This window comes from Microcebus murinus, chromosome 20, assembly GCF_040939455.1.
Source record: "Microcebus murinus isolate Inina chromosome 20, M.murinus_Inina_mat1.0, whole genome shotgun sequence".
NCBI lineage: Eukaryota > Metazoa > Chordata > Mammalia > Primates > Cheirogaleidae > Microcebus > Microcebus murinus.
In genome coordinates this window covers 18,428,749-18,490,115 of record NC_134123.1, presented here as the reverse complement: position 1 = coordinate 18,490,115, position 61,367 = coordinate 18,428,749, and the positions used below count along the sequence as shown (strand labels likewise).

At 52.4% G+C, this 61,367-nt stretch overlaps 1 protein-coding gene across 1 annotated transcript; it reads right to left on the bottom strand.

The window, feature by feature from the left end:
* Positions 1–1,691: 1,691 nt before the first annotated feature.
* CDH5 (cadherin 5) lies at positions 1,692–34,576 on the bottom strand. Its single transcript, XM_012742663.3, has 12 exons — positions 34,492–34,576; positions 24,084–24,302; positions 18,466–18,754; positions 17,574–17,690; positions 16,470–16,634; positions 15,415–15,602; positions 13,829–14,079; positions 10,661–10,803; positions 8,661–8,785; positions 8,190–8,298; positions 5,900–6,145; positions 1,692–3,777 (listed from the first exon to the last, which is right to left on the bottom strand). Exons 2-12 carry the CDS (start codon positions 24,279–24,281, stop codon positions 3,260–3,262), a joined length of 2,349 nt encoding a protein of 782 aa, XP_012598117.2. The 5' UTR covers positions 24,282–24,302; positions 34,492–34,576; the 3' UTR covers positions 1,692–3,259.
* Positions 34,577–61,367: the final 26,791 nt, after the last annotated feature.

The window sequence follows — 61,367 nt, the reverse complement described above, 5'->3', positions numbered from 1 at the left end:
ATGGTGCTTCCTGGTCCAGCCCTCCAGCCCCCAGGTCTCAGGAAGTCTCCTGCAGATCGGAATTCTCCTGGGACCCAGGAGGCAGGTCTAGCCCCAACTCTGTCTCTGTCCCTGGCTTACTGTATGGCTCTGGCCACATCTCACCCCTCTCTGGGTCTCATCTGTGTCACTTTATTTATTTATTTATTTTTGAGACAGAGTCTCACTCTGTTGCCCAGGCTAGAGTGCCGTGGCTTCAGCCTAGCTCACAGTAACCTCCAACTCCTGGGCTCAAGCAATCCTCCTGCCTCAGCCTCCCGAGTAGCTGGGACTACAGGCCTGCGCCACCATGCCCGGCTAATTTTTTCTATATGTTTTTAGTTGGCCAATTAATTTCTTTCTATTTTTTAGTAGAGACGGGGTCTTGCTCTTGCTCAGGCTGGTTTTGAACTCCTGACCTTGAGCAATCCTCCTGCCTTGGCCTCCCAGAGTGCTAGGATTACAGGCGTGAGCCACCATGCCCGGCCTCATCTGTGTCACTTCAAAATGAGGAAAGTCATGCCAGCCTCATAGGTTTGGCCTGGGGGAGGGGAGGAAGGGCTGTGAGAGTCTCTGCTTCTCTTGCTCGCTGTGGCTGGGCTTGGGACCCAGGCTGGGCTGGAGCAGGTGTGTGCCCTGTGGTCAGCAGATTCCAGGGGGCACAGGGTTTGTGCTTTACCTTGGTGTCTGCTAATATCTCCAAACTCAGAGGCAGGCCACTCCTTCCACCTTAAAGTAAAATGGGAGCCAAACAGAGGAGGTGGCCAGGGTGGCCTGGAGCTCAGAACCAGGCCCCACCTGAGGGCTGAAGGGACAGGGAACGTCTTATCTGGAGGTGACTCGGGACCTGGGTGGCCTCCGGGAGAAGGAAGGAGTGGACAGATCTCCTGGGCTCCAGGGACTGGACAAGTGTGAGTTCTGGGAGCAGGCAGTTTAGACAGGTTGGAAAACTGAGCTCAAAAACCAGCCTGTAGGGTTGATATCTGCAGAGAATGGCAGAGTAAGGAGCTCCTCTTTCCCATAAAAGCAATGAGAATACTGGCGAAAATTGTCAAAATCAACTTTTTCAGAACTCAGGAAATTAACTAAAAACTTGCAACAATCCAGGGAATGTCTGTTCAAGAAAAACAGCTAAATTTTGGTAAGAACAGCAAGCTTTGTGGTGTTTGAACTTATCCCCTTCTCCCCAGCCCTGCGGTACCTTGAAACCTAATGGCTCTATGATCACTGTGAGAACCAGCAACCTTCCAGTGCTAGCAACCACTGGAAGGGACAGCAGAGTTGGGGCTCCTCCAAAGCCCAGTTCCCAGGTAACTGTCACTATTTGACTGGTTTACTGGTCCCCTGGAAGACTCTACTTACAAGGCTGTATTTGTTGAACCTGACTTGGAGCTCACACACAGACTTTTCCCTGGGGGCATTTGCTGAAAACAATCAGTGGCAATTGTTTAACACTGCAGCTGCCTGGAACAGTGGTAACAGCTAGGGCCAGTGAGAAGCTGACCAAACATTTGAAAAGGAATGAGCTATCCACAGAGGGCCTTGAAAAGCTTTGGCTAGGAGAGCTTTTTCCCTAGGTATCTGCAAATGTCCTCTTGTCCTCCAGGGTCCTCTGATGATGGTGGTGGCGTGTGTGTGTGTGTGTGTCACATGAGTGCTCTCAGTTCTAGAAATGGAAGAATTTCAAGATTTTTCTTTATTTAAGTATAAAAAAATACAGTATGTCTCATGCACCAGTGTGACCAATATATAGTCATTATCTGCAGATCAATTACTATAATGATAGGAAGTAGAAGGTTATAGGAATTATTTATCCAACTAAAAAACCTGAATTAAAATTGTTAACCTAAATAACAACCTGCTTATTATACAAAACACTAATTCTATATGTTTGTGATATCTAGAAACTTAAGTATTATTAGTAAAAAAAAATCATTATGAAAAACTAGTTATTGGTTAAAAAAAAAAAGGCAGTGTTATTTACACTCTCCTGCAGTGGGAGGGGCCTTTCCCAGAGTGGGGACCTTGGTCTGCAGTGAGGGGTGAGCAGGAGACTTTGCCTCCTTCCCTGCCACTCTGCTGGTTGATGCCACTTCTCCAAGGCGTGATGCAGTGGAATGTTTTCATTTGTGGGTGAAAGTGGGAAATACAAGGATGACCACAGAGCTTGGGCAGGGGAGGGGCTTTGCTTTTTCCAAAAGGTGTGCCTGAGGGTCAGTTCCCTGAGATGTGGCAACGAGGTGTGAAGGCCAGTGGTAAGGCTCTGTCATGCAGTCATGTGTGGGTTTGGACAGTGGCCAGACCTGCTGAGGGCCACACCATGGGCGCCTCTAAGTCAAGAGATAAGGGGCAGGCAGAGAAAAGAAAGAGCTTGAAGGAGTGAGCAGGTGAGGCAGAGGTGGGGAGAGGTCTCCTGCTCTAGGGACATCTGAGCCCCTCACAGGCAAAACTGGAGGGGCGTTGTTGAAGAGTCTCAAATCAGGGTCTCAGCTCCTCCAGGCCTTCCCCCAGTGCTCTGTCACATTTGATCTCCACTGTCCCTCCAGGATGAGTTCACAGTTGCTTCAAAGTTCAACCAGCCATTTCCCTGAATTTGGTTGAGTGGTTCAATGCTCAGTACAGCACAGTCACTGGTGGGGCAGGCCAGTGCGGTCACCTCAGGACCCAAGGTCGGGAGCTCCCATGTGGCCCCTTCCTCCCTCTTGACAGTCCTGGGGAGGGCCCGGGGGCCCTTGGGAGGCTGTGATGGAGTTGGACGCAGCAGGGCCGGGATTCTTAAGAGCAGGACTGATGGGCCATTGCCGTCTCCCTGGGGACTGGGTGGCAGAGTCTTGTCCCACATGTCATGCCTCCAGGCAGATAGGCCCCAGGACCTCACCAGCCCCAGCAGGTGGTTCAGGGACCTCGGAGGAAGACCCCCTAGCAGTTGAACACGGGCTGCTCTACAACCTGAGCCAGAGAAAGTCTTTGAGTTAGACCGTGGTCTGGGGGTGACGGGGTTATGTTGACGTCTGGTCCCAGACAGGACACTAGCCTGGGTTTTCCAGCATTTGGGGGTCGCCAGCACTGAAATCTGTTCCTGGTATTTCAGGGCCCTGGAGTGTGCTATCCCGGGGATGGTGAGGCCTGTGGCACCCGCGAGGAAGGCGTGCTGGGCTGGGGAGTCAGTGCCACTTTTGGAGGGCTTTGTGCCTGGTGTCTGACTGGCCTGGGCTGCAGGGCGTTTGGGCCCCCAGGCCCCCTAATACAGCAGCTCCTCCCGCGGGTCTGATCCATACAGCTCGGCCAGCATCTTGAACCTGGGCCCCCAGTCGTTCAGGAAGTCGTAATCGATGTCGGAGTCGGACGAATCGGTGCCGAGCGAGCTGAGGGACTCGGCGATGGACTCGGAGCCCTCGTAGCCGTAGATGTGCAGCGTGTCGTAGGGGGGCCCGTCGCCGTCGTGGTCCGCCTCGTCCTTCTTCACCTCGATCATGGCCGCCATCTCCCCGGGCCCGCCGTGCGCCCCGGGCGCGTGCCGCGGTGGCTTCTGCACCTGGGCGTAGAGGGGCGGCCGGCCGTCCAGCGCGGGCCGCGGGGGCTTGGCCCCGCCTCGGCGCACCGAGTTGAGCACCGACACGTCGTAGCTGGTGGTGTCCATCTCCCCGCCGCCCTCCTCGTCGTAGGTGACCAGCTGCTCGTGGATCTCGGGCACGCTCCTGCCGTGGGCGCGGGCCTGCTTCCGCAGCCGCCGGCTCAGGAAGATGAGCAGAGCGATCACTGCTCGCAGGAGGGCAAGAGGGACAGTGTCAGACCAGGCTGTCCCCCCACCTCCACCCCCTACTCACTGGCTCCCTCCCCTCCGCCCTGGGCATTCCTGGGCCAGCCCAGTCTCCCTGGACAGCTCTATGACAAGGATGACGCAGAAGGTTTGGTTTGGTCCAGACACTTGGTGGGTCCACCTCCATCCCATGGGACAGAGTCACCTGTCCCAGGGACACCTTTGGTCCTGACTGGCTGTCATCAACACTGGTGGGGAGCCTGACGCAGTGGCTCACGCCTGTAATCCTAGCACTCTGGGAGGCAGAGGCGGGCGCATTGCTCGAGGTCAGGAGTTCGAAACCAGCCTGAGCAAGAGCGAGACCCCCGTCTCTACTATAAATAGAAAGAAATTAATTGGCCAACTAATATATATAGAAAAAATGAGCCGGGCATGGTGGCGCATGCCTGTAGTCCCAGCTACTTGGGAGGCTGAGGCAGGAGGATTGCTTGAGCCCAGGAGATTGAGGTTGCTGTGAGCTAGGCTGACGCCACAGCACTCACTCTAGCCTGGGTAACAAAGTGAGACTCTGTCTCAAACAAACAAACAAACAAACAAAAACACTGGTGGGGATGGGAGAGGGACAGAGTGGGGCTCCCTCAAGTTCATTCTCTTCTGCCTGTCTCAACCCATTTCCTGCATCCTCATTTCCTCCCTCCCCTCGCCACTGGGGCACACCCTTCCTCGCCATCTCCCAGAGGCCAGGCGGCTGGAGGTTGGGGTGGAAATGGGGAAAGGGATGGAGTTGGAGTTTGGAGTGCAAAGATTCTGCGCTGTTACCCTGTGGCTGAGGACAATGACAATGATGATGGATATGGTGCTGGAGATGCGATGCCCATTGCAGCGGCCGCGGCCACTCTCTTGGGCACCTACTGCAGTCATGCCTGCACAACCTCATGTTCTCTCCCTCGATGTAGATACTACTATCCCTGGTACACAGGTAAGCAAACTGCGCTCAGACAGGCCAAGTGACTTGCCTGGGGTCCCCTGGGCAGGCAGCGGTGCAGGTGTTGGCCCTGCTCCAGTCTCTGAGGGGTGTGGCTGTGCTGGGGTCTCTGATTTCTGGGGGGGTGGGGGAGTTGACTGTGTGGTGCAGAGAGCTCCCAGGCTCTGTCCTTCCAGCTTCAAGGTACTTAACAAACTGTTGCACACATAAGAAAACTGGATGTCCGGGAAGACTATGCCCCGTAGCCTCAGTTTCCTTGTCATTAAAATAGACTTCTCTGGGCCTCATCACTGTAGGCACAGGGCGATCTCTAATCACCTGAGGACTTCCTCTGGCGGGATGGCCCCTGCCCCACTGCATGGGGTGAAGAGCAAGATAACTGACACCCCTGGGAGGAGACCCCGAGAGTGTCAGCTGATGGGAGTTGGTGCCTAAGCCCCGGTTGCTCTGCCCAGCAGGAAGACACTAGGGTGTAGTTCCACGAAGCTGCAGGTACTCCTGGCGGGAAATTTCCTGATAAGTCCCTGGCTTCACTCCCCTCTTCCTTGGGAGGGTCCCAAGGAAATAAACCACCTCCCACAGAAGCCACTTGTGCCCAAATCCTTATCCCAGGGTTGCTTCCTGGGGAACCCAAACTAAGACAAGCCCTAAAGTGCTAAAATTTCTAAGGCTGAACCAAGAAAAAAAAAAATCTATCAAGGCTGGAGGAATGCTATAAAAGGAAAGAAAGCGTGTGGAGACAATCTAAACGAGAAGTTTCTAAACTTTCCATTTTAGAACTGGATCCTTTTTTTTTTTCTTTTTCAAAAATAGGTTTTATGTAAATACATGCCCAGAACAATGCCTGGCACACAGTAAGTGCTCAAAATATCTAAGTAGAATGAGTGAGTGTTATGTATATGTTATTTTTAAGTGGAGCCGGCCTGATGCGCGGGGGCGGGGTCTTGAGCCCCGCCCAGGCCCCGCCCCTTCCTCCTCCCCTCCCCCCTGGAGGCAGCCAGGTGGGCGGAGCTCAGAGGCCCAGCGGGGTCCTGGCCCAGGGGTGCGCTGCAGGCTGGAGGCAGGGTTGGTCCTGGATCCCTGGCCTCTGCTCCTCGCCTGCACGGTGTCACCCTGCTGCTCTGCCCCGCACTGACCTGTGACGGTGAGGATGCACAGGAAGATGGCCACCAGTGCCTGGATGCTGACGCCCACCTGGGGGGCCATCTCCTCACAGAAGGTGAAGTCGCCGCGCTCGTTGCACTTGCACACGGCCACGGTCAGCGTGCTGGTGCCGGTGAGGCTCGGCCTCCCGTTGTCCGAGATGACCACGGGCAGGAAGTGGACCTTGGCACGCTCCCGATCAAATTGCCCGTACTTGACCGTGATGTTGGCCGTGTTATCTGGAAACACCAAGGCCGGGGAAATCAGGCTTTGCCACAAGTGCCCACCACCTCGGCCACACAGATGGAGGAACCTGCCTCCTCCAGGGAGCCCTCCTTGATTGACTGCACCAGGGCTGCTTCTCCACCCTGTGCACCTCTCGCCTCTTGTTTCAGCCGTTTGAGTGCAGGCCTGCTCCTGCACGGGAAGGGATATTTGGGGCAGCTGTTTTGACCCAGCCTCCCAGAATGCCTCGGCAGAAGGTAAAATCCCTGCTTTCTGTGTCAGTGTGCAACTGATGTGCCTAACCCCTTCCTCTTCCCTAACCCCACTCCAACGACAGGGTTTTCTCTTTCGCCTGAATGAATTAATGTGTTGTTTCAAGCCTCGACAAGCAATTGGGAAAAATAAGAAAGTGTTTTAGCATTAGGTTAACTCCTAAAGCTGTTTCTGCCATTCCTGAAAATCCATTGTTTATAAAGGAGGTTTACAACAGTAAAAACGACACACCCTGGGGCACAGAGAGAATAATGACATATGTAACTGAGCGTTTCTTGGCTGGTGAGGAACTGGGAATGTGCTCAGGTTCAAATATTGGCTTCTCCTCCCTGCTCTGGTCAGTGGTTTCTCTGCATAAGAATTCCCCAGGGAGCTTTGTAAACATTCTGATTTTCAGACCCCTCCCCTTCCTTTACACACACACACACACACACACACATTAATTGTTCTGATTCACTGGTTCTGGGCAGAGGCCACACAATCTGCCTTTCGTGGGCTCCTGGGAGGATGCCAATGGTCAGAGGAGGGTCGGGGACTCCCTGCTCCGGCCCTTGCTGGACTCCAGGGGGTCAGCACACTCAGGAAGCCAGAGGCAAAGCTAAAAACACCCTCTTTTAGATTCCCCTTGAAAGCCAATTGCATTTCATTATTCAGAATTACGTTTCAGTATTAAGTCTAGTAGAGCTGAAAATAGACGATTTGCCTTTGACACTTTATGGGAGACCTGAGAGATTTGGACATGCAGGACACTCGTGCCGTGAGTGAGTCTGAGACCAACGGGCTGGCCTCCTGCTTGCATGTGGGTGTCTTTCGGGTGGCATTGGAGCTTCCCAGCCCATTGCAGACCCCCGCTCTGAGGTGGGACAGAGGGGGACATTGGGCACGGGGTGACGTATTTTTACCACGTTATTTGCTCCTAGAGACAGCTGGGTGTTGAACGGTCTGTCGTTGGCTGTCGACACATCAGGGCCACCTTCCCCAACCCACGGGACACTCCTGAAGGACAGGTCTGTGGCTGATCCCCTGGGTCTGTCCCCACTCTCGGGGTCCCCACTCCCAGCCTTCCTCAAAGGTGGCGAGGGACTGCTTCATCACAGGGCTGTCCCTCCACCGCAGTCTTGCCAATCAGAGACAGGCAGGGATGCCGCCTGGTGCTGGGGGAAGGGTCACTCTCTTTAGACCCAGGGGGAATTTTCTCTATTTTTCTGCGGAAGTTGCAGAGGCCATGGAAGCTTGTCTGCTCTGGGCTGGAGTGAAATCAACTCGGCATCATCACCCTAGCCAGCACATGCTCGGCAGAGGCGCCACCGATGACATCTCGGTGCCTGCCTAGGGGTCAGTAGTCATTGCAGCTGAATTAAAGCAAGGCTCGCTGATTCCTTGGGATTTAGGATGTCACATTTCCAGTTTTGACGCTTTGGGAGTGACCTCAAAATTCCACCTCGTAAAGCCATTTGCATTTTTGCTGAGGCATGGAGATCCCAGGACGGGAGGGGACCCCTTTGCTAGGTCGTGAACCGAGCTGACCGCCTGCACCCCACATCTGTACTGCCCGCTGACCTGAGCGTTTATGGAGGAACGGCAGGCCATGTGGGCTCAACACTTTGGCCAAGATGACAATGCGGGTGGCGAGAGTTGTACGAAACATCCTGCAACTCGAAAATCCCAGTGGGGGCCTGCCCCTCATTTGTTGGCTTGGTGCTTGGCCCTGGTGCTTTAAGGCTCAGAAAACCTCCTCCCTGCCCCCGACCCTGCTAAGAGCCAACTGACTGCTTCAATGCGCACCGTGATTGTCTGTGAGGGTGAAGTTGCTGTCCTCAGTGCTCAGGGCAAATCTGAACTTCACGTTGTGTGGCGTTATGTCCTTGTCGATTGCGGAGATCTGCAGGACCAGCTGGAATGTGGAAGATGGGGGAAGGTCAGCGGGTGTCGGGGTGGCCCGAGGTTCAGTGACGGAGACTTTAGGTTTAGACCTGACCATGGCTGCTACTCACCTGCAGCACTAACTTCTTGAGGTCTTCACAAAACCCCTCTTTCTATTCCCCTCCCTTCCCAACCCCCACTGCTAATCTATGCTCCAGACATTTTCTCCAAGCCTCAGTTTCTCCGTCTGCAAAATGGGGATAATGTTACTTATCCTCTAGCTGAGACAGGTTACGTTAAGCTCAGCCGAACTCCAACTAGCTGTTGGGTGGGTTGTTCTGCCCCTCATGTGCCACAGGGTGGCGCTGCCTCTCCCACCTGAGCCAGACTCACCTTGCCCTGGGCGGCGTTCTCACACACTTTGGGCTCATAGGGCTGGGCAAACTCAGGGGCATTGTCGTTCTCATCCAGAACTTCAACGTGGACTTGCACGATGGATTCTTTGCCTGTGGGGATCCCTGCAAGGAAGAGGACTTGTCACCACAGTGGGCTCAGCTGATGCTGGCCCCAGGGGTGGGAGGTGTGTGGACAGGTAGTCCAGGAGGGCTGCCTGGAGGCCACATTTGCTGGAAGAGGCTGCGGAAGAGAGGTCATGGATGGTGTTCTGGGTGAAAGGATTGTGTAGGGAGGAGGGGCAAATCTTCATACATAAGCAGGTTTACAACTATTACTTGTAAGAATCAAAAAGGCAAACAACCTAAGAACACTAAAAAATTTAATCCAATCAATCCCCCTAACCAATAATTTAATCAAGTAGCTGAATTAATTTAAATAAATAAATGTGATTTATGTAATTAAATACATAAAATCAATTAATTACAAAAGGATTAAAAAGGTAAATGACCTAGTGAGATTGGGTTAATAAGTTAGGCCACTAGAAAAGAATGGAATGTGGCCATTGACAATGCCCATGTAAATTACATTTAAAAAATGTAATTAAAAAAATATCAGTACCCTGAATAAATGGTTCTGGACTAAGGTTAAGTAAAAAAAATAGGATATGATATTTTATATAAATATTATGCTCTCATTTATATAAAAATATGTACAGAAAAAAGACCAGAGAATACACTAATGTGCTAATTGTCTCTCCATGGTGCCATGGGAGGGGGCATTATTTTCTTCTCCTTTTCTGTATTTTCTTTTTTTTTTTCTGAGACAGAGTCTCACTCTGTCATCCAGGCTAGAGTGCCATGGTGTCAGCCTAGCTCACAGCAACCTCGAACTCCTGGACTCAAGTGATCTTTCGGCCTCAGCCTCCTGAATAGCTGGGACTACAGGCATGCACCACCATGCCCGGCTAAATTTTCTATGTATATTTTTAGTTGGCCAATTAATTTCTTTCTATTTTTATAGTAGAGACGGAGTCTTGCTCTTGCTCAGGCTGGTTTGGAACTCCTGACCTTGAGCAATCCATTTGCCTCGGCCTCCCAAAGTGCCAGGATTACAGGTGTGAGCCACCACGCCTGGCTTGTATTTTCTATATTAAAAATATTTTAATTTAAAAATTATATGAATGGGATTAGGTGGAGAGGAAAAGGGCAAAGGCTGATCTGGCAAAACAAGCAGGAGTGCATTGCAGTTGCAGGAGTGAGAGTCTGGGTGGGCCCGGCAGGGGGCTGGGGTCCTTCAGGGTAGCACCAGGGGGACCTTGGCTAAGTCACCCCCTCTCTGGGCCCTGGTGGGCTCCTGAGTAAAGTGGGACTATTAATCCTTCTCCTGGAGGGTGGTTGTGATTTTTCTCATGTAGATAAAGGATGCAAAATCCCAACACTTGCCCTTCCGTCTGGCAAGAGGTGCACAGTTTCTAGAGAACCTGACAATTTCAGAGTTGGAAGCTGCTTCAGATTTTGAATTCAACTCATTAACTGGTACAAAGAACCACGCCCACCTAGTGTCTCCCAAACATCCATGATAATAAAAATCACATGGCACTTGTTAAATGCTCATTCCTTGACCCCATCCCTGGCTCTCTGAACCAGAATCTCCAGGGAGGAGTTTGAGAGCTTTATGCATAATAGGTGCCTTCTCATTGTAGAGACATCTGCACAGCCCAGTTTTATGACAGTGGTTCTCAAACCATCACATGCTGATGTTCTGAGTCAGTGTAGGGGTGAGGCTTGCAATTCTGCACTCCCAACAAGGTCTCCAGTGATGTACATGCTGCTGGTTCAAGAACCGCACTTGGACTTGAAGCTCTGTATCGTCCCAGCCAAGGGGTGTTACAACAGATACTTGTAATACCTCTAGAGACCCCAAATGACAGGTTGTGTGTGGAAAGGATAAGGGAAGAGGAAAAGAGCCCAGGTCCCCTGGCAGATGGGGCCACTCACCACTAGAATCCAGTTCTTTGGCCTCCACAGTCAGGTTATACCAGGGGTAGACTTCTCTGTCCAGTTGTTTCTCATTGCAAATGTCCCCCTGTTTGGTTACTTGGAAGAATTGGCCTTTGTCACTGGTCCTACGGAGGGAGTATCTGCCCAGAGGAGAGAGTTTCATGACTTTCCATTGTTCTTTGCTGAATCCAAACTCCCCAGGATGGCAGACAAGGCCCTTGGGGATTTGTTCCCTGCGTCCTTCTCCATCCTCCCCCTCACTGCCTTAGTGACATTGCCACCCCTGGACTGCAGGTGGTACCTGAGACCTTCATTAGCACCGTCATTGCTGAGCAGGTGACATTATACCACAGCTAGGACTGGTTTTTATGATTAATGAAAAGATAGTTGGGTAAGAACCAGGAAGAAATACAAAAGGAGCTGGAAGAGAAATAAGTAATTGGAAGGAAATTATATTTGCAAAGTCAAAATCTAAAAAGTTCTTTTGGAAATCAGGAAAAAAAGGTATGAAAAGATAAATATATATATATTTAATATGTAAATAGATATATATGAATAATAGTTGCTGTTACTGAAGAAAATTCCAGAACAAATAGAACAGAAGAAATAACAGAAAATATAATAAGAGAAAACTTTCCTGATCCGAAGGAAGGCCGGAGTCTACAGATTAAAAGATGTCATTGATATTAGGCATCATTTTAAAAAGGGAACATATGTGGGCATATCCTGATGACACTTGTGAATTTCAAGGGTATGTGAAGAAACAGAAAAGAGTCCAGATAGAAAAAATAAATTCCTTATGAAGAAAGAGCAATAAGACGTGCCCCAGATGTCCCAAAAAAATCAAATGCTAGAACTCACTGATAGTATTTTTCAAGGGATGATTGTATAATCTGAGGGTTATATGAACACATATAGGTGTTATTAAAATAAGAAGGCAAAGAACTTAGATATTTGTAAACATGCAAGAGCTCACAAAGTATATCACCCACAAAGATGAGTCTTGAAAAAAATTTTTTGAAAACTTACTCTGTGTGACTAAATTTTAGTCTCAATATAAATTATGTAAAAACCTGATTCGGGAGAAATTAAAATGAAATTATTGCTTTCTTTGTCATACACAGGAAAGCAATGGCATATGTGTGCATGTGCTTGTGTATATGTATGTGTGTGTGTAATATTTTTTAACTAGAAAATTTAGGTCCAGGAAAGCATTTAAAATTTTACAGATAGAGGTAAGTTTCACTGGTAGAATTAAAAATGTTCATCTTTGCATGGGTAAAAAAAAAAAAAAAAAAAAAGAAAAAAAAATGGATGTACTCCATCCAAATATCTAGGAGGACAAAAAAAAGAAAGAAAAAAAAATAGACTGTATAGCAAACATGGGGGGCAAAGAAAAAAGTCATTAAGCTTGAGAAATGGGAAATGTGAAACAAGATAAAAGAAATAAGATCAGACATATCATTTCTGATGAAAATGTAAATAGGTTAAAAACAAAACTTTTCAGTTTAGATTGAAAAGCAAAGCCAACTACATTCTATTTTCAAGAGACAACTTAATGCCAAATGATCTGGAAAAGTTAAAAGTAAAAATTGGAAAATTTATATCAGGCAAATGTGAATAACATGAAAACAATGCCGATAAATTCAACACCAGGAATGTGGAATTGAAGGCAAAGTTTAAGTTTAAGCAGAAAAAATTGGGTAATTTCATAGGGTATGAGTTACAAGTCATAAGGAAGTTAAAATAGTTATAAACCTTTGTTAATGAAATAGAAAAATTAAAATATGTAAAGGTAAAGCTTAGATATTCTAGGAAAAAATGGACACAAATACAATTGTATTACGTCACAAAACAAACTAATGCAATAGAAAGTGAAAAAAGGAAGAAAAAATGTACTTTCTAATTAAAAAAAAAACAAGCTAATGCAAAACCAAAAAAATCCTACTACTTATAAATGAAAAGAAAAAATCAAGTCAATATCTTAAACACTTGGATCAAAGAAGAACAAAAATTATACTACACAGACTATTTTCAATAGAGGTCCCAGGTGAGGCCAAAATAGAGGGACATATTTTGTCCTTAATACCATAGAAACATTAACTTGCCCTAAATTAATATATAAACACATTATCATTAGAATTCTAATTTTTAAAAACTGGATAAAATAAATGAAAATATGTTAAGGTTTATAAAAGGGAAAAAATGTTTGAGAATGGATAAAAATATTACATAAACAGCAAGGGAGGGACTTTTACATATGTATAAGATTTAGTGTAAGGCTAGTACAACAAAACAGAATATTTGCTACAGAACGATAGAACAGAGAATTCAGAAATAGATTCAGGAACTTAGTGTGTAACAAAAGTGAGAAATGATGACTTATTTAGTAAATGGTCCTGGCAGAATTGGCTACCCATCTGGAATAAAATAAGATGGGATTGAATACATACCTACTACCACATATTTCTGTGGCTCTACGAAGTATGCGTTAGAACTATACCTTTTGTTGCAGAGGGTAGAGGAGAAGAGCAAATGTTGATGAAATGAACATGGCATGATCCAAAAAAAAAAAAAAAATTAAAAACAATCAAACGCCAAAGACAAATGCACCATACATGTGTCATACTGTATGGGCATGAAGACGGTGTGACAGGACCACATGAAGCCACTAACACGAGTTGTCTGAGAGTGGGGATTATCAATGTTTTCCTGATAGATCTTTGTGTCGTTTCACTGTGTTGAAATGAACGATTCTTGCTTGCGTGGTTTGGGGAAGACAAATTTAATATTAATGAAACACTTTCAGTGAAAGGGCTTCAGGGGTGTCACCCGGTGTCACCTGCTTGCTCTCTTGACTGTCAGATCTCACTAGATGGGAGACGTGGCCCAAAGAACAAGCCTTTAAGGTGGAGCAGAGGACAGGCAGCTCTGGTGGCAGGACAGCGGTAGGCGGGGGAGCCCCGGCAGGACGAGACCCCAGCCCCTGCCAAGCGGGTTAGTGGGGCAGCTGGGCCTTCTTGTCTTGCCTCTGCCACTTGCCACGTAAGCCCTGGGAGAAGCCAGTTTCCCTCCCTGAGTCCTGGTGTCAGACCAGCAGGCGTAAGAACACCAGTGACAGGACCGGCCTTGTCACTGTCATCAACATGCACGCCCCGCCCTTACCCAATGTTGTGCCGCGTCTCATCGGGGTCCCTGGCCAGCACCGAGCCGATGCAACGTTTCTTCTGGTTCTCCTGCAGCTGGAAGTGGTAGAAGGGCCGCTGGAAGACGGGGGGCTCGTCCACGTCCGTGACGTTGATGATGACGCGCGCTTTGTTCCTGCTGGAGGTGCCGCCCAGGTACCGGAGGTTGATGGTGGGGTCCGTGGCCTCGATGGTGAAGCTGTACTGCCGGATGCGTTCGTAGTCCAGGGGCTGCGTAAGGGAAAAGCAGGGTGGGCGCCTGCCCCGGGCCAGGCACGTGGCATGTGATCGTCACAGCAAGCCTGCAGGATCTAGCACCAGGGTGACACCCATGTTCCAGACGAGGGACCCACGGCCTGAACAAGTGATATCTCCAAGGTCATCACCGAGAGAGTGGCTGGACCCCGGGGTCTGACTTTAGCTGCTCCCTGTTTCATCTCAGCAGCCTCTGGCCACGGCCCCAACTCTGGCTCTGTGTCTGGCCCTGTTCCAAGTACTGGGGACATTGAGTGGATCAGCCACCGTCCTGCTCTCGAGGGGATCACAGCCTAGTGGTTCTACCCACAGGTCTTTAAGGATATGCCTTTTCTTTATGCTTTCCTCAGGATGCTTCTCCCGCCCCTGCCTGACCAGCAAACTCCTACTCATCCCTCAAGAAGCCAGTCAGAAGGTAACCGGATGCTCTCTCGGGGGCCCTCCCGACACGGGTAATCGTTCCCCGTATGGTGTTGCTGTGTAGCCCATGTGCTCGGCTGCGTATGCCTCTGTCTTCCCCGCTCACGGACAGCGTTGTGTGTCTGCCTCCCTCGGTGTCCCCAGTCATCGGCACGGGGCTGGGCCAGACAAGGACTCAGGCCGAGAAGCCCCGGTCCTCTGCAAGGCCATTCCGGTGGCGCCTTTATGCCCCTGACGGGACCTCTCCCTCCTCCTCCAGGCCCAGTCTGGCTGACGTCTCTGACTGTAGGCAGCAGCCACTGCCGGTGGCCGTCTGTGTCCCCGCAGCGCTCACTGTTTCCCTCATGCCAATGGCTTTCTACTGGCCGGGACACAGCGCAGGCCAGAGAGTGCCACAGCACTCAAGTCCCCAGGAGCGGCCATCGGTCCGCACCCCGCAGAGAGTTGGGGTATAAATACCCCAGCTCCCTCACCCTCAGCAACTGCAATTCTGAATGTGTTCCACACTGTCCCCAAGATGTCCCTGTGGGATTGGGCACCCCCCGCCCCCGCCCTCAGGGACATCCTGCTCGCTAATGCTAATGAGTGATACCTGCCCATTAATGAGCCTGGTATTAACTTCCTTCTTTTCACAGGTCATTGCTCCTTGGGCTTCCCGGGGTCACCTCCCAAATGCACGATTTATAGTCAGATCCTCAAGGTCTGCTTCCGGGATAACTTAGCCCGAGACACCAGGTCAGTCACAGACGCCATGAGCATATGACCAGCTCTGAGCTGTCCCATGACATCCTCCTTTGATGGCCTCTGGCCCGGGAGCAGCCACCACGCAGGATCTGCAGGTGCCGAGAGCCCCAAACCCTGTGCCTGCTGTCGCTGCCGCAGCCTACAAACCTTCATGGGCTTAATGATGCCCTCGTTGCGGGCGGGGTTCGTTTCGATGGTGAACGTGTCCCTGTACTCGCCCTGCACGATGCTGTACTTGGTCATGCGGTTCTGGGGCTCGTCTGGGTCCTCCACAAACAGAGAGCCCACGGGGCTGCCCACACGGCTGTCTTCGGGCACGACAAACGTGTACTTGGCTGATGCAAACAGGACACCCCAAAGAGCACTGGGTTAATGAGACAGACAAGACAATTGTCCCCTATGCTGTCCTAACATACAGGAAATGGGCACGATAAGACAAGGATAGCAGTATTAGTGTCCCTGGACTGTGGGTCCCAGGGCAAAGAGGTTCTGCCCTACCTGTCCATTCATGCACCCATCCCTCTATCCATCCAACAAGTGGTTATTGAGCACCTACTGTATGCCAGGCACTTTGCGAGGGGCCCTACCAGTTGATGAGACAGACAAGTCCTGCCTTCAGGGGACTTATGCCATGCACAGCCAGGCCACTTCAGGAGAACTGGCCTGTCCCAGGGGTGGCTGAGCTACTGATTATGGCATCAGCACCGGAGCGTGGGCACAGCCATCTGACTTCCCCTGCAGCCCCACCTGGGGCATGGGAAGGCTCTCATCGGACATCTTTCGGGAGAAGAATCAGTTTGTAGGTGGAGTCAGGGCCCAGCCCTGGCTCTGTGGATATGAGACTTGGCCATGTCCTTGTTCACTGGCTTGTGGGGATTTTCTAGCTGGGGCCTGAGTCTCAGGGCCCGGACCTCCCTGAGCCCATGGGGTCTGGGTGAAACTGCTCCTATGCCACAGTGGGGCTCTGGGCAAGGGGGTGGCACCCAGCAGGGAGTGTGATTTCCCTCTGGCCTGTGGTAGGAGGCAGGAAGGTGGCCTTGGGAATGTGGTACGGGGACGGAAGCAGGGCCTCCTCTCCTGGCACGCAGAGGACTAAGGTCAGGGGAGAGGTGAAGGGATTGGGGGTTCCTCCCCCAGAGCCCTAAGTCACTGAGTCTGAGTACCCCCCCCCCTCATCCCAGGGCCCTAGAGGAGGGGCTCACTCTGGGTGAAGATGGGGAAGTTGTCGTTGACGTCCTTCAGAGTGACCAGCACAGTGGCCGTGCCCGAGTGCCCCCGGAGGCCCTGGGCATCTCGTGCTTCCACCACGATCTCGTACTTGGCCTGCACCTCTCGGTCCAGGTTTTTGGTGGTTGTGAAAATGAGTCCTGTGAAAAGAGTCCCAGCAGGTGTGATATTACTGGGGGAGCTTTTAGAAAATGCTGATGTCTAGGCACTACCCGGAGGGACCCTGACTTCAGAGCTGCTGCCCAGGTGATCCCACTGTGCAGCCAGGGCTGAGAACCATGAGTCTAAAACCCACCACATCCATGGCCTGCACTGCCAGGCCAAAGCAGGCCTAAGTGTTCAGTTCAGTATTAGTCCTAGCCACCTGGAGCATTGTGTTGAGAAAGTGCATGAGTCCATATCCAGGCTCAGAGTGGAAGAGTGCTGTGATGGATTAGTGATGTCTGTCTTGTGCACTGTAGTGTAGTAGTGGTCTCCGTGATACATATTTGCCATCCCTCTGAAAGACAGCATGCCTGGCCTGACCAACTGGACTTCTGTCTTGCTCCCAAGACTCAATCTTTACAGTTTTTGGTTAAGTCATTGAGTGAACAATTATGATGGGTCATACACTCCATACATTATCTAACTTATTATTCAAACTTCACAGCTACCATACAAGATGAATATAAGCATTCCCTCTTTCTAAATAAGGAAACTAAGGGTCACAGAGATTAGTTGACTTGCCCAAGGTCTCCAGAGGGGCTGAGTAGCAGAGCTGGGTTTGGAAACCAGATCTCTCTGAGCCTGTGCCCAAAGCTGCTAACCAGTGTTCTCTGCTGCCTCTTGGTCACTCTTGGATAACGAGATCCTGATTTTGTTCCCAAGACTTGCGTCTGTGTCTTGGGCACCTGTCTGTTCCTTCCTCCCTTGGCCAGCCATCTTATACACGATATGGACTACCTGTATGGGACAGCGTGGTTCAGTGGCGGGTGCCACCTGTCAGACTGGGCTTCCCTTAGTAGTAACATGTGCCTGGAATATCCACTTCCCCCGTCCCTCCAAGTCAGTGCCTGCCCGAGAGGGTTAGTCACACAGACCAGAATTATCGATGGCAAAATGCTCTTCCCCCTTCAGGATCTGGTACATGACTGAGGCATGGTCTGCCACAGTGGGGTCGTCTGCGTCCATCGCTGTCACACGGATGACCGAGGTCCCTGCGGAGAGAGAAGCTCAGGTTGCTGCCTTGTGACTAAAAGGCCCCTCATGCCGTTCCTCAGGCTCTGCTCTGTCCCCACCTCCCCCAGGTCCTGAGGAAGAAAAGGCAGCTGTGTTTTCTGGGGACAAAGTGCTGGCAGCAGTGGGGACCTAGCTGGGTCGAACTTGAAGGGGACAAAGAGAACAGGTGGTTTGTGTTGGGTTGGGGGGAGAAACCGAGGAGAGTAATGGGCTGCCTCTCCCTCTTCTAGAAGGGTGAGAACAAAGGAATGGGAAGGTACCCCAAAGGGGTGGTGTCATGTCTGTTGTCTCCTTGACCTCCCGGGTCCAACACTTAGCGGGAAGGTCTGGTCCCAGGGCCTTGGCTAGACACCCTGCATGGAGGGGCGGAGAGGGAGGCTCCTTTCTGGCGCTCCCTAGAGGCTGGGGGAGGATTGAGGAAGTAGAGTAGTAACTTTCTGAGCCTGGTTGGGGACACACCTTGGGGCCAGGGCTCTGCACCCCACCCCCACTCCTGCATGGCCCCTCTTCTTTCTTCCTGTGCAGAGACTGCACTCTTGGTCCTGAGAGTCAGAGGCAGTGGGGTGGGGTTTGTTCCAAAGAGTAATGAGATACGTGTGTCTCTGATGGCCAGGGCTCGGTCCACGGCTAGGATCAGAGCTCAGTCTATGACGAGTGTCAGAGCTAAAGTAGCTGAAGTGAGAGGTGCCCCCAGGCTGAGCATGAGGGAAGGATGGGGGACAGAGGAGGGGAGGGGACAGACCGGACGCTTACCCACAGCTGACATCTCGGGCACGGATGCGTTGAACAGCCGGTGCGTGAATACAGGCCAGTTGTCGTTCACGTCGTGAACTTTGATGGTGAAGCTGGAAGGAGACTCCAGGTTTCTGTCGGTGTCCTTGTCGACGATGAGGGCGGTGAGTTGGTACTCGGAGATCTTCTCGCGGTCCAGCCTCTCGAAGGCGTACACGTCCCCTGTCTCTGCGTTGACCTGGAACACCTTGCCGACAGAGTCTCCTCTGAGCACGTACTTGGCGTTCCTGCGATTCGCGCTCGACTTGATCTGGGAAAGAAGAGGCGATGCGAGCTGGCCGTGAACAGCGGTGGCCACATGCATGTGTGTGCACGAGAGTGTGCACGTGCATGTGTGTGCACGTGTGTAGGAATGTCTGTGTGCATGTGTGCATGTGTGTAGGTGCATCTGTGTGCATGTTTGCACACATGCATGTGTGTGTGTGGCGCTGGCCAGGGGTCCTAAATGCGACACTGAGGTTTTTTTTTTTTTTTTTTTTTTTGAGACAGAGTCTCGCTTTGTTGCCCAGGCTAGAGTGAGTGCCGTGGCGTCAGCCTAGCTCACAGCAACCTCAAACTCCTGGGCTCAAGCAATCCTGCTGCCTCAGCAGGATTAGTAGCTGTAGTCCCGGGTAGCCAGGACTACAGGCATGCACCACCATGCCTGGCTAATTTTTTCTATATGTATTAGTTGGCCAATTAATTTCTTTCTATTTATAGTAGAGATGGGGTCTCACTCTTGCTCAGGCTGGTTTCGAACTCCTGACCTCGAGCAATCCGCCCGCCTCGGCCTCCCAGAGTATGACACTGAGGTTTTTGACAAGAACCTCTGACTAATCACCAGTGAGTTGTCCTCAGCCAGGTCACTGCAAACACTACACACACACACATACACACACACACACACACACATTGGTGTGACTTGTCTAGCAGTGCCCAAGTATGCCCAGAATGGTGCCAGAACACAGTAAGTCCTTAGAAAACATTTATTGAGGACAAGAATATATTGGTGTCATTGGAAGGCATGGGGTAGGTTTGCCCAGTAGAGGTCACTTAACTTCTCTGAGTTGTAGTTACCTCGTTTGTAAAATGAAAATCATATTGCTTCTGATGTTGCATTGCTCTGATGAGTAGAACAGCACTTTTGGAAATGATTTCCAGGAAACCTTGGCCTCTTTTGCTTTTCCATACAAATATAGGGTCCCTGTCAGTGGTGTGCTGGGGCTGGCGGGTATCAGCTTGGCTTTGGAGAGCCAGCTTGAATTTTTAGGAACATTCGTGAGCTGATTGTTAAACACAGTCATTATTAAAAATTAAATGATATAAACTTACAGTGAAATAAATCATATTAAAAAGGAAGGTAACAAATAATCAGAATTGATCGCTTCCTAATTATTTTGTTATGTTCTTGAGGTTATTTATGTCTATCGTATTAATTTCTATGTGTTGGAAATGCTAAACAATGGTGTGTTCGTGCACATTTCCTCCCAATTAGGCCTTCACCATCATCAGTTGACAGCTCAAAATCAGACACAGTGAGAGTATTTACACCATGGAAATTGGCAAATGCTACAAATCAAGACCTTTTCCTTGGCAGAGCCGGTTGTCAAACAAACATTTATCAGTAAACCACTGGTCTTGGTCAATTTAGTTTTCAATAGGCACATAAAATGTTCTTGGAGATATTCAACACGCAATCCTGACATAAAAGAACTCCAATGAGTTTTATTTAACTCAGGATTTTCCACACTTATTAGACCACTGAATCATTTTTCTTTGTAACAGGTACTGTTAGTGTCCCAAGGAATTAGATTTGGAACATAATATATGTAAAGCATCTTGCACAGAACAGGGCTTTCAATAAATGCTAGTTAGTATTAATAATAGATCCACTATTAAAGTGAAAGGATATTAAGTTAGAATTGCTAAACCAAAGATTTACAGAATCTTTGAAATAGAATATTAGGAACATAAGATAATAGTGTTTCATGCAGGGAAAATGGTACAATAGAATCCAAAGACTAGAATCCAATTCAATTAACAATCAAAATTGGTGCCTACAAGGTGCCAGGCCCCCTGCTAGGAGCAAAGAGACAGCACAGACGCCCTGTGGCTCTCAGGACCTGGGTTCGAATCCCCGAGGACTCTGAGGAGGAAGGGCAACATTGAAAGATCACATGGGGCAAGGGCCTTGCATAAAGACATCTGAGGGGGACTCTTTAGAAAGCTTAGATTCCTCCAAAGAACCGAGAAAGCCTGGGGTCCCAAAAGAGAAGAGGGAGGATCAAGAGGGGTGTGGTCACATCCCTGAGGTCCAGAAAGTGTGCCCGGGGTTTAGTGGCAGTGCAGTCATCGGAGCCCTCAGTGAGCACAGTGACGGGGGTGGTGGCTGAGAAGCCGGATGGCAGAGCGTAGAGAAGAGCCTGGAAGGTGAGGAAGGGGGATGGGGAGGGGTGGGTGGGCAGCAGTGAACAGTGATTAAAGCACCCCAGAGCAGGGCTGGGGTGCGCAGGGGGCAGGGGGTTCAGGAGGAGGTCCCAGGGCCCAGCGTCCAGGATGTATGACAAACACCTGCCCAGTGGGCAAGAATCCATGCCCAGCTCTGTTACCTGTGGCTAGTGGGGACAGTGGGGACCCAAAGAGAAAGGACAGTCTGGGGCGCTGTACAGGTTGCCCAGGGTTAGGACAAGATGGCAGTCTTCAAACTCGGTTCTGGGTGGGTCAGGACCCACGAGAGCAGGGCGGGGGCTTGGAGCAAGGAGCAGGTTAGCTTGGACTTACTTTATCGGAGTTGTGTACACGATTTCATGTGCATAGACGTTTCTGTTTATCTTCTTTCCAATTTTTCTTAGGTAGACTTTATTTTTTAGAACAGTTTCAGATTTCTAGGAAAATTGAGAAGCTAGTACAGGGGTCCGCATGGGCGCTCCCCTTCTCCCCTCATGTCAACATCAGTGTGGTACGTTTGTTATAGTCAGTGGACCAATAGTGACACGTTATTATTAACTAAAGCCCGTGGCTTATGCAACTTTCCTTAGTTTTCACCTACTGTCCTTTTCTAGGGACAGCACATGACATTTAGTCATCACATTTCTTTAAGCTTTTCTCATGGCTGTGGCATTTTCTGGGGATTTCCTTGTTTTCCTTGTTTCCGATGACCTTGATGGTCCTTGAGGAACACCTGCCAGGTGTTTGGTAGGATGCCCCTCTGGGAAGCGTGTGTCACACGTTTCTCTTACGATTAGACTGGGGTTGTGGCTTTCGGGGAGCCTTTTCCGCCCCCTTTTCTGAGACCCCTAGTGACCCATATTTGTATATTCAGAGGCCGCGCAGGGCTGCTGCCATTGTCCATCCAGGTCTGTAAACAAAGGCCCCAGCTTTTGACCTTGATAAACAGAGACTTCCTTTCCTCGGATTACGTCCTCCTCCGGAGCCTGGAGGTGACCTTGGAGCCCCGTTCTTGCCGCTGCCAGGGTGTTCCTTGTTTCTTTCCAGAGTGGGGACCTCGTGGGGCTCCTCTGTCCCTGGCCCCATGCCAGGTGCGGAGCGGACGCTGTTGGCAGGCGATGGCTCTTCCTGCTGCCCGAGACCGTCGAGCGAGCCTTTCGAAAGTCACGCCATCAGGGCTGCGCACCGGGCAGGTGGCCCCTGCTTTCCACGGGCTCCCTCTGACTCACCCAGGACACTTTCCCTGGGTCTACCTGTTCCTTTCAGAGGCTGATTCATGGCATGGGTTATCCCACTGGGTAGGACGTAAGCAGGTTGACGGCATTTCCCTCTATGACACATGTCGTGAATCAGGACCTCCTAGAACTCTGTCCTCATCTCCCCGTGTGACCCTGGGGAAGGGCGTTCCCCTCCGAGTGGCCATTCTTGGGGCATAGTCAGCTGGCTGTGGCCAGCGCTCTGAGCGGAGACCTCTCAGCTGTTCCCACTCCTTCCTTTGGTCCCTGAAGCATTTCTGGTGCCATGGCCAGACGGGGCCTCCCATCAAAGGGTCCTCCCTAGCCTGTTCCTCTTTGATCAGAGAGCACCCCTGTCGCCACCATTTATGAAGTTCTGTGACGTGTGCTGCCCCTCGAGACCAGGGAGGGCAGACTGTTTCTGTAAGGGGCCAGATTGCAAATACTTTTGGCTTGGTGGCCATATGGTCTTTGTCACCACTATTCAACTCTGCCATTGTAGCAAGAAAGCAGCCATGCACCATTTGTAAATGAATGAGGCTGGCTGCGTTCCAATAAAACTTTATTTATAAGAAGACCAGGCCGGGCGCGGTGGCTCACGCCTGTAATCCTAGCTCTTGGGAGGCCGAGGCAGCGGATTGCTCGAGGTCAGGAGTTCGAAACCAGCCTGACCAAGAGCGAGACCCCGTCTCTACTATAAATAGAAAGAAATTAATTGGCCAACTAATATATATAAAAAATTAGCCGGGCATGGTGGTGCATGCCTGTAGTCCCAGCTACTCGGGAGGCTGAGGCAGGAGGATCGCTTGAGCCCAGGAGTTTGAGGTTGCTGTGAGCTAGGCTGACGCCACGGCACTCACTCTAGCCTGGGCAACAAAGTGAGACTCTGTCTCAAAAAAAAAAAAAAAAAAAAAGAAGACCAGGCCATCGGCCAGATTGGGCAAGCAGGGTGGGGAGGGTAGTTTGCCAATCCCTGTGCTAGACCCCCATCGCCATGAGGGTGGGGACTGTGCCTGCTGCTGTTGTCCTTCCAGTGCCCAAGCCAGTGCTTGGGGCTGTCCTCTCTTTCTCCAGTACATTGACCTGTTCTTTGCACCCAATGTTTAGATTCCAATCAGCTGAGTTGGTGGAATTTTAATGCACTCTAAGGAAACTTTCTTCCTCATTGAAAACTCTCAGAAATACGTAGTCCATCTACCTTTCATTGCGAGTGACAGTCCACCACCAGGACCATTCCTTTGGATTAGAGTGGATGGTTTTGACATCGTGACAATTTGACATGTGAGACAATTTAGTAGTCACTCAGACGAGCTCCAAGCTCCAGGAGGATGGGCTCGGGACAGTCACATTTTAAAGGAGGAGGAAGGGAGGGTCAGAGACTCAGGCAGGCTTGGGACAGGCACCTCATTATGGGTGCTCTGGAATTTGGGGAGCCGTGTGGGGTCACAGGGAGCCAGGGAGGGATAGTCTGAGAGAAAGGGGTATTTGAGGAGGTTCCGAGGCCCAGACCGGGGTTGACAACAGTGGCCGGGATGATTCACTTTGTCACTAGCACAATTTTGTCAAAGGCTGCGTGGGCCTTTCCTGATCTCTCAAATGGGAAAATTCATGGCAGCCTTGGCTGGCTCTGCCCTAAGCCCTGAACCCCCAGGCCGGGCTGGGGTGAGCATGGGGTGACCCTTCCGTCAGCCATATCTAGTCCACAGACTAAAGTCTGGGAGAAAATGAGCCATAGTGTTCACCATCGACTCACCACCACCGTCACCTCCACGACCTCTGCCACTGTTGCCATGTCCCCCCTGCCCCCCGCGGCTATCTCTACCCCTACAGCCGCCATAGTACCCATCGCCATCTTTCCCGCCATTGGCACCACCTGCTGTCACCATGGCTTCCCCGGCCCTGGGCTCTGAGCCTTACCTTGCCCACGTAATGGGGCAGGGAGGTGTTTTTCTCTTCATCGATGTGCATCTGGTTCCAGATCCAGTCTCTCTTTTGGCGCCGGTGGGTGGGGTCCCCTTGGGCGGGGGTAGCACCTGCTGCCGCCGCCGCCGCAGCTGCCGCCAGCAGGCCCAGGCAGGCGCCCGAGGTGGCAACCAGCATCATGAGCCCCTGCATCTTCCCGGGGAGGGGACAAGTCTGGGGAGAGAGGCGAGGGGCCCTCAGAGCATGGCGGTCACCGCCCAGGGCGTGGGGGGCGGCTCCCACGGAGCAGGGAGCTCCCTTCTTCTGTTCACTCCTTCATCCTTCACTCTCTCTCTCTGCTGACACCAGCAGAACCAGCCCCTGCTCCTGCCCCTGAATAACTCTGAGTCTGGAAGGGGGAAGACGGTTCCAGAAGAAGTCCTTACACGAGTGTGCTGGGGCGGAAGCAAGTGCAGGGGATATGGGAGCCGGAGGAGGGGCTGCAGGGAAGGCCTGGAGGAGAAGGTGGGGCTGATGCTGATGGCGGCCCCCAAAGACCCGAGCAGTGGGCGCTCAGGTGATCCTCATTGTGCAAATGGGGAAACTGAGGCACAGAGGTGTCAAGTTCCCATTGCAGTGAGTGGTGGGGCTGAGAGTGGAACCCGGGGGTCTGACCTCAGTGGCCAACCTTTATCGAGCCTTTATCATTTGCCTGACACTGTTCCTGGCGCTTTTGCGGTGTTAGTTCATTTAATCCTCCCAATAACCCTCGAGGCTGGTATAACTGTAACCCTCATTTTACAGATGAGCCGAGGAACAGAGAGGTTTGGTGACATTCCTGAGATCACTCAGATTGTAAGTTGCGGATTCGGGATTTGAACCAAGCCTGTGTGGCCCCCAAAGTCCAAGCTCTTTCTTCCAGCCTTCCCCTGTCCCAGCAGCTGCTGTGGGTTAGGGATTTAAAGGCTCCTCTGAACAAATGTGCTCCCCTGGCCAGCCTGAAAGACCCTTTGGCAGCTTTGCATGGATGCTGTCTAAGGAAGGCTCTTAGACAAGCCCAAACGTCTTAACCCGGGGGTCACCCCCTCACCCCAGCTTAGGAGCTGTCACAAGAGCAGGGCTTGAGAGGCTGGGTTCATAGCAATGGCTTCATGAAGCCTCAGTGCACAATGGAAACATGGGTCCTTTTTTAAAAGTTAAGACTTTTTAGGAGACAGAAGAGCATCAAACCAAGCATGGACCCTTTCCTGTGCAGGCCCTGTACGGTTGCACAGGTTGTGCATTCTCAAAAGCATCCCTGCGGGTTAGGGACGTGGGTCACCCAGAGATCAAGGCCTGGCTTCCAGGAACAGTTTTCTCCACTGCCCCACCTGGTGGGTGCAGGCTGTGACCTTGGCCACGGTCATGCCCTCTCAGCCCTGACTCCATCTGTCCACCCCTGCTGGGTCCCTGTGTCACTGACCTGCAGCTCCAGGTGGGGATGGTGGAGGAGAAGAGTGAGTGGGTGGGAGTGGCAGCCACTCAAGCCTGGAAGGAGACAAGGACCCACGGGCTGCTGGATGGGGTGGCCTCCTCCCTCGGCTGTCCCCTGCCCTGGCCTCGGGGATAGGCCAGGCTCTGCACATCACAGGGGGTTTGTAAACTCTAGTAACGTTTCCTCTGAGCCACTGGCGCCAGGCTGGCTTCACTGAGGGCCACGGGTGTGTGCCTGGGGCCAGCTGGGCCTGGCCTGCTGACCTTAGCATCCGGGGCCCCTGCCCTCCAGGCCTCTGCCTCTGACCCGAGAGGAAGTAGACCCCCACGTTGGGTGTGTGTGTACTTCGGGGACGGCCCTGCCACCTCTGGGCCTCAGTTTTCCTCAGCCATAAATGAGGGGGTCAAGCTGGAAGAGATCTGGTGCCCTTCCCTTCTTGGAGGATGTGACAGGCAGGAGGAAGGTGGCGAACAAAGGCTTGGAGGAGGGCAGGGGGGAGGCTGGGAGTCTTGGCCAGGAAGCTGGTCCTGACTTGGGGGAGGTGGCAGGCGGGACCCCTGCCCCACGGCCTGGGCCCTGTGGGCCACTTCCTTCTCTGCCCAGAAAGGAACTGCACGTCTTGGTTCTTTCTTCCTTCCTCAAGTGAGAAGTGACTCAAGGATGATAAAATAAATCGAAGTGAAACCAGAAGCTGAGAGAGGGAGAGTTCTCGGGCCTCTGGGCAGAGTGGGGTGAGAGCCCAAGCACTAGCTGGTAGGTTTTGAGTATCTGCTGTATACAGGCCTCTAAGCTGCACAAGCACGGAGCTGATAGGTTTTGAGTGCCTCCTGTATGCAGGCCTCCATGCTGCACAAGCGTGGAGCTTGTAGGTTTTGAGTGCCTGCTGTATACAGGCCTCCAAGCTGCACAAGCACAAAGTTGGTAGGTTTTGAGTGCCTGCTGTATACAGGCCTCCAAGCTGCGCAAGTGCGGAGCTGGTAGGTTTTGAGTGCCTGCTGTATGCAGGGCTCTATGCTAGGCATTGGGGTACAGCAGGGGGTGAGAGAGACAGGACCTGCCCTTGGGACACGCACACTGCAGTGGGAACAACAGGAAACTGAGTAAAGGAGGAAAAACATCAGCTAATGATCCCAGAGGGGCTCAGGGAATTGTAAGGGGGCATGTGACAGAGGGTGAGGGAGCAGCTGAGACTGTGATGAAACCAAACATGCACCAATCCCGGAGGACATGCTGGGTCTACCCACTGACGGTCTAGTTTCCACTCTTGTCCCTTAACACTCCATCATTGAGGGGTTTGCAAGTTATTCTCTTTGCCCTCCCCACCCTGCCAGACCTGCTCCCCCTGCCCCGCCCTCTGCTCTGCATCAGGGGGACTGTCCCCGGCCTCCTGGCCCTGGCTCTGGCTGTGTTTGGCCAGTAGGGGCCCCAGCAGGGGTGCGGAGGGAGGGAGGAGAGAAGTGAGGGTCTTTCTTTCCTGCTGCTGTCTGCTCGGGCTGGGCTCATGTTTTTTGCTGCAGTTACATCTTTCCAAGGTGACAGTGTCTCACCGGCTGTAGTTCTGCCCCTCTGTAGTTCTGTCCCTCCCTAGGTCTGGGAACGCCCGCCTTTTTGTCCCTTTGGTGGCCGTGGGGCAGTAACCGCTTCCTACCACCCATTTAACCAAGCTTATCTCTCTGTAAGCTGCCCCTTCATAAAGTCTCCTGCTGGGACTCATTCTGATGCCGGGGACAGGAACGGGGCTGTTTGGATGGGGACCTAGATCTGACAGCAGCCATCAACCGAACGAGGAAATATAGTCACGTGCCACATAACAACGTTCTGGTCTGTGATGGACCATGTATACGACAGATGGAGCTGAAAATTCCTATCACCTAATGACGCTGCCGTTGTCGTGACATCGTAGCAAATGCATGACTCTCCTGTTTGTGGTGACACTTGTGTAAACAAACCTACTTTATGAACTTTATAAAGTAGAAAAGTCACAGTAAGCTAAGGCTAATTTATTTATTTATTTTTGAGGCAGAGTCTCACTCCGTTGCCCAGGCTGGAGTGCTGTGGCATCAGCCTAGCGCACAGCAGCCTCAAACTCCTAGGTTCAAGCGATCCTCCTGCCCCAGCCTCCCGAGTAGCTGGGACTACAGGCATGAGCCACCACACCTGGCTAATTTTTTTCTATATATTTTTAGTTGGCCAATTAATTTCTTTCTATTTTTTTAGTAGAGACAGGGTGCTAGGATTACAGGCGTGAGCCACCGCACCTGGCCCCTACTTTGAAAGAAAGCAAAATATTTTAAAATAAATTTAGTGTGGCTTAAGCCGGGGAGCAGTGGGCTGTGCCGTGTAGATGAGGTGTGTGGTAGGCTGTGCCATCTAGGTTGGTTTGTGTGTGTACATACTATGATGCTTGCAAAACAACAACAACATGGCATTTCTCAGACTGTATCCCTGAGATGCGTGACTGTAACTACACCAGCCTTCAATAAAGCAGAGCCCACCGGTCACAGGCTGACCACGTGGTGACAGGGACATTAACCCCTTGGCGGGCTTTGGCTGGCCCCACGTACAGAGTGTTCTCGGATCATGCAGAAAAGCCCCTGGATTCTGTTCTGTGTCTAGTGGAGGCCCTGCCACGACCCCTTGGCACACACGTGTCACCTTCAAGCTCCCGTCCTCTGACGGGACAGCTGCTGGCTCTTGTAGTCACCCCTCATCGCCAGTGTGTCATTTGCTAGGGCGGGGGCGGGGGAGGTCTGCGTGCTCAGCTCTCATCAGTCAGCTGTGAGTGAGGAGGGGGGGGGACCTGGGAGATGGGGGTCGCATAACCCGCTCTCCACGCCCATGCCGGAGCCCTGAGCACTCTCCCAAGACGGCTCTTTCTTGCCTGGGGTGGTGGAGGGGGGCCGACATCCCTGAGCACCCTCTCTGAGGCCCGAGTTATTTCACTTAAACCTTGCAATGAACCCTGCAAGGTAATCCGCCTTTGCAGGTGAGGAAACAGATGCTCAGAGAGGTGGAGTGAGTCGTTCCAAGTCACACAGCAACAAGAGCCAGGGCTGGACTTTAGGCTGCCTTTCACCCAAAATAGTGCTTTTTGCACCATGCCACCTCCTCTTTCTCTCTTAGAGGTGACATTCACATGTAATAGTAATAACAATAAACTATTCTCAGTGCTTGGCTTTCATAGCTACCACCTCATTTAATTTTTTATACTAGCCCCAGGATTATCATACCCATTTCACAGATGAGGAAACTGAGGCTCTGAGACAAACAACTCATAAATGGTAAATCTGGAACTCTCGCCTAGATCTATTTTTTTTCTAAATTTTGGGCTCCTTCACTCGATCTCAGAGGGACCGGTGGGACTTTTCTATTTGAAAAGCCATGTTCATTGGTGCCTTTTGCCTTTTGTGTTAGAAATCTGGCCACCAAAATGGGGGTTGAGGGGAGGGGTTTTGTCAGACAATGGTTCCTCCTCCTCCTGCAGATGGAGAGGAAGTCGGGGCGGGCAAGGCCGCCAGGGCCACAGCTGGAAACAGAATTTCCCTTGCCCGCAGCCTCTGGAGCTACTGTCAAAGCCCCGAATTATCGGAGGGACTCAGGCTGTCGCTGGGTAGATTTGGGGCACCACAGACATTCAGATTCTGGAAGTGATTTCCGTTGTTTGGAAATTCCCATCTGAGCAGCCCAGGAACTCGCCTGACCACAGTGACGATCGATGATCGGGGAGGGGACATTCTGGCCGCTCAGGTGTGGGTGCTGGGTATGCAGAGCCAGGTGCCCGCCTGTGTCCCTGTCACCCAGCATGCTTGACCATGCTCCTGTCCCTGGAGCCTCGTTAGAGGCTTTGGGGGCAGTTCCAAATGGACGAGGGTGGGCCCTTGGTGGCCTCGGTCAGTCTGAAAGGGTCTGGAGGACCCCAAATTAGAGGACAGCATGGCCCAAAACCAGCAGGCGTGGGGCCCAGGATAAGGAGCAGGGCAGCCTCAGAGAACCAGGAACAGCTGGGCTCACCCATGCCCAGAGGGAGGTCGGAGCCCAGAGCCTCCCGGGTCTGGGTCTGTATCTATAGTGACTGAGGCCACTGGGGTCAAGCCCAGACATCAGGCCCAGGCATGTGGACTGAGCCATCTGGGCAGCCTGAGACCAGGACAGGGGGCCTGTGGCTTTTTCTGATCCTCTCCAGTCACCTGTTTGCATCCCCGAGTGCCTGGTGAGCCTGCAAGTGACATGGACGCTCTGGGAAGCTCCCCACCCCCACCAGGCTTGGTCACACCCTCCCTGCCTGTGCACTTGCTGTCCTCCCTCCTCGCCTGGTCTCGGTCACTCGAGCAGGCACTGCTTGCTCGGCAGCTCTCATCAGCGGTGAGTCCTGCCTCTCTCACTGACTCAGTGCTCCCTTTGGTCCCTTTCCCTTTGTGGGCAGCCAGGTGTCTCTGGTCTCTGGGGTTTGACCTGGAAGGGGCCGTGAGGTCGGCCGAGCTCCGTGTTCTCTAAATTACAGTGTCCGAAGGAGGGGCTGGGGCACACCGGCAGTGAGGGGGGAGGGGCTGGACCTCCTCCTCTTGGACTCCCTGGGACCCCAGCTTTGCAGCTAAATGGACTGTAGCAAGTCTGGACCCTGCTGGGGGCCCCTCAGTGGGGCAGCCCTGCAAATGCCCCTGGGTGGCCCTGCCCCTGACCACCAGACCCTGCCCGGGGCCCTCCCGAAGCCTGGGGTTCCAAGGCCAAGTGTGGCTTTGGGGGGGTGAGTTACTGAACAGGCTGGAGGGCCTGGGGGGTGGGGTAGAGGAAGGCTCCAGGTCAGGGATACACATACGGCATCTTCAGGCCACACGGACCCCAGTGCAGTCACAAAGTACGCACCCCGTCCCCGTGCCCTGCCCACGCCAATCCCGAAGGGCTCCTCCGGGCAGGGCTGGCCACTCCGCTCCCCCCGGCTCACCCGCCTTCAGCTAGGACGAGATCTGGCAGCTGAGCTCAGCTCCAGGGAAAGCCTCAGAGTGTGGTCGGCACGCTCAGTCCCAGCCCAGCCTCCCGCAGGCCCTGGACTCCAGCCCAGAGGCCCCGGGTCAGGGATGAGGGCAGGGCGGTGGGAGGAGGTGGCCCAGGGGGTGTGTCTGCCGAGGGGAGCGCAGGGGCTCAGCTCCATGTGTGGCCCCGGGCAGCGCTCCCTGCCCCCACGCCTTGCGTCTCAGGCTAGAACAAGGTGGGGGGACCCCACGATCCCCAAACTCCTCCAGGGACTCCCAAATCGGGCCTTGGAAGCCACAGACATGGTGGGTGATGAAGGGTGAGGCCCCGGGGGTCTCACAGATGGGGTTTGGCCAGGCAGCTATGAGTTGGTTCCTTGGTGCTTTCTCCCGGCTTGTGGCTCAGTTCAGCCCCGGGACCTGGTCCAGGGCCCAGCACGGTGCACCCCTGCCCATCCCGCCACCTCTCCTCCCCTCCACCTTCCTGCCCTTCTAGCTGTGAGGAGAACTAGAAGTTTCTGAAATGCACAAAGCTCTTCCTCTCACCAGCAGGCTTTTTGCACAGGCTGTTCCCTCTGCTGGGAATGCCTTTCCTTGCTGTGCTCCCTGGGTGAACACTTCGATTCTTTTCAAGCCCCAGGCCACCTCTGCCACAGGTCTTCTGATGCCACCAGCCCCCATCACAGCCTCTGCCTCCCTCCCTGAGTGTTTCTGTCCACGCAGGTTCTGAGCCTGAGTCTCCGCTCCTGCCAGCATGCAGGTGCATGAACTCACGGCCCCAGACCTGGTGGGGGGTCAAAGCCCCCACTGCTGCCTGTCAGCCTGGCCCTGTCTCCAGTCCTGGTCTTGCCACTTGTTCCCTCCCCACTCACAGATTAGATTACAATCTAATCTGTACATTTGCAGACAACACCTAGGGTGGCCAATCGTTGGTATAACCCAAAGAAGCTGCTCCCCATCCCCAAATAGCTCCTCGGTGATCTTTCATACTCTCAGACCTGCCACCTTTAGGATTTTGATCCCTTGGGGACAACAAGTTTATCTTCCTCAAGAGTCCCCAGAATGTACCCCTAAGCAGAAGAGCTCTTAAAGCAGGGCTGGCAAATCAGAACTGATGGGCTGCCACTCGCCCCTTCCCACACCCATGGCAGACATCACTAATCAACCACAGTGTTCATTCTCACTGAACCTGAACTCAGCCCTTGAATACTCAATGCAGTCTTTGAGATAGAGGCTACCAGTTGAGCAGACCAAGTTTTTGATGCAAAACAAATCTGTGCTGGGTCCTCTGGGTCACAGCTTCTGATGGGACAGTGCCAGACTTCAAGGGAGCCTCTTCCAGCCCCCTCTGGGCTTCCTGACTTTGGGACTGTGGGGCAGTGGGAGCAGCAGGAGGAGTCCCATGCGCCTGCCTATCTGAACCTGCCCAGCTGCCCAGGAGCGCTGCGGCCTTGGGTCCGTCCCTTGCTCTCTGAACCTCAGCTTTGGAGGTGACAGCAGCTCATTCTCTGCTTCTCTGCGCTGGGGGATTAAATGAGATCGTGGAGGCACCGCTGGCACACAGTAGGTGCTCAGTAAGCATGTGGGTGTCTTGACTCCCATCCACCCACCCGCTCCAGCCTGGCAGCTGTGGCTTCCACTGGCCGACTCACACCTGACCTCACTTCCCGGCGGGCCCTGGGCCCACCTCCCAGCACCACGCTCTCTCCAAAAGGAAATCTCATTCGCCGCCTGCCCGGCCCTGCCCCGCTCGTCCCACTCCCTCCTCCTCCCAGTGTCTGTATCCGCCAGGATGTGACCCTTGAGCTGGGGCCCAAGGCAGACAACCTAGAGGTCCCTGAATGAGCTTAGGGACCATCCCCTGCCCGGGAGAGACGGGTAGACTGAGGCGTCCCTCCAGGAAGCCATCTGTGAGTATCCACCCGAGCCAGCTTGAACCTGGACCAGGACGGGCTTTTCAGTAGCTCCTCAGCCAGAAGTCAAGCTCCTGAGTGCAGGACCCGTTTTCTAGAACATTCCTTCCCCAGGATCACTGGGCTCCTGGCTTGTCCTTGTGCCTGCCTCTGTGGCCTGGGCTGCCCGACTTCTCCCCTCTCTGAGCTTCCCTTCGGAATGTGGCTCACGGGCTGCGGGGTCAGAAGGGGACAGCCTCACTCACGTCCTGCTTCCACCTTGGACTCGCCCAGTGACCTCAGACTGGCCGCTCAGCCTCTCTCAGCCTTGGTGGCTGCATCTGTCAAATGGGAATTCTTGTAATAGTGTCAGGATGCCCGGGGAGGGGGGTGCAGAGAGGTGATGGAGGTTACAGGAATGGGTCCGTGTGGGCATAGGGCCCCAAGCTTTTCCCTGGGACGGTGGCCACCATGTCCACTGAGTGTCCCTGAGGCAGCAGTGGGGCTGTGAGTCATCCAACTTTGGGAGAAAATAAGTGGCCCCTCTGGCTTCCTGCCCCCACGTCCGGCCCTTGTTCGGCAGCACAATAGTCCGGGCTGAGACTGCAGGGCGGGCAGCTTAACCCCTTCAAGGCCTGTCGATACCTCCCCTGCCCCCCCCCACAATAAGCCGGAAGTGACAGGGCTGCCCCGGGGGGGCTCAGCAGCTCCTTATGAGGTCACCTGCTACCCTCCACCTGAGTCGCATGGCTCCCAACCACCTGAGGATCGTCCTGGTCCTGGCTCGGGTGGCCTGCAGCGTCACCCTCTGCTCTGAAGAGCCCTCTAGCCACACCGGCCTTCCCTGGTCTGGGCATACAGTCGGCGCTCACAGGTGATCGCCAAAGGAAGAGCAGGGTCCTCTCCCTTGCACCCCTCCCACGCCGCTGCTGGGCTCCTGACCCCGTGACTCGGGGCCAAAACCTTCATGACGTTCATAGCCACCGTCAGGTCTGGGGTAGCAGGTAGATTCAGCCACCATTCCTTAAAGATCCCCTGCTACGAGCCCTTCCCAGGGCCAGGGACGCAGGTCACCGCACGTAATTGACTGAGGAAGAGACTGTTTCCACATTTCACAGACGAGAGACCTGAGACCTCTAAAATGTGTGGAAAGAGCCTGGGCTTTGCAGGTGAGATCCCGGTTCGAATCCCCACGCAGCCTCTTTGTTTTCCAGCTCTCAGCGGCCTCCGCTGAGGTAGGAGGAAAGAGTATATCTACCTCATGGGGCTGTTGATAGTAAAATAATGAGCCCCTGTTGTCTGTAGTTCCCGTAGTGAACTGCACAAAGAATCACTGTCCCCATTGTTCAGACAAACAAACTGAGGTTGGGGAGTTTGGGTAACTTTCCCACGGTCACACCACAGCGAATGGGAGAGCTGGGATCTGCACCCAGGGTCTCCAAGCCAGGCTCTCCCCCAGACCTCCCGCCTCCAGGGCCTCCTGGGGGGCTTCCCTGGGCTATGAGGGCTTCGGGGCCTTTGGGTGTCGCGGGGAGAAAGCATGGGCTGCTTTCCCAGCTAGAGCGCCCTGGGCACACGCTGGCGCTATGGCGTCTGGGGCAGGGGAGGGGCGAGATTTCCCAGGCAGGGCCTCAGTGCCCAGAGCCAAGCCTCCGCTTGCCTGTCCTGAAAATGGGGGCGCTGGCAGGCAGAGAGGGGCCGAGGCTCAGGGCTCCCAACACGGGGGGTTGTGGGCAGGGGTGAGGCGGTGATGTCGGGGCTTGGTAAGTCCTCTCCCACAGGGGAAACCAAGGCCCAGGGGCCAGGCCTCTGCCCTGGCGTGCTGCCGACTGGGGCAGACTCCTGCGCTCTGGCCAGCGGGCCCTGGGTCACCCTGAGCTGGAGAGCCCACCCGGGGGAGAGCAGAGCCCTCACCCCTTCCCCCAGCCCTGGGATGCCCACGTGTGTCACCGCGGGTGCACCTTCCCCGGCCCTGCATGAGCCGGAGGAGACCCAGTCTGCCCTGGAGGACCTGCTCTCCCAGGACCCGACGGTGACAGTTCTACAGATGGGGAAGCCAAGGACCCTCCCGGGTAAGCCCCACTCACTGCGCCCGCGGGCTGGGGCGTCTCCTTTCCGTCCGTCCGTCCGGGCCGAGTGCAGTGTGGACTCTGAGGAGTGGCGACCCGCCTCTCGAGGGGAGCCACACCCCGACGGCGAGGGAGGCCTGGCCGCAGCCCCTCCAGGTTTTCCAGCTGGCCCCGGCCCACTTCCCCCGGGATGGTTTCCTGTTATTGTTCCTTTGTGAGGGCCGGGCTGGCCGCAGATAGGCAGGCCCCACGGTGGGCGGCAGCCGCGGCCCAGGCAGGCCGTCCTCATGGAGGCCGGGCCCTGACCCCGGCCCGGGACGCCCGGCTCACACCCCAGCTCCAGGCCGAGGCTCGGGGGCCCTGAGCCCGGCACCTGCCGAGGGCCTGCTGTGGGACCCCAGGCCCTCGATGTCACATCTAACCCTCCTTGGGGGCCCAAAGGCAGGTGTCCTCACCCCCGTCTAACAGCCCGGGAAGCGGAGGTCACGGGGGTAGGGTGCTGGTCCACCCAGCCATGGTGCCACTGAGCCAGAAATCCCGCTGGGTCAGCCTCGCCCAGAGTGGATCTTCCACGGTGACCCTGTGACATCCTTGGGGGCACAGGCTTTGAAGGTGATGGGGAGGCTTCGTGAGCCTTGGGGGTGTGTTGGGTGGCAGATGGGGGACAGACAGCACCTCCTGGCTCTCCCAGGTGGGGGTGGGCCTGGGCTCCAGCTCTAAGGCACCAACTTGGGTCTGTGGCAGCCACTGGGGTTTCGGGATTTTGGGTGGAGTCAAGTGACCTGGCTCTGCTTCTGATGTGACCGTGGGCCAGTCCTGTCCCCATGGAGCCTCAGTTTCCTAGTCTGTAAAATGGGGATAATCTTAGCCTCAGCCACAGAAGGCTCTTGACATAAGCAAGAATGAAAGAGGGGCTTGGAAGACCGTGAAGCTCAAGGCCGGACCTGAGCCGGTCAGGACTAAGAGGCGGGGAGGGGAGGGCTGAGAGCCACAGGCGGGGCTTTCCGCAACCTGCAGGTCCCTGGGCCCCGTCCCAGACCAGCCAATTTGGAACCTCCCAGGGCAGGCGCCAGGGACCTGTGCTCTGAAGAGCTGCCCCTGCGTTCCCATAGCAGAGTGGCTCAGAGTCCTGAGCTTGTTCCACTCTACGGCTGGGCACACCGAGACCCTGTTAGGGACAGGGCCCAGCCCAGGGACACTCAGTCGGTGCGTGAGATGGGGAATGGGGGTGAAGGGGTATTTTGTTGCCGGGGGGAGTCGATGAAGATTTCTCTGTTTCAGGGAGGTTGGGTTCGAGCTGCCCGTTAGACACCCACATGGTGACGGCAGGTCAGGGGTGGGATACGGGGCTGAGTCCGCTCTGGGCATGGGGCTCGGAAGCCCTGAGATTACAGCGGGCACCTGAGGCCGTGGGAGTGGACGAGCTTGCAGGGAGAGAGGCCCCAGGCCCGCTGACATCCGTGGGTCCTTTAGAAGAGGGACCAGCGAGGAAGGAGGGAGGCCAGGAGAGGACAGGGGAGGGGTCAGCCTGGGTCAGGAGAGGGCAGAGACTTGACTGCCGGATTTGGAAGATGAGGTCGTCCCCGACTGTGACCAGAGCAAGTTAAACCAAAAGGAGGAGACAGGACAGATGGGAGGGGCCCGAGGAGGGTGCACGGGGAAGGAGAGTCACGTGCGGTTGTGGCTCCTTCCCCAAGACTTGCAGCAAGCGGAGAGGCGGGAGGGTTTTTAGAGCTGTGGCTGCGTGCTGTGTCCCCAGGGAGCGTCCCGCAGACAGGGAAGGCAGATGGTGCCGGGCTGAGAAGAGTGACCTGCTGGAAGGAGAACAGTCCTCGGGGCGGGATTCTGGACGGGGTCCAGCACATGCAATCACCGTTCGTGGAATGAACAAACAACAGCTCAGCGTTTCCTTCTCCAGTGGGATGAACTCTGTCTTCTCCCGGAGGGTGGGCTGGCCGCAGAGGGGCCGGGACGGGCCAGCGCCCCGTCCCCTGCGTCCCAGCCTGCTGTATCCTTGCCACGCCTGTGCCGACTGCCTGCCCCCATGGTCTCCGTGCCCGTGGGGACATGCCACCCTGAGCATCGCTTCCTGCCAGGTCTCAGACTCGGGGCTGGTGGCAGGTGGGGACAGGGCCTGTCCTGGCACCATCTGCTGGTCTCTTTTGTACTCCCAGTGCATGAGAAAGTGCACGAAGAAGTCCTGCCCTGAAAACTGCTGTGCCATCTTTATGTGTCGCCCATAAACAAGGGAAGGGTCCGCCAGGCACCCGCCTGGTCCCCGGGATAGCAGAGCAGTTCCCACTGCAGGAGGGGGCGCTAGTGCCCCCTGGGGCTCCCTGGGGACCTCCCTGGGCAGTGCCCAATTTCTGGCACTGCCCAGCCCTGCTCCAGCCCCGCTGGAGGCAAAGGTGGTAACAGGAGGGCACAAGGTCAGGAAGTGCCATCGGGAGCCAGTAGTGGACCAGCAGGAAGTGGGACGATCTGCGAGGCCAGATAGCAGCGAGGAGGAAGCAACAGTGGAAGCCGTGGTGGGCGGGGGTACCACAGCGAGCCCCGGGACGCCCACCCAGCCTCTGCCAGGATGGCAGGGAGCCCTGCTGGGAGAGGTACTGGCATGGGGGTTGCAGACCCCGGATCAGATCCTGGCTGGCCAGTTGCTACCTGCATGACCCGGGGACAGCCACATGCCTCTCCGAGCCTCCCTCTTTCCTCACTTGTGAAATGGGTTACCCGGTGGGACTTTGCAGGGCTGCTGGGAAGATCCAGTGAGGCAATGGGATTAGATGACAGTACCCACAAGCCTTATTGAGTACGTGTTTCTCAAAGTGTGGACTTTGAGCCATCTGCCCCAGGATCTCTTGGGGTGGGTGTTGCAAATGCAGATTCCTGGGCCCCACCCCCAGCCAGTGGGGTCCGAATGGCTGGCGATGGAACCCCCAAGACTGACATGTGTGCAGCCCCCCAGGCGATGTGTTTGCACACTCATGTCTGAGGACCACAGCCTCCGTGTGTGCTGGCAGCACGCTGAGCTCTCACGGGACTCTTCAGTCGACCCTCGGGACAACCACGGGAGATGGCGCTATTGCTAGTCCCATTGCACAGACGGGAAAACAGAGGCTGGGGGTTAAGTGCTCCCTGAGATCACATAGCCTGTCGATGGCAGAATAGAAATTCTCACCCAGGCCCTCAGAGCGCCGAGGAGAGGAGGGGGCAGGGAGATGATGCGTTGGCTTCAGCAGAGGTGGAGAGGTGGTTGGTGCCCAGCCTGTTCTGCTTACTGCATTTCCTTCTCTGTCCCCAGTCGCCTGCTTGCAGAGACCCATTAGCCTTTTCCACCCAGATCTCACCTCCTCTGTGCTCCCGGAGCACTTTAAACAGAGTCCACCTCCCCTTCCCCACCCAGATCGTGTCTCATTTGGGTACTGGTCCCTGGCGCCCGGCACACGGTGAGCTCTCCCTAAATGTGGACTTGAAACCGTGTGCTTCTTGGAACCAGCAGTCAGCCCACTGCGGGCCAGATCTGTGGCTTCCTCAGGGCTCCCCTGGGGGTGCAGGGCTCTTCCCCTCTGTGCTGGATGCCCCCTGCCTCTCTGCAGAGATCTGGGGTCCCCGTGACCCCTCCCCATCCCCCCTGCTTCTTCCCTTCCTCTGCTTCCCTCCCCAGCAAGTGTCGTATTTGCATTCTTTCTTTCTTATCTGGGGTTCTGTGTCTGCTGTGGGCTGAGCCCCAGCTACTCCCGCTTGTCCGAGTTGAGTCTCGCTGCACAGTTGAGGAATGCAGTTAGATTTGCCTGTGAGGAAGCATCTGGAATTCACTCCACGGCTCTGTCGGTAGCTTGACTGGGCTGCTGAAGAATCTTCCTCTCCTTTCTCTTTTCTCCAGACGATTGCTCCAGAGACACGAGGCTGCTGCATTTGTGGCCCCCTGAGGAGCCAGGGTATGGAGGTTCAGAATGTCCTGGGGCCGGAGGGTGTCAAGGGGCCCAGCTGAGCGTTTTGCCTTCACGGACAGGGGACAGGCTGATGGGCTTGGTGAGCTGGCTGGGCTGGAGACGGGGGCAGGCCGAGCTTCAAGGAAAAAAATATTAATAGAATAGGGTAGATTTGGGGGAGTCTGGGGGGGTTCAGAGGGGAGGGAGAGCAGGAAGGAGGAGGAGCAGGGAGGGGTCTGGCCTGCAGATGTGGTCCCACAGAGAACAGGGGTGTTTGATGGGGGCTACAGGTGGGCCAGGCTCACCTTGGTGCCCAGACCTGAGCTCGGGGCGGGCACAGCGCAGGGGAGAAGGGCCCACGTTTTGAATGAACGAATGCGCGCATGCGTGCACGGATCAATCAACGGGCGGATGACCACTGGCATTGGGAGGCGGACGCGGGGTGGGGGCTGGGTGCACACCTGGGTTCCTGTGGTATGTTCTCGTGTTCGGTGCAGGGCGGATCCTTTCTCTATGGCTTCAGGGAGGCACCAGATCAATCAACTGGACAGTCTCTCAGCCCAGGTGGGTACCAAGCTCTGTGCCAGGCTGGGGGTGGGAGTTCAGGGAAATAAAAGAGACAGTCCCTTGATAAGCTCCGAGACTGGGGTGGAGTTAATTAGAGTCACCAACAGGACCATGAACTGAGCACCCACTATGTGTCTTCCCTGTGTCAGGCTCAATATCTTATTTCTTTTTTTCTTTTTTTGAGACAGAGTCTCACTCTGTTGCCCAGGCTAGAGTGCTGTGGCATCAGCCTAGCTCACAGCAACCTCACACTCCTGGGCTCAAGTGATCCTTCTGCCTCAGCCTCCTGAGTAGCTGGAACTACAGGCATGCACCACCATGCCTGGCTAATTTTTTCTATTTTTGGTAGAGACAGGTTCTCACTCTTGCTTAGGCTGATCTCGAACTCCTGAGCTCAAAGGATCTGCCTGCCTGGGCCTCCCAGAGTGCTAGGATTGCAGGCGTGAGCCACCGCGCCCGGCCCAGTATCTTATTTCTAATATCCACAGTGGCCTTGGGAGGGGGGTGTGGATCTGCTCATTTCATAGCATTAGGTGACTAGCCCAGCGTGGCACTGCCGGGTTCAAACCAGGCTTGGCGTGTCTGCCGAGCCTTGCCGAACACTCTGGATCCAATGTGAGATTGAGCTGCTCCCATGTTCTGCCTCCAAGCCTTTGCTCATGCTCTCCTTGCCACCTAGGAGGCTCATTCCTTCTTCCCTCTCCCAGCCTAAATTCTCCCAGCACGTCAGTGCCCAACTCAAACACGCACCCCTCCCTCCAGCCTTCCTGGCTTCCATTCTGGAAAGCATCTTGTCTCCATGCCACGCGCCGTCTGTCCACCCCGCCTGCACCCCACTCGTCAGTTTCAAAGCCTGTTGGGCCCTTCCCCCATTTTCTCATGTAATGATGCCTCGCAACGGCCTCGACGGACACAAATACTATTTGTATTCCTATTTCCCTGATGACGGAGCAGAGGCTCAGAGAGGCCGAGTAACTTGCCCAGGGCCACACAGCTTCTGAGTAGCAAAGCCAGGATTTCAACCCTCACGTTCCTGTTACGAGTTTAATGCCCCCCTGAACAACATCATCCTTCTTCTGACAACCCGTCGTTGTTTACCAATGTTGGATGCCCATTTATTATTAAAAATACGCACTCGATGCCCAGGCTTTGCCTGGCCCTGTGCTAGACACAGGGGACACCCCGGCCTCTCTTTGGCCAGGAAAGGACCGGCCGAACGGGGACTGACTTCCCGACAGCCAGAACAATACCCCATCCGCAGCCCCTGGGAGGGAGGCGGAGGCCGCTCAGAACACTTTCCCAGATGTTTCTCACTTTTCTTTCACAGCATCCTGGAAGGCTGTAGGAACATGGTGCTCCAAGGGGCTGAGGGAAAGTGGTGTCCTGCGGTCACACGCTGGGGCACGTCTGCCACGTACAGTGTGGCTGATCCCGGACCAGCCACGTAGCCTTTGTGCCTTAGTTTTCCCTTCTGTAAAATGGGAGCGATCATATGCCTTCCTCATGGGGTCACGGGAAGGACTGATGGAGAAGATTGATGTAAAGCATCTGGAATGGTCTCTGGTATACAGTAGGTGCTCAATAAATGTTCGTCATGCCAGCGATGGGCAGAGAGGTTAATGGTGGGGGCGCCCGCGAGTGTGTGAGGACGCGCGTGCACGCATGTGAGGGTGTTAGCACGGGCCCGGCGTGTGCACGGCGCTTGCTGGGTCAACCGTGTGGCTATCAACGAATGCGCAGGGACAGGCATGGAGCGCGCAAGGCATCCGCGTGGGTGGTGGCCGCGTGTGCTGTCACCCCCATTTGTGGATCATGAGTGGGCTGAGGGGTGCATGCAGCCAGGCCAGCGGAGGGCCATGCTTTGGGCAGTGTCTTCCTCCTCCTCCACTGTCTGGCCTGTCACCGGCCTGTGTCACCCCACTGTCCAAGCCTTCTGGGCCCCCTGTTTCCTGCAGAGGCCCCGGGCGGGCAGGGCCTCACTCAGCGTGGCCCAGCGAGCCGGTGCGGGAGGTAAGATGGGACCCAGGGCCCTGCCCCGCCGTCTGGAGGGCAGGCCTGAGTCTGGCAGAAACCTTGTCCAGAGGAAGCCAGGACTTCCTGTCTCCCTGCCCCACATTCCTCGCGCCCTCCGTCAAAGCGTCCTGGAGAACAATGGGTCAGAGGCTTCGCCATCTGCAGGGCAGGAAGGTGGGTCAGGGCCCCGTCTGTCCCGCCTGTTGGTGGGAGCAAACAGACATGGCTCCGGCACCAGCCCTGGGCTCGGCAGAGTGGCCGCAAGCCCGGATCCAGGCAGGGCTAGCTCGCCAGCCTCCTGCCTGTCCGGGTCTCTTCCCCGGGGCACTGTACGCCCCCCCAGTGCTCCTGTCCCTGTGGCCCCAGGCGGGTCTTCTGGGCCAAATCCAGCGAGACCTAGTCCTGGGGAAGGAAGCTGCTAGGAAGAAGCTAAGGTAGATTGGAGGGGACTGATCGCACAGTCCCTCCGGTAGAGGTCTTGCAGCCGTACCCACCCTTCGTGCCACTAAGAACCAAGAGGGAAATGAGGGAGGGTCTGACCCAGCAGAAGAAATCCTTCCAACTCCTGTGCTAAAGCTCCACACTTCTGCGGTGTCTCCTAGCCTGTTAATTCTTAGTTTACACACAGGTCTAACAAGCCTGGTTCTCCAGGGCAGAGGGGCACCGTGGTAAGAGCAGCGGGCTGGGCCGGATGTCCTGGTTCTGATTTCAGCCTCTGCCGCTCCACTGTGCCTGAGTAGTATCCTTTGTAATAAACCAGTAATCGTAAGTAAAGCCCTTTCCTGAATTCTGAGTCATTTTAGCAAATATCGAACCTGAGGGAGGCTGCCCCTGAATTTGTAGTTGGGCGGGCAGAAGTGTGGGTCACCTGGAGACCCCATCTGTGGCTGGTGTCTGACGTGGGGGCAGCATTGTAGGACTGAGCCCTTAACTTGTGGGGTCTGCACGAACCCTGGGTAGTGTCAGAATTGACTTGAATTGTTGGAAACCCAAGTGATGTCGGAGAGTTGGACAATTGGTTGTTAGAAAAGAAAGTCCCGGCTGGGTGCGGTGGCTCTCGCCTGTAATCCTAGCACTCTGGGAGGCCGAGGCGGGCAGATTGCTCGAGGTCAGGAGTTCAAAGCCAGCCTGAGCAAGAGCGAGACCCCGTCTCTACTATAAATAGAAATAAATTAATTGGCCAACTAATATATTTATAGAAAAAATTAGCCGGGGGCGGGCATGGTGGCGCATGCCTGTAGTCCCAGCTACTCGGGAGGCTGAGGCAGAAGAATTGCTTGAGCCCAGGAGTTTGAGGTTGCTGTGAGCTAGGCTGACGCCATGGCACTCACTCTAGCCTGGGCAACAAAGCGAGACTCTGTCTCAAACAACAACAACAAAAAGTCCCGACCAGCAGCATCAGCAAATTCTGAGGTCCCACCCCAGACCTTGGGGGTGTCACCCAGCAGTGTGTGTTATTAAGAGCTTCCAGAGATTCTGCTACAGGCTCGGGCCTGAGAGCTACTTACTGCCCCAGAGCAGAGATGCTCACTTCAGGCTGTCCCTGGAATTGCCAGGGGAGTGCCACTCTCTAGCTACCTCAAGTTCTCGCTGGGACAAGGCACACCTGGACATTCGGATTTAATTGGTCTGGTGGGGGTTGGGCTTCACTATTTTTTAGAGCTTTCCAGGAGGTTAATGTGTATAACGCCCACCCCGGGCTTTAATCACTGTCTTGGGGGGGGGTCGTACTCTTAGCTCCATTTTGCAGGTGCAGAAGCTCCGGGAGATTAAATCAGGGGTCCCCCAAACTATGGTGAGCTGTATAATTATTTCATTAGATAATACAATGTAATAATAAAAGAAATAAAGTGCACAATAAATGTAATGCGCTTGAATCATCCAGAAACCAGTCCCCACCTGCCCCACTGTCGGTGGAAAAATTGTCTTCCATGAAAATGGTCCCTGGACCGCTGGATTAAAGGATGTCCCGGGGCTATACAGCCATGGAGAGGGATGGGGAGCTGGAATTCTAAGCCCCTGCCATTCCACTTCCTCTTCTTCCTCCCATTCATTACTCTTTGCTCAATTTAGAACCGCTCTTGGTTTCCCAAGCCGCTTTTTTCCGGAAAAGTGAATGGCTCCCGGTGGCGCCACCTAGCGGCGGTCTGTGCGAACTGACAAGCATCTTCAGGACTCGGCGTGACCGAGCTCCCAGGCGACACCTGCGGAAAGAGGAATCGTTCGCAGTAGCTCAGACAGATGTTTTTGGGAGACGTGGGTTCGTTTTCTCAAAAAGCGTCCTTGGAGAAGGAGAGCGGAATGATGGCGGGTTTCAAGTTTAAGACCGGTTGGTGAGAGTTCAGCCTCGGACCCCAGGCTGGGTATCAGACAGGGCGGGGGAGGGGATGCACTCAGCCAGGAGGGCTTGGCCCGCCCTCCCCCCGCCCTCCCTGGCTGTCAGACCTTAGTTTGATCACTGATTCATTCGACAAACAGCCGCTGAGGGTCACGTCTGGGGCTGCACTGGCTTGCAGACAGCAGGATGAGAAGCATAGAATATTCCAGGTGCTCAATGCCCCCTAGTCCAAGCAGTCTGCTCTTGTCCCCGGGCAGAAGCTCCTGTTGAGAATGGTGGGCCAGGAGGGGAGGATGCTCCCCGTTGGGAGACCCGAGGTGGCCGTGGGAGGGGGCAGCCTCTGGGAGCTGGTGCCCAGGGTCTGAACAGGAGCCCCCAGAGATGAGTCAGAACTCACGGCTGCTGCCTGCCCTGCTGGCTCCTGTGGGTCCAGGCAAGAGCCACCAGGAGGTTATCTCGGGACAGGTGTCCCTGGGGTTCTCACCAGGGACAGGGTGTGGGAAGGAATAAGGCTATCTGAGGGAGAAGGGAGTTATTGACTACTCTCAGGGCACCCACAGGATGCAGTTCTTTTTTTTTCGGAATTTTTTTTTTTTTTTTTAGAGACAGAGTCTCACTCTGTTGCCCAGGCTAGAGTGAGTGCCGTGGCATCAGCCTAGCTCACAGCAACCTCAAACTCCTGGGCTCAAGCAATCCTCTTGCCTCAGCCTCCCGGGTAGCTGGGACTACAGGCATGTGCCACCATGCCCGGCTAATTTTTTCTATATATATTAGTTGGCCAATTAATTTCTTTCTATTTATAGTAGAGACGGGGTCTTGTTCTTGCTCAGGCTGGTTTCGATCTCCTGACCTCGAGCAATCCGCCCGCCTCTGCCTCCCAGAGTGCTAGGATTACAGGCGTGAGCCACCGGCGCCCGGCTATGGATGCAGTTCTTTTGTAAAAATAAATCTCAGTGAACAAAAGAGATTTAAGGGCTTTTTACGATTGGAAGGTAAACCCCCTGGCGTGGAAGTTTACCATGAGACATTGTGTCTTTGCTTTTTCATGTAAACGCTGTTTTAGCGTTTGTTGTGTGCCAACCTCATCTGATCACAGGCTCCCTTATTCCCAAACACATGTTTGCATCTCATGGGAGACAAAAATTCCAAATAACACGATTTGGGAAACACTGGTCCAGAGGGAGGTCCCCAGTGATATGCCGCAGGGCTCTGTCCCAGGCATTCAAGACCAGCGTTTTTTACCAGTGACTTAGAAGGAAACATCAATGGGCTGTTCGAACCCTGATGGGATGGACAATAGGTTGGGTGACAGGGTCAGGATCCCAGGGTCTTGACAGGGTGAAGAAATGGTTCAAAATATCAACATGTAACATCATAAGAGTTGAAGGCTCTGCACTTGAGTTAAGAAAAAAGTCAAGAGTACCTTCCCAGAGACAGGAGAGATGTGTATGAGAGAACATTTGAGGACCATTTGGTCAATAGTCAGGGTAATAATAATAAAAATAATGGTAGCTAACATGGATTGCCTTATCTGGCCTTCACAACAATGCATGAGATAGGTAGCATTATTATTGATCCCCAATCCACAGATAGGGAAACTGAGGCTCACAGAGGTTAAATAACTTGCCTAAGGTCACAGAGCTAATAGGTGACGGGGCATTAACCAAGAATAAGCACCTCCCTCTGGGCCTGCTGGCTCTGTCTGGCCAGACCTTGAGTGGGACCCAAGTTCATTCCTTGCAGCATGAGCATGGGATGGCACGGGGAATAGCCACAGGGAAATTTAAACTAAACTACAATAGGAGGCCAGCAGGTAGTGAGCTCTCCGTCCTGGGGGATGTTCAAGCAGAGACTGGAAGTGCTGTTGTGATGAGAATCCCAGCACCTGGTAGAGTCTAGAAAAAATAATTTTTAAGGTCCCTCCTCCCTCTGCTATTCTATAATTCTGCTATAGAAACTTACAACTGTAAAGTCAAGTTTATGATATGGGAGAACTATATTTTTTATGCATGGAATGTATGCATTATTTATAATGCTTTGGGGTTTCTCCGATGACAAATACGCACTCTGTATTTATTCTTGAGTTCTAGGACTTGTGACAAATTTCACATGGCCATTTAGGGTTTACGTTTCAGCTGATTATTATGACATTTATAGTTATTGTACGTTTATATTTATGACACAGGGTTTAGTCACATTTATGATGTACCGGGTGCCCAGTCATTGGTCAGGAACCCCGGCTGAATATCTTACATTGTTTCTGCGGGAAAACGTGTCCTGCTTTGCAGCAATTCATTTTACGATGTAGATTCAGAAACTCAGCACATTTACTTTGGGAGAAAAAACTCCACAGACACAAGATTCAGGGAAGACTCATATATTTAGGGGTAGACAGACTCGAGTGAGCTATGTGGCTTGGGTGAGTTTCTTGATATTTCTGTGTCTGAGTTTTGTCATTTAGGTATGGGGGTAGGGGTCAGGGGGTCAGGGGGTACCCGTTCCCCAACATGGCTGAGGAGGTGGCTTCGGCTTTGCCCTGTGCCCTTGGCACATGGGAGCCACTCGGAGCAGAGTCTTCCTTCTTTCTTGTCCTCCTCGGCATTGGTGGCACCACCCTGGGAACTATGAGCCTTGAAGGCTGTCCGCCCAGAGGGGCTGCGGCTTCTGGAAGCTTCTCGAGGAGTCCTCCTGCCAAGCAGTGTCTTTTCAGCAAACATTAGGATTTTGCTCTGCGCCTCCAAACTAAACTCGCTTCACCTTAGATAAAAGAAATCAATCCTTGCAGCTGAGCTGCTGCCACAACATTGATTTAGCATAAATTTCAAGATAGCCTGGGTAATAAATAAGGGGAAAGGCAATAAACGTTAGGGAGAATTATCTGCAAGGGGATTGGGGCGGCCAGCTGGGGAGGAAGGGGTGTTAATTCCCACCCCGCTGACCTGCCTCCGTGTCTGCTCCCACACTGAGACTCTCGTCCACTTGGGGGCGACCAGCAGCGACAGAGACTCCGCCAGGGCTGCCTGGCAGCTGGTGGGGTAGTGGCAGAGGGGCTGGGGGCCTCCCTGAGACTCTTGGTGGCTGGCAGAGCAAGGGGACACCTGCCTCTCTCTGGCCCTTAGTGCCCACCCATTTATGTGTGAGCCCCAGCCCCTGAGCTGTGTGATCACGGGCATGTGCATTAACCTCTCTGTGCCTTGGTTTGCTCACCTGGGAAAACTGGGAACACTTGTGGCAGGAATCGTGTGAGACGCAGGGACAGTGCCATACATAGCCAGCACGCCAATAGGAAATCTCTACGAGATTTTGGGGCTCCACCCTCAAGTCTTGGACCCTTCATCTTCCTCACCACACCGGGCTGTCCTGCTGTCAGCCCTGCTGTGACCCCCGGAAAGAATCCATAATCACCTTCCCTGGTGTCCCTTGAGCTCCTAAACTTTTCCTTAAATCCCAAGCTCAGAATTCAGGGTCCTTGACTTCCTCGGGACACAGTCCCTGTCCCCTGCCCCCTTTCCTCCCCACTGCGATTGGCCCCTCTGGGCTCCCTGGGTCACAGTCTCCACATGGCACAGGCATATGGGGGGTCTCCAGCTAACTCTGCATCCCAGCTCCCCCCATCCCTGCATAACTGCATTTTTCGTAGCAACCTAATTACCAGTTAATAGGAACCGCAAATAAATAACTCCTGGCCCCATCTGCTTACTGGAAGGTGATGAAGGAGAAACAAATGTGAATTTGAAAAGTCATACGTTTCCCCCAACATGATTTCTGTCTCTGGTCACAAATGCCAGAGATAAATGAATCTGTTTTATTAAGAATCAGCACATTGGTTCAGGGAGGCAGCTGCTGGGCTGTGAATCACCGAGCCCGGGACCCCCACCCCCGCCCCGTTTCCCTGCTTGAGTCCCTGGGCCCTGGCAGAAGGGGCTGGCTCAGCCCCTGCCATACAGCATCGCCTCCCCTCTGCGCCAAACCCGGGCCTTCCCAGGGGCCGTGCCCTTTGATATACAGATGGCTTTGGTGCCCCAGCCTGACCTTCCCCAAGACCCTGACCACAGCCACCCACCCCACCCCACCCAGGGCTTCAGAGTCAGGCAAGGTGAAGCTGGCACTTTAGCTCCATGCTTCCTGGCCGTGTGACGTTGGGTGCATTGCTGCTCCTCTCTGAGCCTCAGTTTTCTCAGCTGTAAAGTGGGCACACTAAGCCCAGAGCCAGTTTATCCATTAGGCACAGCAGGCTCAGTGCCTAAGGCCCAGGATACTTGTCGGGGCTGTGGTCTGCAGAGCAATGGCCTCCCAAAGAAGTCCAACGTCTTAACCCCTGCAAACTGTGCACGTGTTATGCTACATGGGAGGTGGGAATTATTATTGCAGATGGGATTATTATTGCAGCTGACCTTAAATAGATTATCCTGCGATGCCCAAGGTGTTCACAGTGGTCTTTAAATGTGGACGAGAGAGACAGAGTGAGTGTCAGAGTGATATGACCGTCATTGCTGCTTTGAAGATGGAGGGAGGGACCAGGAGACAGGACAGCTTCTAGAAGCTGGAAAAGGCAAGGAACGGAAGTGAATTTTCCCACGGAGCCTCCTGAAGCGAGCACGGCCCTGACAACACCTTGGTTTTAGCCTACCGAGACCCATTGCAAATTTCTGACCTCCAGAACTATAAAATATTAAATTTGTATTGTTTTAAGTCACGCAGTTGGTGGTAGCTTATTATAGCAGCAACAAGAAATTAATCCAAGGGCTCACAAAAATGTTCTGGTTTCCTTTAAAATCAGGAGAAAAATAAATAAATATAATCCAGCCTGGATGTCTTTATACTAACGGTCACAAAGTATAGTCTTTTTTTTTTTTTTTTTTGAGACAGAGTCTCACTCTGCTGCCCAGGCTAGAGTGCCATGGCGTCAGCCTAGCTCACAGCAACCTCAAACTCCTGGGCTCAAGAGATCCTTCTGCCTCGGTCTCCCCAGTAGCTGGGACTACAGGCATGCGCCACCATGCCCGGCTAATTTTTTCTGTATATTTTTAGTTGGCCAATTAATTTATTTCTATTTATAGTAGAGACGGAGTCTCGCTCTTGCTCAGGCTGGTTTCGAACTCCCAACTTTGAGGGATCCTCCCGCCTCGACCTCCCAGAGTGCTAGGATTACAGGTGTGAGCCACCGTGCCCGGCCAGCAAAGTGTAGTTTTTAATATTTGTTTCACGGAGGAAGGGCCCACGAAGGCAAAATCGCTGAGGTCCCACCAAAGTCAGGGTTCAGCCGTGATGTCCCTTGCCCACAGCCTCGATGGCTCACATGAGGGGGTGTTGGCACAGCGCCCCCTAGGACGTGCAGGTCACATGCTGGGAGTCGGGGGTGGTGGCAACTGTTATTTTGTGGTTGTGGTCAGTTTCCCTTCTGAGCACTGAGGTCCCTATTGGGGGGCTGCCTTGTTATGAAGCTTTGCACCCCACTTCTGGGAGCCCTCATCTCCTGGCAGCACCTCACTGACCCAAGGGGCCTGGGGGGGCCAACCTGGCTTGCTGTGTGCCTAATGGGGGCCCTCCTCCTGCCCCCCCCCCCGTGCCTGGATCCACTGGAGAGTTCCCGCAATAACCCACTGAGCACCTACTCTGTACTTGGACTTGAGGGCGGGAGCCCAACAGCTCGTCAATGCAAGCCCTGGGAGTAGCAGCATCTCTGAGTCCTCGAAGCCCACCAGTGAGGCAGATAAGGTCATCCCGATCCACCAGCCCACCCACAGTCTGAGTGACTCCGTCCTGCCCGGCAGGGTTTCCCTGAATCCTGGTGGTAAAAGCCACCCGGGGACTCATGTAAAACACAGTGCCCCAGCCCCATCCAGCCCCACTGCACCCGAACCTCCTGGGAGGGCCTGGGAGGCTGCTGTATGGTTAACCGGGGTCCAGGCGAGTCCCATCCTCAGCCTAGGACACCCTGCTGCCCAGGGCGCATGCTCACTCGCATCAACAAGGGAAGGGGCCAGGAGAGGGTGGACACCTGAACTTGGGCATGTCTATGTGCTGGGTGCTGGGCTGGGCAGGGATACATGATGCCATCACAGCCATCTTTCAGAGTAATAACAACCCCATTTTAGAGATGGGAAAACTGAGGCTCAAGGAGGCAGCATGAGAACTCTGGAGCTATGGAGGATGAGGCAAAGGGGAGGTAGAATGCAAAGTCCCGGGCCTGAACCAGGATGTGGGGCCACCCTGCAGGGGTTGTGCCCCAAGGTGGGGGCAGGAGGCTCAATTTCCCTTCCTGACCTTGACACATTGATGCATGTTGTAACTCTGAGCCCACTTTCTCCCTTCTCTGGACCCCATCCCCTTATGAGGAAGCTATTAGGCTTGGTGGCAGGAATTCCCCCCTTGTGGCCTCTGCAAATTCTGTTCCCTCTGCCTGGAATGTTCTTCTCTCTGCTTTTTAAAAAATTAATATGATTTTTGGTGGACAAATAATAAATGTATACATTTATGGGGTACGATGTAATGCACAGTGTGGAATGATTAAATCAAGACAATTAGCATAGTCAGCACTTTACTTACTGATTTGTCGCAGTGAGACATCTGAAATTTATTCTCTTGGTTATTTTGAAATGCAGTCCTGTATGTGTCAGCCACAGGACTGCATTCAGAGAAATGCATTGTTAGGTGATTTTGTCACTGTGCGAACATCATAGAGTGTGTTTACGCAAACCTAGATAGTATGGCTTACTGCATGCCTAGACTAGATGATATAACGTATTGCTCCTAGGCTACAACCTGTAGAACGTGTTACTGCATTGAACACTGTAGGCAATCGTAACACAGTGGTGAGTATCTTCGTATCTAAACATAGAAAAGGTACAGTAAAAATATGACATAACAGATAAAAATGGTGCAGCTATATAGAGCAGCTGTATTATAATGGGACCACCACCATATATGTGACCTGTCATTGACCAATGTCATTGTGCTGGGCTTGACTGTATACAGTACATTATTAGATCTCAAAACTTATTCCTCCTCTTTAACTGAAATTGTGTAGCCTTTGATCAACTCCCCATTCCCTCCTTCCCCAGCCTCCCCCCTGCAGTCCCCGGGAACCCCCATTCTACTCTCTACGTCTACACATTTGACTTTTTTAGCTATAAGTGAGATCACGTGGTATTTGTTTTTCTGTGCCTGGTTTCTTTCCCTTAGCATAACGTTCTCCAAGTTCATCCACGTTATTGCAAATGACAGGATTTCCTTCTTTTTACAGGCTGACTGGTATTCCATTGTGTATATATCACATTTCTTTATCCATTCTCCCATCAGTGGGCACTTATGTTGATTCCACATCGTGGCTATTGTGAATACTGCTGCAATGAACATGGGAGAGCAGATGTCCGTTTGACATATCGATGTCAGTTCCTTTGGATGTATACCGAGAAGTGAGATGGTGGTAGTTCTACTTTTCGTTTTTTGAAGACCCTCCCTACTGTTTTCCACAATGGCTGTGCTAATTTACATTCCCACCAAGTCCATGTCCAGCTTCCTCCCCACAGAGCTAACCTAACCACTAGTCTGATGTCCGACAGCACAGATTATTCTTGACAATTACTAAGTTTTATATAAAGAGAGTCACGCAGTATGTTTCCTAGGTATCTAGATTCTTTCATTCAATGTTATGCCTGTGAGATTCATTTGTATGTATTAGTAGTTATTTTATTTTATCTTTTTAGAGATGGGGTCTTACTCTGCCACCAGGCTGGAGTGCAGTGGTGTCATCATAGCTCACAGCGACCTCAAACTCCTGGACTCAAGCGATCCTCCTGCCTCAGCCTCCCGAGTAGCTGGGCTACAAGGTGCACACCACCACGCCTGGCTAATTTTTTTCTATTTTTAGTAGAGACGGGGTCTCACTCTTGCTCAGGCTGGTCTCGAACTCCTGAGCTCAAGGAATCCTCCCGCCTTGGCCTCCCAGAGTGCTAGGATTACAGGCATGAGCCACCATGTCTGGCCAGTGGTTGTTTTATTAATTGCTGAGTAATATTTCATTGTATACTGTATGGAATATGCCATATTTTGTTTATTCATGTCTTCATTCTCTCATGGATGGGTGTTTGGGTTCTTTCCTGTTTGGGGTCGTTATAGGAAGCCAGAGCATTTCCTTGCCGGGTATTTTTGCAAACATTCTTGAGCTCCCACTCTGCACCTGACATTTCCTGTTTCAAACCCATCCTGGCATCTCCTCCCTCTTTTCTTCTTCCTGTGGGCACCTGTTTGGCTCTTGAATTGGGCTCTTGGCGGTGCTGTGGGGGCTTGCATTTCACCTGGGGAGGCCCTGGGGGTGTTTCCCTGGGTCCCCTCATTGCTGTCTCCCTCCAGACTGCCACCTGTGGGCTGCCTTTTAGCACCCAGCTGTTCTTGCCCATTCTCCTGGCATCCACATTCACGAGCTTTCAGGCTCTGTGAGGCTGCATGTGCGCCTTTGAACAGCCTTCACGGGTGCTTGTCGTTGGAGCTTGGAGACTTATCAGAGCTGAAACTGGAAGGCCACACACTGAGAGAAGCCACTCTGCATTCATTAAGTTGAGGGACACTTCCTGGCTGTTTTACTGGAATGCTTTGTTTGTGGGCACTGCCCGTCTATATTAGCAAGCCTGTGTATCCTTGACTGTGTTCATTTTTGTGTGTGGGTGCATTCCTGTGTGCGAACATGTATTTACATGTATGTTGCCATCAAGAAATTTCTTCCAAGCAATTTTTTTTTTAAAAGGGATTCCTCTACTCCCTTTTCTGTCCACTCTGAGCTCTGGGCTAACAAGAGCCAGCAGCCCAGGGAAATGCCCCTCTGCTGGTGGAAGAGAGGAGCCCTGAATATTTATTCTGCCTTTGATCTTGGTATGACCTTGGTATGGGCAGAAGGCATGCCATGTGACAAGCCATCGGAACAGGGTCCCGAAGAGGGGTAGAGCTGTGCTTTGAAGAGTGGGATGGGGGCCTTTCCTCAATGCCATGGGTGATAGAGAACTTGAATGAGATGGTGAATACTCATGGGCCAGACATGGGTTCAGATCTAAGTTTCAACATTTATTAGATGTGTTGATTTTGGAAAAATCATGTTCTGAGCCTCAGTTTCTCAAAGGGGCAGAGAGTCGTCCAAGATGAGGCTGGTGGAAGGTGGGCTGGGTCACTTGGGTGTTGGAGTGGAGTATGTGTCTCATCCTAAACATGACAGGAAGCCGCTGGAGCAGCACAAACTTGTAGAACTTTCCGTGACAATGGATGTGTTGTATATCCACGCTGACCGGTGTGGCAGCCACTACCCACATGTGACTTCTGAGTGCTTGGAATGTGACTAGCTCCACTGAAGAACTGAAATTTTAGTTTAATTTATTTAGTTTTTAATTATCTAACATTTAAATTCAAATTGCCACTTATGACTAATAGCTACGATATAGGGCCTGCCACTAGAGGGCAGCACTGAAGGATTTCAAGCGATGAAAGTGGCACAATCCAATTTAGTGTAAAAAATAAAGCACAGGCAACTCTTTCTTTGTTCCCCACATGTATTTTTTTCCTTTTGGTCCATGAACTCCAAGCCTGTGAGTGATCGACTTTCACAGGGACACTGTGAAGGGGGCCGGGCCGCGATGGGCCCTTGCTAAATGCCTGGGCAATGTTTTGCTGGTGGCTTGGGTACAGCCAGTGTCCAGGAATGGCCAGAAAACTGCTTTGCTGAGCTCTGTCCCCAGCCTGAGCTGGAGGAAGGTGGGGTACAGATCCTCTGCAGGCAAATCCAAGTCTTCTCTCCTGTCACTCGGTGATTCTGAAGGCGGGGCTGGAGGGTGGGGTGGGGAGGAGAAGCTTCGGTACACAGTATCTGAAACCAGTCAGAGCCTTCGAAGCAGCGTGGAGGTGTCCCAGGTACCTCACTGCACTCGCCTTCCGCTTGAGTCACAGTGAAAGATGTCCTTCTTGTTGTGATGTTAGCCTTGGGGCTGGGTGGGCTGGGTGGGGTGGGCGGTGCCAGCCTGCAGGACGGGGAATGGGAGCAAAACTTCTCCTGCCAGGTATGGATTCGTCACGGATTTAGGCAACCTTGACCCACAGCTTATGGGCAGTGAGGGCCCCTTCAGCTCTCGCAGGGGCCAGTGTCCACTCCGGGAAAGGCAGCTCCACCTCGCCACGCTCCTCTCGGCTTCACAGGTCTGGCACTTGCGGAGCCCTCCTGGTGTCCCCCTTGTCTGACACATGCTCCACGGAGGACAGTGCACACGCTCAGCCTTGCCAGGAGCTCCGGGAACCTTCCATGTATTCGCTACTTATAGGGAAACTGCAGCCCAGGGAGTCAAGGACTCCCTGCGGCCACACGCCTGGGTTACTCCTGTCTGCTGTCCTTGTACCCACACCCCTGCCCTGCCCACCCATGTATCTGTGGGATCTTCTCCTGGGGACCCTTCAGGCTGTCCCTGTGCTAAAGGAACCACCCCCGGGGACCAGGGCGAGCCCAGAGAGGTTGTGCGGACTTGCCCGCGGTCACTCACACAGCCTGGAATGTATCAGCTCTGGGCTTAGCACTGGGGGCCAGGGACCTGCTCTGGCTTGGCCCTGTCCCGCTTGGTGACATCTGTGCCCTCCTTGCTGAGCTGCCCCCTTCCTCTCCCTAGGGTCCCCAAGTCCCCCTTCCCTGTCCGCTTCTCTTTGCACAGAAAAGAAACAAGTTGTTTGGGGAACATGGATGCTGGGTTTTACACCTTCCAACTCTCTCTGGACAACATATTCTCATTTAAGAATTTGAAGAAGAAAAACAGCTACCAAGAAGTGTTTCTCTCCAAGACACGATTTTTTTTCACTCTCCTTTTTTTTTTTTTTTTTTTTTTTTTTTAATAAAGGAAGGTGGGAGCTAGGAATTCATCTGTATTCAGAAAAGGTCAGCAAAAGGCTATGTCCTGAGCCACACTCAGGTGTGACTTGGGACGAGGGAACAGAGTGCTGGAGGTTCCTGTAGCACGTCCTCATTTATTGATTGATTGATTGGTTCATTCATTCGAGTATTTACTGAGGGTCACTCTGCATGTGCCAGGTGGCTTGGGGGATGTGATGAGGAGACAAATACTGTCACAGTCTCTGCTGGGATATCTTCTCTGTAAAAGCTGGACTTGTCTTTTCCAATCCATTTTGCATTTTGTTGCCAGAGCGATCTTCATAGAACACAAATCAAATTACATCATTCTCTTGCTTAAAACCCTTCAGTGCCTCCCTGTTCATTTGGGTTAGGGGATGTACAAACTCCTCACTTGTACCTGTGTGACCTACCCTCCTCTCCATCTCATTCTCATCTCCACGCCCTCCTTTCCCATCCGGAATCGTCTACGCTGTTTAACTCCAGCCCATCCATGTGAACGCATCCAGAATGGTCTGCATTGTTTAAAATTTTCTGTTAGCCACATTCAAAAGGGAAACAGGTGAAATAAATCAATGTTCATATTTCTTTAACTCAATATAGCAAAAGATTTTATCAAATCAACATATAATCAATATAAAAATTATGAAATAGCTTACCTTTTATAAAATGCTTTTTTATGCTTTGAAATTTGGTGTGTATTTCATACTTATAGGACATCTCAATTCAGATGTTACTATTTCATTGGAAATACCTGATTGGTATTTAGATTTTGTAAAGTATAAATTGAATTAAAATAACATAAAACATTTAGGTTCTGTGTTTCACTAACTAGTTTGCAAATGCTCAATTGCCCTATGTGGTTAGGGGCTACCATTTTGGATTGCACAGTTCTACACTGTTCTACCCAGGACTATTTATGTTTTTATCCAGGATGGTCTACATTAGAGTTTCCCAACAGTGGCACTATTGACTTTTGGGATGGATAATTCTTTATTCATGGAGGTGGCTGTTCTATGTATTGTAGGATATTTAGCAACATCCTTAGCTTCTACCCGGTACAGGCTAGTGAATCCCTTCAGTTATGACAATAAAAATGTCTCTAGAAATTGACAAATGTCTCCTGGGAGGCAACATTTCTCCCAGTTGAAAACCACTGGTCTACACTGTCCAATTTAGGACTATCCAGGCTGGCTAATTCAGATGATCTACAATCTCTAACCAAAGACGACTCATGCTGTCAAATCTAGGATAGTGTAGCCTGTCTCATTTGAGATTGTCCATTTTGGTCAACCCATGGTCTACACTATTCTACACAGGACTTGTCACACTGTGTGGTCTGCAGTAGTCTACACCCAAAGTCATGATTGGTGCCTCAAGAACAGAACCAGACCTATACATTGGTTTTATACAGCTTACACAATGTTAGGGACATTTGAGTTAATTGTCAGCATTTTAAAATCAGATCGCACCAAAAATCTGGATTTCTGGTTTATCTGCAAAGCTCTGGCCTCCCTGAGACCCCAATCCCATTTAGCCATTATGAGAACTGAGTTCTGATTGTCCCCTCTAAGTGGGGACTTGTGCTCTCTCCACTTTGAGTTCATCCTGTCCCCACCCGACTCACTATATGACAGCGATTACCACCTGAGCCCTCCGGGCATTCGTGTCTACACTGACCTACACAAGTCTGTACCCCGGGCAGTCCAGGCTGGGTTGGGAGGAGGATCTCAAGGAAGTCTAGAATCACCTGTTCAGTTATAGACAAATACACATTCCCAGGCCAGCCTCAGACTTTCTGAAGCAGAAACTAGGGGGGCACATGTACTTTAAAATGTTTCACAGTTGAGTCTGGTGGCATCCTCAAAAAGAACTCACTAATCTAGATGGGGCACCCCATGTAGATTTCACTCTCTGGAGTAATCTTGGGTCTCCAGCTGGGTACCGTGGCCGCGCATAGCTCCTGGCATCGTCGTCCAGCAAGGTGGCCCCTGAGCTTGGATGTCACTTTGCTGACCCAGAGGATACTGAGGCCACAGTTACTAGGTTGAACTGGTCCCCTCCCCTGAATGTGGCCTGTCCCTGAACCCAGCTCTGGCTGCACAGTCTGTGCCCTTTGGGGGCTCATGGATCAGGAGGCTGATTTGGATCCCCATTGTGGTGGATATTGGGGGGCTCTTCCTAGATCCCCTCTTCAGGACTCGTGCACCCGTCCCCCGGCTGCTGAGAATGTCAGTTCATAGTGGCATTGCTCACTGGACATTGCCCTCAGCCGGTGGGAACGTCCTCGCTCCTCGTAGTGAAAGCCTGCGGCCGGTGAATGGCTGACGCGCGAGTTATCAATATAGAGCCTTCCCAGCTCCCGTAGGAACGGCCCGAGCCCTCAGTTGCTACCGGGTCATAGGTCAGCTTCCCCTGCCCGCCTCCGCCTTCCTCACTTCCTCACAGGTGTATCTCCCAGGGACACCCCCCTGTGAACCTTGTGCATGCAAATGTCCCTCCCAACCTCGGTTTCCAAGGAACCCACCGTAAGACACCTGTCTTCTTGGCAGTTCTTTGCTAAGATCTGGCGTGTTTTCGGCACCAAGAAAATCATCTTAGAACATCTGGGTCTTTTTATGGCTGAAAAATTCCAGAGACAAACGGGCTCTCCAGCTGTGGCTCGCGGCTGAGCGTCTGCTGTTTGCTGAGCAAGTCCCTGGATAATTCGGATACTGTTGCGGCCACCTCAGATGTTGATATAAAACAAGGCGAGGCAGTGAGAAGTATATTACATTTAAATAATCAAACCAAATCCAAACGCCTGTACACCACAGCTGTTTAGGAGGAAACTGCTCCAGCTCCCTGGTTTCCTCCAACTGGGGGCCTTCTGTCTTTTCCAAACCAGTGTTTGTCTTCGGGCTTTCATTTAGAACTGCAAAACTCACTTTCTTCCTCTTCATTGGCCAGCCCAAACTAGAACGACGTGCCTTGTGGCCAGGTGAGCCCTTCCCTTCATCCTCCACACCGACCACCTGAGTGATATTTCCCAAACAGTGTCTGGCCCAGTCAGTTCTGTGCTTAGGGGGTCCTGGGGGTGCCCCATCATTTTCACAACAAAATTCAGGTTGGTCTGGGATTCAGGGGCAGCTGTGGTCAGGTCCGTTTGTGATTCTCCAACTTCTTCTCAAGCCATTTCTCAAGTACTCCAAGCTCCAGCCAAACCAGATCACCTAAATTTTTCTTGAACATTCCCTGCCTGTTTGTGTCTAGGTGTCAACGAATGTGCTGTTTCCTCTGGTTAGAAATCCCTCTGCTCTTTGTGTGATTGGAGAGCTTTTACTCATCTGTCAAAACCTACTTTGACCATCACCTCCTCTGGGAAGCCCACCATCACTGCTCCAGACAGAATTAACGTCTACCTACCCCCCATAGGCTTCCATTTTATTTAAAGACCTTTCTTAGCATAGCACATGCCTTTGATGTCTGCTTTTTTTTTTTTTTGAGACAGAGTCTCACTCTTGCCCAGGCTAGAGTGCCGTGGCGTCAGCCTAGCTCACAGCAACCTCAAACTCCTGGGCTCAAGTGATCCTTCTGCCTCAGCCTCCTGAGTAGCTGTGACTATAGGCACGCACCACCATGCTTGGCTAATTTTTTCTGTATATGTTTTTACTTGGCCAATTAATTTCTTTCTAGTTTTAGTAGAGATGGGGTCTTGTTCTTGCTCAGGTTGGTTTCGAACTCCTGACCATGAGCGATCCATTTGCCTTGGCCTTCCAGAGTGCTAGGATTACAGGTGTGAACCACTGTGCCCGGCCCTGATATCTGCCTTTTGACGCTCACATTGACCAGTGGTAAGAGTCCAGGGTGTATGTGGCCAGCCATTTCATCCAGTGGCTGCAAGTGGGCCCATGTCACAGTAGAGAGAGACACTCCCTTTAAAAAAGCTGGACATTTAAAGTTTTCTATGAAAAACTCACATTGTGTCTCAGGCATGTTTGGCTAAGAGCTGTCCCAGATGTCTATTCCTCTCTGGTCTAAATTCTGCTCTTCTGTTTGTCCCAGGTGTTCTTGCTCTGGGAAAATGTTGAGCTATAATAGTACAAATCATCCAGAGATCTCATGTTAAAATAGAGTTTGAAAAAAAAATAGAATTAAAAAAATAGAATTTAAAAAATTCTGGAAGAATGTTCTACATCTTCCACCTTTCTACGAGTCTCTGTCAGAGATCTTCAGGGCAGGGAGGGCTAAAGCAGTTCCCAAATCTTTGCTTCCTTCTCTCCTTTCCAGGGAGTTGGATTAGGGCATACAGTCTGATGTGTCTCCTCCATCCCATTCTAAGACTATCCTCCAGGCTTCTATCTCTAAGACAAATTTATATTCCACGCTTGCCTTCCAAGGCATGGAGGACATCCCACGGTCTCTAACTTCTACTTCATCTTCTAACTTTCTGTTTAACAGATGCTTAAATCATGCTTATTATGTGCCAGGCACTTCTCTGAACACTCTACATGTTGTCACATATTGTCCTTGCTGGAGAAGCAGACTCTGAGCAAAAGCTTAGAGTGCAGGAGGTTAATGAAGGAGGGAACGTGTCTTGGGATCAAGACCTGGGGAAGAGAGGGGAGGAAACAGGATGGGACAGAGGGAGAAACTGAGCTGTGACACTGTCCTAACGAAGATCTCAGCCAGCCCCATGGGGAGCTCTGAAGCTGGGCAGGTCCTCTAGAGGTCCCTGAATTGGGACAAGGGGTGGGCCAAACCTTTACATTCCCATGTTGATCAGTCATTGACACAAGCTGTCCCTGGGAAGGAGGTGTAACCTTGGGCAAGGCAGTTTTCTGCAGTGGAGACAATCCCCAAAGAGGGCTGACAGCTCCAGCTGTCTTCTGGCAGCACACCCAGCAGCTGGGGGGAAAAAGGCTTTGCATGCGAAGGGGGAGACACATCACAATGCCCACCACCCATATGTTATCTCACTTAATTCTCACAACGATCTAACAAAATTGGTATTATTATTGCCTTTATTTTACAAACGAAGAAACTGAGGATCAGAGACCTTAACACACTTTGTTCGAGTTCATATAGCAAGTGTGTGGCAGAGCTGGAATCCCAACCCATGCAGACCAACCCCAAAGTCTTTGCTCTGGACCCGTCTTTGTCTTCCTTGAGTTGCCCTAAGAACCGCCACCCCCCCCAAGGTCATGACTTCTACAGGAGGGGCCCTGGGAGTGTTTCCTAGTAGTTGTGTCAAATTAAAAATTAGAAACTCCAAACACTGTTGAATCAAACTTGATTAAAATCAAGTTGAGACCAGAGGCTTTGAGCTTCAGTAGCAGGTGTCTTGAGAGGGCACGAGCACTTTTGAGAGTGCAAAGCCCTGGATTAACCATTAGCCTTTATTTAGATAGGCGAGAGAAGTGCAGCAAATATTTACATTCCAGTTACTGTGAAATGCAAGTCCAATCCATATTTATTCTGTATCTCGTCATCATAAAGTTGATTTTCTGTCCAAGTGTATTTCCTAAGGGGACAGGGAGCTTTCCTGAAATATCGAAAGGTTTATTTTAATAGTTCCAGGGACTGTAGACTTTTACATCTGAGACCGTGAATATTTGTTATAGGAAACTAAATTTGTTAGAATGTTTGTAGAAAACCATGTTTATTCACTTAAAGTTGTAAACTACAATTTTCCTAAGACTTAGCAACTCTGTGAAAATGAGTCTCATGCAGACCTCAGGGACCTATTTCTAATGAGTTCAACCAACACAAAAGACTGTGCTGATTCTCAATTAGGAACACAAATAAAGCCATTCATGCCTGTAGAAAGATTATTTTGCAAGAAAAATAAATAAGTGAGTCTGACAGAAAACTTTAAAACACAGTGCAGAGCCTTGATTTTCCATGAGGAGCAGTTAGAGGGTCATAAATTGACCCTCCAAAATTGGGGCCTGTCTTTCTAACTGCTAAACTGTTTGGTCATGAACAACAAGTGCTAAGTTCAACCCCAGGATCTTTGTCAGTTCTGTTATTAAGGCAATTTTTTTCTGGCAGTGTTATGGGCTAAATCGTGTCTCCCCCAAGCAAAAAAAAAAAAAAAAAAAAAAAAGAAAGAAAGAAAAGAAAAATATGTTAGAAGTACTTGAGGATGTGATCTTATTTGGAGACAGGGTCTTTATAGGGGTAATCAAGTTAAAAAGAGGTCATTAGGGTGGGTTCTAATCCGGTATGACTGGTGTCCTTCTATTAATAAAAAGGGCCAATTTGGATACAGAGAAAGACACACACAGGGGAGAGATTATGTGAAGACACAGGGGGCAGAACAATGGCATTTTTAGACAGTAGTCTCTATCCTCCCCATTTGCCAGCAAATTAATAAATCTCTCTTTCCTTCTCCTAAAAAAAAAAAAAAAAAAAAAAAAAACCCAGAGGGGGAAGTTGGCCATCTACAAGGAACCGACCCTGCCAACACCTTGGTTTTAGACTTTTAGCTTCCAGAAACTGGAAACAATAAATGCCTGTTGTTTAAGTGCCCAGTGTGTGGTACTTTGTGGCAGCAGGCCTGGCAAAGGAATACAGTGGGCTTTCCTGATGTCTCTCCATTTAATGCTCTTGAGTTTTAGCAAGCCACTCCCTTCTTCTCATTCTGCCTCTACTGCCCCAAAGAGGCAGAAGTAACTTCCCGATGGAGAGGGCCCAAGCTGTCGCAGTAACTTTCTGGAAAACCATGGGACTCTCCCTCCCCACTCCTAGTTCAGAGGTGGCACCACCCCACTGGGGCTGATCCTAGCGAGTGGCCCTGGGCCTGCTAATGTGCCTGAGCTCTCATCCCTCCCTCCTGCTCCCTTCACCTGCCTACTGCCAGCCATGGACCCCTCCCCTCTCACCCCAAACACTTTCATTTCCACTGACAACTGGCCTCGGCACCAGCCTGACAGACCTATTCAGATATTGCCCTCTGCCCATGACCTTGCACCCCAGCCGCAAAGACAGTCTGTGAGGCATCGGCCACAGAGTAGGGAAGCTCTGGCGCCCGTCCATCTGTCAGGGCTGAGATTCATTTTCCTTTCTAGGTTCTTGGACTTTCTTGGGTACCATTTTTTAAATGGAAATTGGCACCAGGTTGACGATAGAAAATCCAGAAAGTGAGAAGAGAAATTTACGTTCCACTGGTGAGCCAGGAAAATGC

Excerpts from the sequence above, each read along its gene's own strand:
- CDH5 (XM_012742663.3), bottom strand. The coding sequence starts at position 24,281 with ATGCAGGGGCTCATGATGCTGGTTGCCACCTCGGGCGCCTGCCTGGGC. Across the intron at positions 10,804-13,828 it reads GAGACGCGGCACAACATTGG|ATACTCCCTCCGTAGGACCA; the intron begins GTAAGGGCGGGG and ends TCCTCTGGGCAG. Across the intron at positions 8,786-10,660 it reads CAAAGAACTGGATTCTAGTG|GGATCCCCACAGGCAAAGAA; the intron begins GTGAGTGGCCCC and ends TCTTCCTTGCAG.